This window comes from Elgaria multicarinata, chromosome 9 (genome assembly GCF_023053635.1).
Source record: "Elgaria multicarinata webbii isolate HBS135686 ecotype San Diego chromosome 9, rElgMul1.1.pri, whole genome shotgun sequence".
NCBI lineage: Eukaryota > Metazoa > Chordata > Lepidosauria > Squamata > Anguidae > Elgaria > Elgaria multicarinata.
The window spans coordinates 3,462,511-3,513,106 of NC_086179.1; the positions used below are offsets into that span (position 1 = coordinate 3,462,511).

Consider the following 50,596-nt stretch of genomic DNA (forward strand, 5'->3'; position numbering starts at 1 on the left):
ACTTATTCACACGTGGCTTCTCCACAGGGATCTGTATTAGGACCAATGCTTTTCAACTTGTTTATAAATGATCTGGAATTAGGAGTGAGCAGTGAAGTGACCAAGTTTGCCAATCACAGAATCATAGAATAGCAGAGTTGGAAGGTGCCTCTAAGGCCATCCAGTCCAACCCCCTGCTCAATGCAGGAGTCCACCCTAAAGCATCCCTGACAGATGGTTGTCCAGCTGCCTCTTGAAGGCCTCTAGTGTGGGAGAGCCCACCACCTCCCTAGGTAACTGATTCCATTGTCGTACTGCTCTAAAAGTGAGGAAGTTTTTCCTGATGTCCAGCTGGAATCTGGCTTCCTGAAACTTGAGCCCATTATAACACCAAATGATTTAGGGTGGTTAAAACAAAAAGGGATTGTGAGGAGTTCCAAAGCGATCTCTCCAAGCTGGGAGAGTGGGCATAGAAATGGCAGATGTGCTTCAATGTAAGCAAGTGTAAAGTGATGCACGTTGGGGCAAAAAACAAAACCAAGTATAACCTGATGGGTCCTGAGCTGGCAGTTACTGACCAGGAAAGGGATCTTAAAAATGTTTCTGGCTGCTGTAAAAAAGGCAAATTCCATGTTAGGCATAATTAGGAAAATAATTATTTCACTTAGAAAAGAGACAAGTAAGGGGAGACATTATAGAGTAGTACAAAATTATGCCTGCTGTGAAGAAAGTGAACAGAGACATTTTTCTCCCTCTCTCATAATACTAGAACCCAGTGGGGACATCCCATGAAGCTGATTGGTGGGAGATTCAGGAAAGATCAAAGGAAGGACTTCTTCACACAGCACACAGTTAAACTATGGAACTCACTACCACAAGATGTGGCGATGGCCACCAATTTGGATGACTTTAAAAGGGGGTTGGATAAATTCCTGGAGGCGAAGGCTATCAAGGGCTACTAGTCCAGATGGCTATGGGCTACCTCAAGTATCAGAGGCTTAAGTAAGCCTGTGTGCACCAGTTGCTGGGGAACATGGGTGGGAGGGTGCTGTTTGCATTCATGTCCTGTGGGAAGGTGGTTGGACACTTGTGTGAATAGAATGCTAGACTAGATGGACCCTTGGTCTAATCCATACAGTAACCAGGGTTAGGGCTGGTGCAGGGCCCTTTAAAATAAACTGTGTATTTTGTTTTCAGTAGGGCATGTTAATTTTTACTTGTTGGGATCCACCTTGATATGTTGATAAAGGATGAGCTAAATATTTATTATTTATTTATTTCATTTCTATACCGCCCAATAGCCGAAGCCCTCTGGGCGGTTCACAAAAATTTAAACCGTGAAGAGCATAATAAAACAACCAACAATTTAAAAACACAAATACAAAATGCAATATAAAAAGCACGACCAGGATAAAACCACACAGCAAAAACTGATATAGGTTAAAATATGAGATTAAAACAGCAGAGTTTAAATTTAAGTTAAATTAGGTGTTAAACTATTGAGAAAATAAAAAGGTCTTCAGCTGGCGATGAAAAGAATACAGTGTGGGCGCCAGGCGGACCTCTCTGGGGAGCTCGTTCCACAGCCGGGGTGCCACAGCGGAGAAGGCCCTCCTCCTAGTAGCCACCTGCCTCACTTCCTTCGGCAGGGGCTCACGGAGAAGGACCCCTGTGGATGATCTTAAGGTCCGGGCAGGCACATATGGGAGGAGGCGTTCCTTCAAATAACCTGGCCCCAAGCCGTTTAGGGCTTTGAATGTTAATGCCAGCACTTTGAATAAACAGCAGGAGACCTCCAGTAATGACAGACACAGGAATGAGATGGTTCTGGAGCAAAACCCCTAACTGGGCATGACTTCTACCCCGTTACCTTGTCTTTATTTCAGGAATGGAAACAGTAAACTGAGTTACAGACATATCTTTCTCAGTTGATGACAACTTCCATGTATGTCTGAGTGAGCAATCAGGAATCATGCACCCCAGACAGATCCCTGGCCTACTCAGTCATATGCTATGATATTTTCCTTGAAGGTCAATTCGCATAGTTAGCTTCTGATGCACAGAAGCGTGTTCATCATCAGATATCTGCCCTCCCCCACCAAACTGTGGAAAGGGCCCTGCAATGATGAGATTCAAATCACATAAAAGGAAGTAATCACGTGAGGTCCTGGTTCCTCTCTATTTGGCCCTGGTTAGGCCTCATCTAGAGTATTGCGTCCAGTTCCGGGCTCCACAATTCAAGAAGGACGCAGACAAGCTGGAGGGTGTTCAGAGGAGGGCAACCAGGATGATCAGGGGTCTGGAAACAAAGCCCTATGAAGAGAGACTGAAAGAACTGGGCCTGTTTAGCCTGGAGAAGAGAAGATGGAGGGGAGACATGAGAGCACTCTTCAAATACTGAAAAGGTTGTCACACAGAGGAGGACCAGGATCTCTTCTCGATCCTCCCAGAGTGCAGGACACGGAATAACGGGCTCAAGTTAAAGGAAGCCAGGTTCCAGCTGGACATCAGGAAAAACTTCCTGACTGTTAGAGCAGTACGACAATGGAACCAGTTACCTAGGGAGGTTGTGGGCAGCTGGACACCATCTGTCAGGGATGCTTTAGGGTGGATTCCTGCATGGAGCAGGGGGTTGGACTCGATGGCCTTGTAGGCCCCTTCCAACTCTGCTATTCTATGATTCTATTATCTTTATTCCAGGAAGCCTTTCCTTAATATGCAGCCTTGAATCTCTGTTTTTGCTCCTTTTAAATTTTGTTTTAACTGTTTTATTCTGTTTTTATTTTCATTTCATCTTGTACAGCGCTCCAAAAAATTTTCAATGGGAAGCGGTATATAAATATTCTAAATAAATAAATAAAATAAATGTTTAGCTGGGGGAAGTCGAAGTCCTACAACTCCCAGCATGCCACAGCTGGCTAGGGCATGCTGGGAGTCGTAGGACTCCCCCCGGGTCTAAACATACACTGGATGGCACCCTTACTGAATGATCTAGGGACGCGCACACGGGTCGCGGCTCCTTTAAGAAGCTTTGCTTCCTCCTCGCTGGCTTAACAGGTGGTGCTTCGAAAATGATACACAACGTTCTAATGTGCGGAGGAGGAGTGAGGGGGAGCGCGGCCAATGGGAAGGAAGGTGGCGGCGAGCTCGGCCAATGAGCGAGCAGCGAGGCGAGAAAGGGGCGGGGCAGGTCCTGCTGGGCTTGGATACCCTGGAGCTGGTGCAGTTTTAAGGTTACTCATCGGCAGCCTCGTCGGCTCTGCCGGTCGATGGCTCTGCTGCACTCGTAGGCTGGCGGCCATGGCGAAGCGGCCAGTGGGGGGCTCGTGCGCCCCCCACCACGGCGAGGACTTCTCATTCGTCAGCCCGTTGGTCAAATACCTGCTTTTCTTCTTCAACATGGTTTTCTGGGTGAGCCCAAATACGCGGTCTGCGGGCCGAGGGGAGGATGCGTGCACACACGCGTGTCAGGGCGGTGCCGTGTGCATCGCGCGACCCGTGGAGAAGGCAGCGGGCGCCACGCGTTTGCCCTTGAGCGTGCGCGCGCGTGTGTGTGTGCGCTCGTGTGAGTGGGGCCGTCGGGTCACGTGCTGCAAATGGCTCTTTTGCCCGCGGCTCTCCTCGGTTTGGAGGTTAAAGGACGCCCGGGCAGGCGGTGAGGACTAGCAACCCGCTTAGCCCCACGTCGGTCTTCCTGTTGCGGCGTTTCCAGGTCTGGGGAGACACCCCGCCGCACCCATACACGCACCCTGTAACGATGGATTTATTAGAGGTCTTCGATTTCAATTGACAAGCTTCCAATAACCAAGTGGCTGTTAACCTGTGGAACTCAGTGCTGCGGGATGTTGTGAAAGGTGGAGCGGGGCGTGTTTTCTGGACTGGGAGGGATAGTGGTGGGAAATGAGCACTGGAGCGTTTCGGTTGAAAGTCTGGCGATCGGAGCTTCATGGAGACTGTGTGTGTGGATGCTTTCTCTCCCGCACCTGAGACGCTGGGAGTTGAACGTGGGAACTGTCGGAGCGTAGCGCATGCACTCCACAGCGGAGTTATGATCCCTGCTCAGAGAGAATGTGGGAGTTGTGTTTGGGCTACAATTCCCATCATCATCCCTGGCCAGTATGCTGACTGGGGATGATAGGATTTGTAGTCCAAACACACCTCTGGAGGGTGCTGGTTTAGGAAGGGTGGGCTTAGGGCCAGCCCTTTGCAGGGGTAACGTGGGCTTCAGTTTGACGTGGAGGGGAAGGGGCTGTGACCGTGGTTCATCAAGATGCCACCTCACTCCCTGACCGGGTGCCCTGTCTGACGGTCCCCTAGAAACGCAGAGTGTTGGGTCCAGCGCATCTTCAAACTATAGAACTCACTACCACAAGATGTAGTGATGTCCACCAGTTTGGATGGCTTTAAAAGGGGGTTGGATAAATTCCTGGAGAAGGAATCATAGAATCATAGAATAGCAGAGTTGGAAGGGGCCTCCAAGGCCATCGAGTCCAACCCCCTGCTCAATGCAGGAATCCACCCTAAAGCATCCCTGACAGAGGGTTGTCCAGCTGCCTCTTGAAGGCCTCTAGGGTGGGAGAGCCCACAACCTCCCTAGGGAACTGATTCCATTGTCGTACTGCTCTAACAGTCAGGAAATTTTTCCTGATGTCCAGGAGACGAAGGCTATCCATGGCTACTAACCCTGATGGTTGTGTGCTGCCTCCAGTATTTGAGGCAGTACGCTTGTGTGCACCAGTTGCTGGGGAACATGGGTGGGAGGGTGCTGTGTGAACAGATTGTTGGACTAGCTGGACCCTTGATCTGATCCAGCCTGGCACTTCTTATGCGATAGGACAGGAGTGGAGATCTGTGTCGGAGGCTTTGCCCATCTCAGGAGTTACAGGGAAGAAATGCGAGAGGCTGAGCCTTCTCTCTGACCAACACTGGACTGCACCCCTTCATCGAAATTCCCCTTTCTGCATCTTTTGCCAGATGCTGAAGACATGTTTATTTCTGCAGGTTTTTAATGTGCGACACCTTGTTTCGCTGTGGGTAGTTTTCACGTAGAAGAGCCTCCTCAAATCTGGTGACCTCCAGATGTGTCGGATTGGATCTCCCGTCATCCCCCAGCCGGCATGGCGAGAGTCATAGCCCAGCACATCTGGAGGGTACCGGGTTGGGGGAGGCTGCTGTAGAACGTTTCCCTTGTATTGTTTTGAAAGGTTGGCTGTGTTTTGCTACTGGCTTTTAGAAATCCTTTGTTGTATTCGCATCGATTATAGTCTATGGTTTTACAATTATGCTTTGTGCCACTCGCGGTACTTTCAGTAGAAGGGACGAGTTCTAAATATGCAGCGATGTCAAGTTGTGTTCATGGAAACGAAGCGCGTAACACTGTTTTGCTTGTTTGGGGGGGGGTAACGAAACATTAAAACCCACTGGAGCAGTTTGACCTGCACAGTGATAGAAATCTGCTCTGTAATGGAACTAGAAACGTTGGTGCATCTGCCTTTTACCTGTTTGTCTAAGGTGCAACTCTTTCTGGTCACATGGAGGCTGTTTTCTACTTGCTGCAAATCCCTTTTGAAACCACTGCAGCTTTAGCTAGTGCCTCTCTTTTATATCATCTTTGTTTTTCCAGCGTGTGATGCTAGTTCTCCTTTTCTTCCAATTTTACGATGTCTTGTGATTTTTAGGGCCGTTCTCAGCCTTCCATCCTCCTGAGGTCGGTAAAATGAGTACCCAGTTAGCTGGGGGAAAGGTAATCATGGCCGGGGAAGGCAACGGCAAACCACCCCGCTATGAGGCCTGCCAAGAAAACGTCAGCGAAAGCTGGCGTCTCTCCAAGAGTCAGTAATGACTCCGTGCTTGCACGAGAGGTTCCTTTCCTTTCCTTCTTTAAAGCAGGGATGGAGACCGTGTGGCCCTCCGAATGTGAGGAACGCAGGAAGCTGCATTGTCAGACCACTGGCCCATCTGGCCCAGTATTGTCAACACTGACTGGTAGCAGCGGCTCTCCAGGGTTTCAGGTGGGATTCCTTTCCTCGCCCTACCTTCTGCATGCAAAGCATGTGCTCTGTCACACTGAGCTATGGCTCCTCCTCCTTGCTGGACTACAACTCCCATCACCTGTCACATTTGGCTGTGCTGGCTGGGGCTGATGGGAATTGTGGCCCTTCCAATGTTGTTGGACTGTAAGTTGTCTCCTTTTCCCCTCCTTTAAAAGCATTGCCGGCCCTTCCAAGGAATCTGTCTTCGACAATGTGAGTAAGTGGCGTGTCCATCCCTTTATCCAAGGCACTGCAGAAGAGCCGTGGCGCTGTCCGCCTAAGGGCCGCTCCAGAACCTTGGTGGCCCAGATTTCCAAACCACATGTCAGCAGCACAAAAGCATTCTGTAAGCAGGGCTGAAGTTGAATCATAGATCATAGAATCATAGAATAGTAGAGTTGGAAGGGGCCTACAAGGCCATCAAGTCCAACCCCCTGCTCAATGCAGGAATCCACCCTAAAGCATCCCCGACAGATGCTTGTCCAGCTGCCTCTTAAATGCCTCTAGTGTGGGAGAGCCCACAACCTCCCTAGGTAACTGATTCCATTGTCGTACTGCTCTAACAGTCAGGAAGTTTTTCCTGATGTCCAGCCGGAATCTGGCTTCCTTTAACTTGATCCCGTTATTCCGTGTCCTGCACTCTGGGAGGATCGAGAAGAGATCTTGGCCCTCCTCTGTGTGACAACCTTTTAAGTCTTTGAAGAGTGCTTTCATGTCTCCCCTCCATCTTCTCTTCTCCAGGCTCAACATGCCCAGTTCTTTCAGTCTCTCTTCATAGGCCTTTGTTTCCAGACCCCTGATCATCCTGGTTGCCCTCCTCTGAACACATTCAGCAGGCACCCTCGTTAGTATATCTCTTTAGGCACCTGGCGAAATTTGTCTTGTCTCTGTGAGCTTTTAATGGCCTTTAATTTTATGCTTCCGGCTTTTCCCCCTGGGTTAGAATTGAGTTTTCATGGCTGTTTTTAATTCTTGTTCTTATCTGGCAGTTTTAGGGGTTTTCCCCACGTTGTACAAAAAAGAATAGCTGTATTGGCTGTAGGGAAAATTCCAAAATCGCTTTATTAGGTTAACTCGATGATCACCAAAAATGTGCAAGCTTTCGAGATCTCTGTCAGGCAAGACGATGTTACAAAACATTCTTTTGCAACATCTTGCCTAATGGAGATCTTGAAAGCTTGCTCATTTTGGGGGGATTTTTCTGCCTAAGAGTGGGTGGAAATATTACGTTGTTCTTTTAATATTTACTCTTATTAGCTGGTTTGAGATTTTGGCAATAACACGGGGTATACATCTAGAAAACTAAGTAATGAATGTTGCCTCATTGTTCTAAACCAGCCTTCCTCAACCTGGGGCACTCCAGATGTGTTGGACTACAACTCCCAGAATGCCCCAGCTGCTGGCTGGGGCATTCTGGGAGATGCAGTCCAACACATCTGGAGCGCCCCAGGTTGAGGAAGGCTGTAATAATTATATACCTTTTTGAGTGCAAGACTGAAGTGTGTCTCTGCCTTTAACTAAGGTAGGAAGCACAATTCCCCAGCTATCCAAAATTAGGAGATGCTTTTTGCAATCCGATACTTACCCATTCATTTGCTCTTCCTCACCTGTTGCATGATCCACCTCATAGTAAGAACTTAAGGAGCGCACTGCTGGATCAGACCAAGGGTCCTTCCAGTCTAGCATTCTGTTCATACCAGAACAAAATGGCCCACCAGCTGTTGACCAGGAACCCACGAGCAGGACACGAATGCAAGAGCCCCCTCCTTCTAGCCTACATTGGTCCCTGAATTGTTTCCGATAGATAGGTTTGATACAGTTCACCGTCTGGCTGCTTTTGCAGGGGACATACAGGTGGCCTGAACGGCTTCCAGGTACTGCATTCTTTGGGTATAATTACTCCTGGGCCATAGTAATCGGCTTTTAGGTGAGCACGTTAATTTCATCTAGGTTGCCTCAAGGCTCCCTGCCTCTGCCAATTTCCCTTTCGCTGCTTCCGTTCTTATTTATTTATTTATTATTTATTAATTAAATTTCTATACAGCCCAATAGCCGGAGCTCTCTGGGCGGTTCTTCGCTTTAGAGCTTGCATTTGCCTGAAGAAATGGTCCATACAAGCCAAACCTCAGTGGTAAAACACTTGCTTTGCATGCAAATTCCCCAGTTCCTGGCATCTCCAGCTAAATGGATCCCAAGCTGTGGAGCTGAGAACTATTTCCCTCCGCTCCAGACCCTGGAGACGCAGAGTAGACCACAGTCAGACAAGGTGGCCCATTATAAGAACATCAGAAGGGCCCTGCTGGATCAGACCGAGGGTCCATGTAGTCCAGCACTCTGTTCACAAAGCGGCCAACCAGCTGCCCACGGGAAACCCACAAGCAGGACGTGGTGCAACAGCACCCTCCCACCCATGGTCCCCAGCAACTGGTGCACACAGACTTACTACGTTGGATACAGGAGGTAGCACACACCCATCACGGCCAGTAGCCATTGATGGCCTCCTCCTCCTGGAATTTACCCAACCCCCTTTTAAGCCATCCAAATTGGTGGCCATCACTACATCACATGGTAGTGAATTTCATAATTTAACTATGCGCTGTGTGAAGAAGTACTTAGAATCATAGAATAGCAGAGTTGGAAGGGACCTACAAGGCCATCGAGTCCAACCCCCTGCTCAATGCAGGAATCCACCCTAAAGCATCCCTGACAGATGGTTGTCCAGCTGCCTCTTGAAGGCTTCTAGTGTGGGAGAGCCCACAACCTCCCTAGGTAACTGATTCCATTGTCATACTGTTCTAACAGTAAAGAAGTTTTTCCTGATGTCCAGCCGGAATCTGGCTTCCTGTAACTTGAGCCCGTTATTCTGTGTCCTGCTCTGTGGGAGCATCGAGAAGAGATCCTGGCCTTCCTCTGTGTGACAACCTTTTAAGTATTTGAAGAGTGCTCTCATGTTCCCCCTCAATCTTCTTTCTCCAGGCTAAACCTGCCCAGTTCTTTCAGTCTCTCTTCATAGGGCTTTGTTTCCAGACCCCTGATCATCCTGGTTGCCCTCCTCTGAACACGCTCCAGCTTGTCTGCGTCCTTCTTGAATTGTGGAGCCCAGAACTGGACGCAATACTCTAGATGAGGCCTAACCAGGGCTGAATAGAGAGGAACCAGTACCTCACATGATTACTTCCTTTTATGTGATTTGAATCTCCCACCCATCACCTTCATGGGATGACCCCGTTGAGTTCTAGTATTTCAAGAGAGGGAGAAAAATGTCTCCCTGTCCACATTCTCCACACCACGCATGATTTTGTCCACCTCTATCCTGTTTCCCCTCAGCCTCCTTTTTTTCCAAACTAAACAATTCCGGCTGTTGTAACTTTCCTTCATAGGGGAGGTGTCTTGTTGTAAGACCACTTCCTTCCTATGATTCTACGTTGCTTAGCTGGACTGGGGCTACAAATTGGAAGCAAGCTTTGCTGTGGAAAATACGTTAACCTGAGATGGCCTTCCCCAACCTGGACTACAACTCTCATCATCCCCTGCCAGCATGTCCAATATATCTGGAAGGCACCGGCTTGCAGAACACTGTCTTCAGTAGCCATCTGCCCTCTGCAAGAGAAAACCCGGGGAGCGTCTCAGTTGTTAAAAGCGATTTCCTGGCAGAATATAGAGGAAGGGCAGAGCGTCTTGCCAGCCTTTGCTGTCGGCTTCAGAGAGGAGGGACCACAGTGATGAAGGTGTGACGCTATCTTACCTTGCGTCAGACCATTCGTTCATCTAGCCCAGGTCATGTCTCCTCCGATGGGTAGAGGTGCTCAAACATTTGGGCCTCAAATTGTCATCCCCTAGGTACATGCCTGCCGGGGTGTGTTCTGCTTTGGCTGCATGTAATGCAGGGATGGGGAATTTGTAGCTCTCCAAAGAATTTCAGTTCCCATCCAACACCATCTGGGGGGCACATGTTCTCCAGCTCTGATGTAAGAGGATGTTGATTTCACGCCCACCCCCTTCAAGTAAGTGCTGGTGTTTGTGGTAGCCTGGAAGCTTGATGGTGAATCATAGAAGAGTAGAGTTGGAAGGGGCCTATAAGGCCATCAAGTCCAAGGCCATCAAGTCCAACCCCATCAAGTCCTGCTCAGTGCAGGAATCCACCTTAAAGCATACCTGACAGATGGCTGTCCAGCTGCCTCTTGAAGGCCTCTATGGTAGGAGAGCCCACAACCTCCCTAGGTCATTGGTTCCGTTGTCGTACTGCTCTAACAGTCAAAGTTTTTCCTGATGTCCAGCTGGAATCTGGCTTCCTGTAACTTGAGCCCATTATTCCGTGTCCTGCACTCTGGGAGCATCAAGAAGAGATCCTGGCCCTCCTCTGTGGGACAACCTTTCAAGGATATGAAGAGTGCTATCATGTCTCCCCTCAGTCTTCTCTTCTCCAGGCTAAACATGCCCAGTTCTTTCAGTCTCTCTTCATAGGGCTTTGTTTCCAGACCCTGATCATCCTGGTTGCCCTCCTCGGAACACGCTCCAGCTTGTCTGCGTCCTTCTTGAATTGTGGAGCCCAGAACTGGATGCAGTACTCAAGATGAGGCCTAACCAGAGCCGAATAGATGGGAACCAGTACCTCATGCGATTTGAAAGCTATACATGTGTTAATGCAGCCCAAAATAGCATTTGCTTTTTTTGCAGTCACATCAAATTGGCTCCTATTCAGCTTGTGATCTACAACAATTCCAAGATCCTTCTTGTTTGTAGTATTGCTGAGCCAAGTATCCCCCATCTTGTAACTATGCATTTGGTTTCTATTTCCTAGATGTAGAACTTGGTATTTATCCCTATTAAATTTCATTCTGTTGTTTTCAGCCCAGCACTCCAGCCTATCAAGGTCACTTTGAAGTTTGTTTCTGTCTTCCAGGGTATTAGCTGTCCCACGCAATTTTGTGTCATCTGCAAATTTGATCAGCGTTCCCTGCACCTCCTCGTCCAAATCATTAATAAAAACGTTGAAGAGCACTGGGCCCAGGACTGAGCCCTGCGGTACCCCACTCGTTACCTCCCCCCAGTTTGAGAAGGTACCGTTGATAAGCACTCTTTGTCCGATTCTGTAGCCAACTGTGGATCCACCTAATAGCTGTTCCATCTAGCCCACTTTTAACCAGTTTTTTGATCAGAATGTCATGGGGCACTTTGTCAAAAGCTTTGCTGAAGTCAAGATATATTATGTCCGCAGAATACCCACAGTCTACAAGGGAGGTTACGTCATCAAAAAGTGAGATCAAATTTGTCTGGCAGGATTTGTTCTTGATAAATCCATGTTGGCTTCTGGTAATCACTGCATTGTTTTCAAGGTGTTTACAGATTGACTTCTTTATAATCTGCGCCAGAATTTTCCCAGGGATGGATGTCAGACTGACTGGTCTGTAGTTCCCAGGTTCCTCCTTTTTGCCCTTTTTGAAGATAGGGACGTTAGCCCTCCTCCAGTCGTCCGGCACCTCACCAGTCTTCCATGATTTAGCAAAGATAATAGACAGTGGTTCTGAGAGTTCTTCTGCCAGCTCCTTTATTACTCTAGGATGTAGTTCATCGGGCCCTGGAGATTTGAACTCATTCAAAGAAATTAGGAGTATCTGTTTATCAATCTCAAGCTTCAATCCCTCCCCTTCAGCTTTTACTTCATTTTTTGCCAGCGGAGTCATAGACCTGCTTTTGGGAGAAGACTGAGCCAAAGTAGGAATCCAGTGAATCAAAACCACGTGATTATGAGATCAGTGTTAAAAGTTACATTTGTAGGTGAACTACTTAGAGGTTTTAAGCTGCATATAAGTATTGCTAATAACTCAAATGAGGGGTGGAAAATGTACCCTGGATTTGCAATGGACTCACCATAGGTTGGGAGCAGGTGACATGGTATGTGTTCCTCAGAGTTTGTCTTTTCCAATGTGGTGCCCTCCAGTTGTTTTGGACTACAGCTGCCATAAGTTTCAGCCAGAATGGCGAAAGATTGGTGCTTATGGGGGAGCGCTGTCCTAAAATAGTGCCCCTAAGTTGGATAAATTCTTGGAGGCGAAGGCTGTCAAGGGCTACTAGCCCTGATGGTTGTGGGCTATCTCCAGTATTCAAGGCAGAAAGCCTGTGTGCCCCAGTTGCTGGGGAACATGGGTGGGAGGGTGCTGTTGCACCATGTCCTGCTTTCTTGGTCCTTGGCCGATGGCTGGTTGGCCACTGTGTGAACAGAATGCTGGACTAGATGGACCCTTGGTCTGATCCAGCATGGCACTTCTGGTGCCCACCAGATGTGTTGGGTTATAACTCACATAATTTGCAATTTATTAGATTGTAAGCCTATGCGGCAGGGTCTTGCTATTTACTGTTTTACTCTGTACAGCACCATGTACATTGATGGTGCTATATAAATAAATAAATAAATAAATAAATAAATAAATAATAATGTCTATGCTGTCTAGCAATGATGGGAGTTGTGATCCAATACATTTAGAAGACATCAGGTTGGGGGAAGGTTGCCATAAAGTGTACAACAGCACCTATTTGCCAGGGGCAACCTTGCAACGGGACACCCTGTCCCTGCTGCTCTTCTTTTTATGGATCTAGACCCCTCTAGCAGCGTTCCTCAACCTGGTCATGCTGGTTGGGAATCATTGTAGTTAAGTTGGAGAAGGCTGCAGGGTCCCTGGCCCAACCCACCTTGGCTCGAAACGTGCGATGACGGGGGTGCGCAGAAGGTAGAACTGGACTTACTTCTGGATCTCTGGGTGATTTGCAGGATATCTCAGAGTTCTCAGTCCCAGTACTTGCACTTAGAGCAGCCTTCCTCAACCTGGGGCGCTCCAGATGTGTTGGACTGCAACTCCCAGAATGCCCCAGCCAGCTGGGGCATTCTGGGAGTTGCAGTCCAACACATCTGGAGCGCCCCAGGTTGAGGAAGGCTGCTCTAAGAGAAAGAAGAACGTAAAAAGATCAGACCCAAGGATCAGGTGGAGGAAGGCTGACTTAGAACAAGGGAATGGCAAGGAAAATAAAATCTCGGCCCTGGCTCATCTCTCAGTCTCAGTGTTCCTGGTTTGTAAAATGGGGAGGGCGGGTGGCAGTTCTGCTCTGTTGGCTAGTCTCCGAGAGATGTGTTCAAATCCCTCGTTTCTGGTAACTCCCCATATAAATTGATGCGTATCCCTGTGGATGGTTCATAGGGTGCAGGTAGATAAGAGTCAAACACAACAGGAAGACTTGTTGAGCCTATAGATCCCGAAGCACACTTCGAAACTTGAAAGGTTGTCACGCAGAGGAGGGCCAGGATCTCTTCTCGATCCTCCCAGAGTGCAGGACACGGAATAACGGGCTCAAGTTAAAGGAAGCCAGATTCCAGCTGGACATCAGGAAAAACTTCCTGACTGTTAGAGCAGTATGACAATGGAACCAGTTACCTAGGGAGGTGGTGGGCTCTCCCACACTAGAGGCCTTCAAGAGGCAGCTGGACAGCCCTCTGTCAGGGATGCTTTAGGGTGGATTCCTGCATTGAGCAGGGGGTTGGACTCAATGGCCTTGTGGGCCCCTTCCAACTCTGCTATTCTATGATTCTATGATTCTATTCGACAATGGAATCAGTTACCTAGGGAGGTGGTGGGCTCTCCCACACTAGAGGCCTTCAAGAGGCAGCTGGACAGCCCTCTGTCAGGGATGCTTTAGGGTGGATTCCTGCATTGAGCAGGGGGTTGGACTCAATGGCCTTGTGGGCCCCTTCCAACTCTGCTATTCTATGATTCTATGATTCTATTCGACAATGGAATCAGTTACCTAGGGAGGTGGTGGGCTCTCCCACACTAGAGGCCTTCAAGAGGCAGCTGGACAGCCCTCTGTCAGGGATGCTTTAGGGTGGATTCCTGCATTGAGCAGGGGGGTGGACTCAATGGCCTTGTGGGCCCCTTCCAACTCTGCTATTCTATGATTCTATGATTCTATTCGACAATGGAATCAGCTACCTAGGGAGGTGGTGGGCTCCTGCACACTAGAGGCCTTCAAGAGGCAGCTGGACAGCCCTCTGTCAGGGATGCTTTAGGGTGGATTCCTGCATTGAGCAGGGGGTTGGACTCAATGGCCTTGTGGGCCCCTTCCAACTCTGCTATTCTATGATTCTATGATTCTATTCGACAATGGAATCAGCTACCTAGGGAGGTGGTGGGCTCCTGCACACTAGAGGCCTTCAAGAGGCAGCTGGACAGCCATCTGTCAGGGATGCTTTAGGGTGGATTCCTGCATTGAGCAGGGGGTTGGACTGGATGGCCTTGTAGGCCCTTTCCAACTCTGCTATTCTATGAGGATTCCCTCTTCTTTCAAATATTCCTGGATTTCATTGCTGCTCTACAGTAGGGGGTGCCCCTCTTCACCTTCGGGTCCAGTGGGTCCAGTGTTGTGCACCTTTGGATCTGGACGGCGCTATGCCCTCCTCAGCCCTGACTCCCCGTGTAGCAATCAGGCATAGCAAGATGGATCCCGTTTGTGCAAGTGGCACTGCTTTTCTGGAGCTGCGAGGAGGTGATGTTTCGGGATTGGGGGCGCATTTCAGCCATGGGGTATGTGGAAGGCTGTCTCTATGGGCCAATCCTCTGACATGGCAAGTAGGCGTTAAAATGTTTTTCTAAGCTTAATTGCGACATTGAAGGGGGAGGCAGGTAGAGAGAGAAAACAGGAGGTGGGATGGATGGATAGATGGATGTAAACGGCGTGTGTGTTTGCACGTGCACACGCAAGAGAAGTCTTCTCTCTCTCTCTCTTGCTCATCCACACGCACTCACTCACAGGGATTGTAGCCCACAGCAGCTCATGCACCGATAAGGCTGCAACCCTGGGCTTACTTTCTTCAGAGTAAGTGGGGCTTCTTTCACGCCACCCGGGCCCCTCCAGATGTTTTGGGCCACAACCTGGGGGCCTTCTGGGACTTGTTGTCCCACATGTCTTGGGGTGGGGGGAGGGATCCAGAGGGCAGGGTGCTTTAAGGTGCCGCAAACCCTGTTTTCGTCAGGTGCGGGTAAAAGAAGCATTGAAGCTAAAGAAAGGAGAAGTAGCTGCTGCCATTAAGGCAGCATTGTGCAGGGAGGCAGACCCTTCTCCATCCCCCGCCGGTCTCTTGCACGGCACCTGCGGCGTCCAAGGGGCTCCTGTGCCAGGGACAAAAGGTTGCAGCCCGGCGGCTAATTGCCCACTTAGCACCGAATGTCCCCATCAACTCCCACGCTTTGCCAAGCGCCAATCAGTGTCACCCTGTTGGCAGCAGGGAACGTGGGGGGGGGGCATTTCTGGGGGGGGGCCGGCCTCATTCTTTTCGGCTGCGGCTTTCTCTGTGCAGATCCCTTCTGCTCACATCAAGCCTTTGCCAAGGACTGGCCGGCGGCCCTGCCAGTCATCCCGTACCTGATGATTTGGGGTGGGAAGTGGAGTTAGACTCTTCTGCCAAAGGTTGTGCCGTCCCCAGCAGTACGGATCAGGGCCGCTTCTGGCGCCGTGTTGAGCCTGCTCGTAAGTGGCACAGAGTGCTCTGGCTAGTACCTGCAAACCTGGTGGCTGGGGGTGATGGGACTTGTAGTCCAGCCAACCCAGAGGGGGTGCCAGGTTGGGGGGAAGCCGCCCTAGAGCACCGCAAAGCTCTCGGTCCTGTCGCGCATGCTCAGCCTAACCTGCCTACCTCGCAGGGTTGTTCCAAGGATTATCAGTCCTTTGAGACACAGTGGCTTTATCAGTATGAAGGACGGGCTGGATCCTGCCTTGGTTTGCTTGCTGGAGCCACCTGGACGCAAGCGTCTCTTGCGTGGGACTCATGGCCTCCTGCTTCTGGTGCGTTCACCCTTGTGTCCAGATGCTAACCTGTAGGGCTTTTTTCTCAAACATCTGGAGATCTGCCTTCCACCCACCCCTGGCCTAGGGAGGTTCCGGGGGTCTGGATTGAGAGGAGTGGTGGTGAGCATTCGCCCCACAGGTTAGAGGTGCCACAGCAGGGGTTAATGAATGGCAGCCTTCCTCAACCCAACGCCTCTCTGCTGAGTTGGACTACAGGTCCCATCTTCCCCAGACAGCATGGCCAACTTGGCGACTGGACGACCGTCTGGCTGTGCGAATGCTCTGACCTTCTTGCCTTCTTGGTCTTCAGATGATCTCCATGGCCATGGTGGCGGTGGGCGTCTACGCCCGGTTGATGAAGCATGCAGGTAAGGAATGGAGAGGAGATGATTGATTGATTGATTGATTGATTGATTGATTGGTACCCTGCCTTTCTACCAAAAAAGTCACTCAAGGTGGCTTACAGAAAACAATTTAAAATCGATTAAAACAATGTCGCACATTGAAAATATCACAAAAACACAACAATGAGATCTCTTAATGCATGGGCCCAGGTTGGGCTGTTCTGTTTGGTAAACACAGGCACCTTTTTATGCCGCAATTTCCCTGCTCTGCCCAGAGTGAAAGGTTTCCTGGATCCTTCTGTGCAGCGAGTCATGTGTGCTGTGCAGTTTGTCCTTGAAGCAGTCCAGCGGGGGGAAGTCTGTTTTCAGTTTAAGTCTGTGGAGAATAATTTCAGGCCTGCTTTGACTATCTCAGTGGCCTTGTTCATAAGGCACCTTAAACCCACGGTACTTAAAGGCAAAAAGCCTTAACCACCGTGGTTAAAGGCGTGGTTTGAGGTGTCTTCTGAACAGGGCCAATGAATTCATGGGTGTCAGCTGTAGAAGCAACAGCTGTAGCGCATAACAGTCCATGCTCAGCTGTGCTCCTATTGCTTAGGGTTCCCCCGTAGCCTCTAGGACAGCCTTCCTCAACCTGGAGCGCTCCAGATGTGTTGGACTACAACTCCCAGAATGCCCCAGCCAGCTGGCTGGGGCATTCTGGGAGATGCAGTCCAACACATCTGGAGCGCCCCAGGTTGAGGAAGGCTGCTCTAGGATGAATGCTCCCAAGGGTAACCAATGCAAAGAAGTAGGCCAAAGCGCCACAGAGATTTTTGTGTGTGTTGTGCGTCTTGATTGTGTGCTCCCGGAAAAAATTACAACATTAGTGCTTGTTCCACAAACAGTACACATGTGGGTGACTGCAATCGGATCCGTGCCTGCAGATTGATCTGCTTCTGTTGCGGGGATTCATTCCGCAGGCAAATCTTGCATCAGACTTGTTGAAGGGTTTGCAGCTGCCGTATGTGTTCAGGTATTCCAAATTTCAAGAAATGGAAGGGGTGCAACGGGCATTCCTTCATTTGAGGTGCTGTTTGGTGTCCGGCCCAGGGCCGGTGCCAGGTTTTTTTGTGCCCTAGACGAGCTGCTTTCACCCCACCCCACCGTACCCCCCCCCACCCCAGGAAGGCGGGGATGAGGCCGTGTTACCTATCCCTTGCCCGAAGTCCTCCCAGCTTGGCTTCGGCTGGGCAGGACGCTGCAGTGCGGCGGGCGGCTCCACATTCTGATGTCTGGCATGCCCGGACACCAGAACGTGGAGCCGTCCGTTCGACCCCACCCCACCCCCCAGCGTCCCACCTTGGCTTTGGCTGGGCGAGTCCAGCCAAAGCCAAGCCAGGGATCATAGAATCATAGAATAGCAGAGTTGGAAGGGACGTACAAGGCCATCAAGTCCAACCCCCTGCTCCATGCAGGAATCCACCCTAAAGCATCCCTGACAGATGGTTGTCCAGCTGCCTCTTGAAGGCCTCTAGTGTGGGAGAGCCCACAACCTCCCTAGGGAACTGGTTCCATTGGCGTACTGCTCTAACAGTCAGGAAATTATTCCTGATGTCCAGCTGGAATCCAGCTTCCTGAAACTTGAGCTCATCATTCCGTGTCCTGCACTCTGGGAGGATCGAGAAGAGATCGTGGCCCTCCTCTGTGTGACAACCTTTTCAGTATTTGAAGAGTGCTCTCATGTCTCCCCTCCATCTTCTCTTCTCCAGGCTAAACCTGCCCAGTTCTTTCAGTCTCTCTTCATAAGGCTTTGTTTCCAGACCCCTGATCATCCTGGTTGCCCTCCTCCGAACACGCTGGGGGAGGGCGTTCTGATGTCCAGTGGCGCTGGAAGTCAGAACGTGGAGCTGTTTGCTCTCCCCCCACCCCAGTGCCCCGGGTTGGCTTCGGCTGCTGGGTGGGTACCCAGCTGAAGCCAAACCAGGGAAGCTGGGGTGGGGTGGGGGTGGAAGGGCGGCTTTGGAACGGTGCACCCGGAAGCTGCCCTCACTCGGCCAGAGCGGCTCTGGGAGTGGGAGGGTGACTTCCGGGCGCGCCATTTGCGCCCCCTTACCTTGGCGCTCTAGGCAGCTGCCTGACTGGCCTCTATGGCAGCGCCAGCCCTGGTCGGGTCGGCTTCGCTCTGATCTGAAACCCGAACTCTCGCAGAGCAGGCGCTGTGCTCGCAGACTGTGATGCCCAGCTGACATCCTTTGCATAAGTGAGGTGAAATAAATTCAACAGGATGATGATGTTCAAGCTTCCTGTGTTTAATATTGCTGAGCTTTCATGCAGTAGGAACGTAGGTGATTTGAACCATAGGTGAAGTTAATGAGGGATGGGTTTTATATAGATCTATTAAAGTATCTGGAATAGGAGTCATATCCGTAAGTAGGCAGATGAAACTAATTCCTGTAAACTAGGGTTCAACCTCAGGCCTGTTGGCCGAATTTGGCCCTCCAGCGTTCCACAAAATGGCCCCGCCTCCTCCTGGCCCCGCCTCCTTCCCCCTAGCCACCCATTGGTGGTTTCCTGACATTTGTGGAGCTTTCTAAAAGATTGAAATGTCCCACCAAGGGCTTTGTTACTGGCAGGAAGGGCTTCAAGCTGCTGTATGCTGCATTTCAGCTCCGCCCCTTTTTGTCTTTGGCTCCGCCCACCATTGAAATGTGACACCCCCTCCCACCCAGAGCTTCTCCAAAACTGGCACAGTTACAAGATGGGGGATATTTGGCTCAGCAATACTACAAACGAGAAGGATCTTGGAATTGTTGTAGATCACAAGCTGAATAGGAGCCAACAGTGCGATGTGGCTGCAAGAAAGGCAAATGCTATTTTGGGCTGCATTAATAGAAGCTTCCAAATCACGTGAGGTACTGGTTCCTCTCTATTCAGCCCTGGTTAGGCCTCATCTAGAGTATTGCGTCCAGTTCTGGGCTCCACAATTCAAGAAGGACGCAGACAAGCTGGAGCGCGTTCAGAGGAGGGCAACCAGGATGATCAGGGGTCTGGAAACAAAGCCCTATGAGGAGAGACTGAAAGAACTGGGCATGTTTAGCCTGGAGAAGGGAAGATTGAGGGGAGACATGAGAGCACTCTTCAAAGAATTGAAAGGTTGTCACACAGAGGAGGGCCAGGATCTCTTCTCGATCCTCCCAGAGTGCAGGACACGGAATAACGGGCTCAAGTTAAAGGAAGCCAGATTCCAGCTGGACATCAGGAAAAACTTCCTGACTGTTAGAGCAGTGCGACAGTGGAATTAGTTACCTAGGGAAGTTGTGGGCTCTCCCACACTAGAGGCCTTCAAGAGGCAGCTGGACAACCATCTGTCAGGGATGCTTTAGGGTGGATTCCGGTATTGAGCAGGGGGTTGGACTCGATGGCCTTGTACGCCCCTTCCAACTCTGCTATTCTATGATTCTATGAATCCGGCCCTAAGGTCGAAACTAACCCGTGACCAAATCTAAGACTGGAAAGCACGTGCAAAGAAAGTTGGGAAGCGGCTGGTTTGCTGGGGTTACGGCGCTACCCCTGCCGTGTCCCAGAAACACGCGTGGAAATACATGTTATTCCAGAGGTGTCCTCCGCCTCCAGGGCTCTGGGTTCGAGAGGCACCTTAGGCAGGCAAACGCTGCTCTGCATCCATCCCAGTCTGCTTCCGTGAAGGGGGGCGCGGCAGCAACGGGACTGACGTGGGCGGGCGGGTGTCTGCGGGCTTCCTCTCCTGCTCCAGAGGCGGCGATGGCGTGCCTTGCTGTGGACCCGGCCATCCTGCTGATCGTGGTTGGAATCCTGATGTTTTTCATCACTTTCTGCGGCTGCATCGGCTCCCTGCGTGAGAACATCTGTTTGCTGCAGACGGTGAGGGCACCCCGGGGTCCGCCCCACTCCCAGGAGGAAATCGGGGAGGGCGGCAGGCGGGAGAGGAGAAGGGCAGGGGAGCCCCGACGCCTCGATACTCATCACAGCACGGTGGTCCTTGGGAGCGAACGACCTTCTAGCCTTGGGAGCGTGTGCTTCTCTCCCCTTGGGTACCGTGAGTGGGGTCCCCCACAATGTTGCTTTTCCTAAAGGGTCTCCTGCTGAGGATCAGGGCCTTAACCGAAGACGTTCCTTGGGAGCTGAGAGTCTCTCCCCAGCCTTGGGATGCAAAACCCATCGGAGTTGGGAAGGCGACAGCCTCCGCCTAACGCAGCCTTTCTCAACCTGGGGCGCTCCAGATGTGTTGGACTGCATCTCCCAGAATGCCCCAGCCAGCTGGCTGGGGCATTCTGGGAGTTGTAGTCCAACACATCTGGAGTGCCCCAGGTTGAGGAAGGCTGGCCTAACGGGAAAGGACAGAGACACAGCTTTGGAAGAGTTTACAGTTTGGAATGGATTAAGAGAGGATACGGAGTCGCGTTTGGAACCAGGCTGGTGTCCAGGTTGGGCACGGTTGGGCACCTGCCAAGGGCCCAGATCCCAGCAGGGGCCCACTGGCAAAAGCCCTGAAGTGCTGCTCTTCCTCCTCCCTGCTTGATGACCTGCCTTTTCTGTGGCCCAAAGAACAGTTAGGGATGGGTGAACTCCCCCGAGTCGTGTTCATACTGCTCTCGCTGGACCTCCACCGGTTGCCCGGGGCCGGTGTACTTGCGGGACGAGCTGCCACTTGGTCCAGGGGCACCCAGTGAGAACTCGGGTCTTTATTCTTTTCTTTTTTGTCCACAAGCTGTAATATGTGCAAATTCATGGCTGGGAGTATTTACAGAAATCACTATTGGCACAAGAACGCAGCCATAAATAGCACAATTTGCATAAAAAGGCAGGCATAAAGTAGAGGGACCTGGGTTCAAATTCCCTTTCAGCCATGAAGTGCACTTGCTTTATTTATGCCATGAAAGTGGCACACGTGGTTCTCCATCCCCATTTTATATTTTCAGGTTAGGGCCTTTTTGGGTCAGTGGGCGCATTCGGAATTTTGAGAGTGTCGTAGGCGCTCTCACAAAATGCCTGCCATAGATGGCTAGTCCATTCATAAAATGGCTGCCATGAGGGAGCATGGCTGGTCAAAAAGCACTCATTTCCCAGAAGCCTCCTCTCCCGAAGTTAGGCTGAGAGAAAATAAGAGAGTGAATGAGTGACCATCCCAAGGTCACCCACTGAGCTTCCTGGCTGAGTGAGGATTTGAACTCGGGTCTCGCAAATCCTTGTCTGAAACTGTAACCACGATGCCAGCATTCCTTTGAACATGCCAAGAGACGCTTCCAAAAAAGCCTGCACAGGACCACTGGTAGGCAAGCTTTAGGTTGAGGATGGTTATATATGTGATAAATCGCGAGAAAGGTGGGCAGTTTCGGGGAGGTGTCTCTGCTTTTCCTAGCATGCATTTGGACTTTTTGCCAGCTTTGCTTTTTTGAAAAAACAAAATACCTTTGACTTCCTGTCCCATGGGTGAGACACGGGTGAAACGAGCCAAGCGTGGGGGAAGAGACACATTGGCTTCAGTGCAGGGAGTCGCATCCTCCCCCACTGGCCACCTCCACGGCCTCCCACTTTACGGGATTCTCTTCTCTCGCAGTTCTCGGTCTGCCTGACGGTCATCTTCCTGCTGCAGCTGGCGGCTGGCGTTCTGGGCTTCGTCTTCTCCGACAAGGTGGGTGCGCAGTGGCTGCGTTGCGATGAGCGTTCCAGGTGGGTGGCTGGGAGCAGAGCGGTGGCGTGAACGGCCGGGCCGAATTCCGTTTGGGCGAAGCTCTCAAGGGCCGCCTTCCACCGGTGGGCGGGACCGGTGGGGAAAGGGGCGGGGCCTAAAATGCCAGCATATTTTAGCTTAACGCCGTTAAGCTAACGTTCTTCCTGCCAGTAACGAAGCCTGTGGAGAGGCAACACAACTTTTTAGAATAGGAGGGAAATGAGGTGGGGGCAAGGAAAGTGATGGGGAGCCGGATTCCGGCTGGGCATCAGGAAAAACTTCCTGACTGTTAGAGCAGTATGACAATGGAACAGTTACCTAGGGAGGTCGTGGGCTCTCCCACCCTAGAGGCCTTCAAAAAGCAGCTGGACAGGGATGCTTGAAGGTGGGTTCCTGCATTGAGCAGGGGGTTGGACTTGATGGCCTTAGAGGCCCCTTCCAACTCTACTATTCTGAGATTCTAAGACCATAAGAAGAGCCCTGATGCTGGATCAGACCAAGGGTCTATTTCGTCCAGCATTCTGTTCACACAGTGGCCAGCCACCTGCCCAAAGGAAAACCTGTCTTTTTACATGTTAGAGCAGTACGACAATAGAACCAGTGACCTAGGGAGGTTGTGGGCTCTCCCACACTAGAGGCCTTTAAGAGGCAGCTGGACAGCCATCTGTCAGGGATGCTTTAGGGTGGATTCCTGCATTGAGCAGGGGGTTGGACTCGATGGCCTTGTAGGCCCCTTCCAACTCTGCTATTCTATGATTCTATGAAAGGGGCTGTGGCCATTTGAGGAACCCCCGAGTACCGCATTAGGCTCTAGGGCCCAAGTTCTGCAGCCCTGCTCTAGAACGGTGGTGTGGAACGCCAATGCAGGCCAAGGAGATAAATGCATCATTCTGAGAGTCACAAAGGTTGAAAATGCATCTCCTAAGTCTTGGTTATTGGGAGTAAGAGATTTAAAGTAAAATATGCTGGTATTTCTGGTAAGTTTGGCCCCACCCATTTCCCCTTTGGCTCCGCCCATAAATGGAATGTGGCCCCTGAGAGCTTCCCTGAAATGGGTGCGGCCCTCGGCCTGAAAGAGGCCCTGCAGGGCTGCTTTAAAAGAAGCAGGCACCAGGGTCAGTGTCCTGGATGCAGGGAAGAAAGGCTAGGACCACCCCCTTAGGCCTCGTTTTCTTTGCATTAAATCTGTTTATGGACTGTACCCCCACTACAGTATACAAAAAAAACACTCCTCCTGGCACATACAAAAATAAAAATCCCCGCACATAGAAAGCTACCATGTCAAGGTGGAGACTGGGCTAGAACTCTGTGATATGCTAGTTCTACATGCGGAAATATTTTAATGGAAAACACTTGTACAGAGAAGCATTTAGCCATAAAGACAGAGCATCTGAAGCCCTGATCTGGTCCAGATAAAGTTTTGCTGCCTCGTTAGATATTTTTGAAAACTGGGCCGAAGGAGGAACCTGGTGAAGCCTGATCTGTCTGTCCCACCCACTCATTTTAGATGAGTCTAAAATCTCCCTGGATGAGTAGAAACGCTATATTTGTCAACCGACTCATTTTTCCCATTTGAAAGATTAAACATTTTCTGCATTCAACTAAATATGTGACTGCGATGCTTGGAACTGATCTATACTGGAGGTCGAAGACTGGTTCATAGACTTCTCCTCTCTGGAAGTGGAAAGATTTGTATGTGTTTTGGTAAATGTGTGCTCATTTTTCTTTTCGATGAACACCACCTTCACGATCTTGATTATTCTTCTGACTAGTGTGAGACCTTAAAAATAGTGTGTGGGGGGGGGGCAGGGGACGCAGGAAGAATGAATCCCTGCAATCTCTGTCCTATTGTTTATTGCTTGGAGACAGAGTCTCAGGTATTTGGGGCCGTAAGAAAAATACACTGGGCCTGTTCAGAAGACAACTTAAACCAGGGCTGTGGAGACGGCACATAAAACTTCCGACTCCTTTATTCATGGCGACTCCGACTCCTTTAATTATATATCGATATAGGAAATAAATTTCCTATAAATTTCCCACATCGACTGCAAGCACACAACTTTTTAGAACCCTAACCTGTTAAAGTTAGGGGATACTTGGCTCAGCAATACTACAAACGAGAAGGAACTTGGAATTGTTGTAGATCGCAAGCTGAATAGGAGGCAACAGTGTGATGTGGCTGCAAGAAAGGCCAATGCTATTTTGGGCTGCATTAATAGAAGTATAACTTCCAAATCACGTGAGGCCCTGGTTCCTCTCTATTCGGCCCTGGTTAGGCCTCATCTAGAGTATTGCGTCCAGTTCTGGGCTCCACAATTCAAGAAGGACGCAGACAAGCTGGAGCGTGTTCAGAGGAGGGCAACCAGGATGATCAGGGGTCTGGAAACAAAGCCCTATGAGGAGAGACTGAAAGAACTGGGCATGTTGAGCCTGGAGAAGAGAAGATGGAGGGGAGACATGATAGCACTCTTCAAATACTTAAAAGGTTGTCACACAGAGGAGGGCCAGGATCTCTTCTCGATCCTCCCAGAGTGCAGGACACGGAATAACGGGCTCAAGTTAAAGGAAGCCAGATTCCAGCTGGACATCAGGAAAAACTTCCTGACTGTTAGAGCAGTACGACAATGGAACCAGTTACTTAGGGAGGTTGTGGGCTCTCCCACACTAGAGGCCTTCAAGAGGCAGCTGGACAACCATCTGTCAGGGATGCTTTAGGGTGGATTCCTGCATTGAGCAGGGAGTTGGACTCGATGGCCTTGTAGGCCCCTTCCAACTCTGCTATTCTATGATTCTCTTGATTCTATAAAAGCCCGAGTCTAAAGGCTATAGCTAAGACATTCTGGGGTTTTTTAAATTTTATTTATTAAAGAAGCCCAAAAATGAAAACAATGAGGTTATATTTTTATTTATTTATTTAATTGCATTTATATAGCCCCGTAGCTGAAGTTCTCTGGGCGGTTTATCAAAAGACTCTAGAGTATAAAGTAATAGGATATAAAAGAAAGAAACTATAAAAGAAAAATCAGGAACAACTTTCTCTACTAGCTCAAAAATCTAAAGCATATACATTGATATCAAAGTCAAAACTACAAAAAAAGTTTTTAAAAACAACAATTGAACACCTAAAACAACTTAACAAATGACCATTTTAAAAGAAATGAACTCAGTTAGGTACATAAGTAACATAAACCTTTTTCGAGATTAAAGGATCGTTTGAATATAAAATTCACGTGAATATACATTTAATGAAATAAACACTGTATTGTAGAAGATTGAAGACTAACATATTGCTCTTAGAAACAGAATTGCTTCTGCCAAATCCTCCCCATAGGAGCCCTTAAATCTGATTTGACTATTTTCAGTGCCAAAAACAGTCTTTCAACACCGACTTGGGTGGGTGACATTGCTGTTACAGTTCTAGCTGCATCACTAATAACCGCTGGATAAACTATAGTCAGGTTTTCAGGGAAGTGTCAAAACTTTATATACAATTTAAATTTATTAGGAGTCGGAGTCGGTACATTTTTACCAACTCCGACTCCAACTCTGCCTTAAACCATGGTTTTAACCACTGTGGTTAAGCCAGAAAGCCAGGCTGTGTTCAGAAGACACTTTAAACCACAGCTTTAACAAAGGTGAATAAGGCTTTTTGCTTTATTCACCATGGTTAAAGCCGTGGTTTAAGGTGTCTTCGGAACACAGCCTGGCTTTCTGGCTTAACCACCTTGATCAAAGCCGTGGTTTAAGGTGTCTTCTGAACTGGGCCAATGTCTGGGTTTTCTTTTTTAAATAAACAGAAGGTGAGCTTTTACCATGTGTGTGGGGGAATTCACTCTGCATGTCCTCAGAGGCTTTAATGTATGCCATATCTTCTGGAGTGGCGCATTCGTCCTGGAGACCATCTTCTTAGGCAAAGTCCTTGCTGGAATGTGGAACCACAGGCATGGACCGCACATTTCATTAGGCTGTGCGCCCAGGGATTTATTTATTTTTTAAAGGTGAACATTTGTTGAATACTCCGTCATAAAGGGTATTATTTTTATTTATTTATTAAACACTGTAGACACTGATGCCTTCCTACATGTTCAGCTTGCCTGACTGTGTGTGTGGGGGGGGGGGGGCTGTTGCAGGTAGGGGGGGGCATGAGGAGACGCTCCTCAAGCCCCAGCAGTGGTGGGGCTTTCTGGTGACACTGGACTTTTCATTCCTGCCGCCAGGAGCAATGATGCTGTCTCGAAGGCAGCGGCAGAGCATAGAATCATAGACTAGCAGAGTTGGAAGGGGCCTACAAGGCCATCGAGTCCAACCCCCTGCTCAATGCAGGAATCCACCCTAAAGCATCCCTGACAGATGGTTGTCCAGCTGCCTCTTGAAGGCCTCTAGTGTGGGAGAGCCCACAACCTCCCTAGGTCACTGGTTCCATTGTCGTACTGCTCTTAACAGGAAGTTTTTCCTGATGTCCAGCTGGAATCTGACTTCCTGTAACTTGAGCCTGTTATTCTGTGTCCTGCACTCTGGGAGGATCGAGAAGAGATCCTGGCCCTCCTCTGGGTGACAACCTTTTAAGTATTTGAAGAGTGCAATCATGTCTCCCCTCCATCTTCTCTTCTCCAGGCTAAACATGCCCAGTTCTTTCAGTCTCTCTTCATAGGGCTTTGTTTCCAGACCCCTGATCATCCTGGTTGCCCTCCTCTGAACACGCTCCTGCTTGTCTGCGTCCCTCTTGAATTGTGGAGCTCAGAACTGGACGCAATACTCTAGATGAGGCCTAACCAGGGCCGAATAGAGAGGAACCAGTACCTCACGTGACTTGGAAGCTATACTTCTATTAATGCAGCCCAAAATAGCATTTGCCTTTCTTGCAGCCATATTGCGCTGTTAGCTCCTATTCAACTTGTGATCTACAACAATTCCAAGATCCTTCTCGTTTGTAGTATTGCAGACGGAGGGCCATTCCGGCTGTGTCTGGATCCCTACTCAATGGACCCTCAATTGGAACTTATTACTTGAGACATTAGGGTGTGCCTGGACACCCCGGCACTCCCCTTGCACCTGCCTATGTGTGGAACTGAGGCCCCTTTCGCATAGTGGGTGAGGCTGGGGGTGGGGGAGTGTGGAGAGCCGTTGGTTAATGGCTTCCTGACTTCACTGCATCCTTTTTTTCCTGTCTCGCCATGCGCGCCCCTCAGAACAATCTGTATAATGAACCCTTTGGGCCCAAACTCCCCTGCTTCTTCTTCCTCCAGGCACGTGGGAAGGTGAGTGAGATAGTCAACAACGCCATTGTGCATTATCGCGATGATTTGGATCTCCAGAACCTCATCGACTTTGGCCAGAAGGAGGTAGGCTTGGTGAGCTTAAACTAAGTGCCGTCCCCTGATTCCAGACATCTGGGGGCAGGTTTGTAGTTGTCCCGTGGGCATGCATTCTGCATGGGCCCAGATGCTGGGCCATGGGTCGACACTCCTCCTGTTCCAGGGTCCTGGCCCAAAGAGCTGGACTTCAGGGACAGAGCTGTCTCAAAGAATTAAGCGGTAGGTGAGTCCCAGATGCAAATGATCTCACCCCCCCCCAATAGTTACGATTGCTAGACAGGCTGCCATCTAAGCTCTGTTTCCCTTGCAGGAGGGTGGGGACGCCCAGAATTTATGGGGAGGCAGGGTGGCCCCACGTGGCAGATCCCACAGCAAGGGAACTTGGGTAGCGGGACTGAGGACAGACCTTGGAGAGCCACTGCCAGTTGGAACAGACAACAGTGGGGAAGATAGACCCATGGTTTGGCCCTATGAAGCAACCTAAAATGTCTGTCCATACTTTTCTTAATTGACTACCAGGGTTTCCTTTTGGCCTACAGCACTTTTCCCCAGCCTGCTGTCCTCCAGGTGTGTTGGACTGCAACTCCCATAATCCCTCGCCAGCAGCTAGGAATGATGGGAGTTGCAGTCCAACACACCTGGAGGACAGCAGGCTGGAGAAGTCTGGCCCACAGCAACCTATAGTCCGCACCCTTGAGTTGAGGAAACCGTACTTTCCCAGTTGATTGGCCCTCGGGTCCCAAGGCCTTCGCGGAGCAAAGTCGCCCTTCAGGTAGGCCGTGGGGCCATCGCGCGCACCGACAACCATGTATTTTAGAGAGGGAGAGGGGGCCCAGGATGCGTCCCCAGCACCATCGGCCTCCTTCCTCGGCTCGAATGCTTGTTGGGAGCGTCCCCAAGGTGATCACCTGTGGGGGAGCTGAATGCAGGTGAGCGTACAGGTGTGGGCCTTTGGGATGTTGGATGGACAACCGTAAGAGTGGTTGTGCAAGCCCAAAGTGCTCCAACTCGGGGACAGGAAGAGGAACCTGGTTCCTACATCTAGCCATGTAGATTTGAGGTGTTGAATTTTTAGCTTCGAGGCCCAATCCGACTCGCCTGAAGTCCCCAGATAGCCCCGCCCCTTTCATCTGGCCCCGCCCCTTTCTCCTGACCTCGTCGTTGGATGGTTTCCTGGCTTTTGTGCAGTTTTTCCCCACATTATAAAAGTTTGAAATGCCTTTGCTCAGACTTAGCGACCAGCTGAAAGAGCTTTTAGCCACAATTGGCTGGTATTTTTGGCTCCTCCTCTTTTGCCTCCAGCCACACCCACCACTGGAACGCTGGCCCCCGAAGAGCGTCTACAAAATGGAATTGGGCCCTCCGGCTAAAAGGGGTTCCACACCCTTGCTCTGTGGCAGGGGTACAGGGCCCAGGGGACAAATTCAGCCTTGGGGGGTTCCAAGATGGCCCTGCCCCCTTTTGGCCTGGCCCCGCCCCCTTCTCCCTCTCCCCGACTGCCAATACCATGGCGATTTCCTGGCTTTTGCACAGTCCCCCCCCCCCATTCTGAAATGCTTTTCCTAAGGTTTAGTGATTAGTCGTAAGAACTTTAAGGAAGAGGATGGACAAGAAGGTGGATCTCCAGGTGGGCTTTTCAGACTCCAACTCCCAGAAGCCCTTGCTGTCACAGTCAGGAATGCTGGGAGCTGAAGTCCACACCCTCTTGAGATCCACTTCCTTGCTTTAAGCTTCAGGATGCTGGTATTCCGGCCCACCCTTTTGCCTTCAGCCTTCCTGGCCTCTGGAATGTGGCCCCAAGACCTTCTCCAGAATCGAATGTGGGGCCCTGAGCTGCAAGAGATGCCGCAGCCCTGCCTTGACGCACCCTCTCTCCCGCTCTCTCCTATTTATTTATTACACTTATATACCGCCCCCATAGCCAGGGCTCTCTGGGCGGTTTACAGAAATTCTAAAATTGAGATAAAAACAAGTATACAAAATTTAAAACTCTAAAACACAGAACATACACACATAAAGCATTAAAAACCGATTAAAAACTAAACATGTGGGTGGTTAAGATGTGCCGCCATATGCCTGGGCAAAGAGGAAAGTCTTCACCTGGCGCTGGAAAGAGAGCAGCGTTGGCGCCAGGCGAGCCTCGTCAGGGAGATCGTTCCACAGTCTGGGGGCCACCACTGAAAAGGCCCTGTCCCTCGTTGCCACACTCCGAGCCTCTCTCGGAGTAGGCACCCGGAGGAGGACCTTAGATGTTGAACGTAGCGACCGGGTATATTCACATCTTCCCTTCCTTGCAGTTCAGCTGCTGCGGGGGCATCTCCTACAAGGACTGGTCCCAAAACATGTACTTCAACTGTACGGCCCACAACCCCAGCCGGGAACGCTGCTCTGTGCCTTATTCCTGTTGCCTGCAAACTGACGACCAGGTAGGGCCGAGGGGAAAGTGCTCCAACCGTTGAGGGAGGGCCGTAGCGGAGTGGCAGAGGGCCTGCTTTGCATACAGAGGGTCCCAGATTCGAATCCCGGCCTCTCCAAGGAGGGCCAGGAACAGTGGAGGCTGGTGGCTCCGATGTCAGTGGGGCAGTGGAGTTCTGAAGTGCCCTGAGGCTGCATCAGACCAAGGGTCCATCTAGTCCAGCACTCGGTTCACACAGTGGCCAACCAGCCGTCAACCAAGGACCCATAAGCAAGACACAGGTGCAACAGCACCCTCCCACCCATGTTCCCCAGCAAGTGGTGCATGTAGGCTTAATGCCTCGAATACTGGAGGCAGCACATAGCCGTCCGGACTAGTAGCCTTTGATAGATTTCTCCTCCCTGAATTTATCCAACTCCCTTTTGAAGCCACCCAAATTGGTGGCCATCACCACCACTTGTGGAAGTGAATGACTTAAAACCCAATGGGCAGAAACGTCAGGGAGGCAGATTTTGGCTGTCCGGCTCTGGGGCCGTCTGCCTGGGAGGTGATGAAGCTCTTCACCCAGAGGCTGGGAGGCCATTTGCCAGGGACGCTGTTGTCGTTGCAAGATTCCGGCAATGAGCTGGGGGTTGACTGCATGACCTCAAAGGTCCCTTTCAACTCTAAAACTCCATGATGGGAAAAGCGTCCCTTGTTTAATTTCTGTGTATTGGGCAGTTGACCTTGGGGGAGCTAGGGGTGGCAACGGCCGACAGAAAGCTCTGGCGTGGGCTGGTCCATGGAGTCACGAAGAGCCGGAAGAGACTGAACGAATAAACAACAATTGGGCAGTTCTGTTTTGAAGATGACAACCTTCAAATCTAAGAATTCTGCACTTTCTTGGGGTATCTTCCTTGCTGGGTTTGGAAACCTCTCATTTGGTGTAGTTTAGGCCACCCTTACCCCATCTGGCGCCCTCCAGAGGTGTGGGACTACAACTCCCAGCAATGCTGGCTGGGGGTGCTGGGAGTTGTAGTCCCACACATCTGGAGGGTGCCAGGTTAGGAAAGTTTGCCATAGAATCATAGAATAGCAGAGCTGGAAGGGGCCTACAAGGCCATCCAGTCCAACCCCCTGCTCAATGCAGGAATCCACCCTAAAGCATCCCTGACAGAGGGTTGTCCAGCTGCCTCTTGAAGGCCTCTAGGGTGGGAGAGCCCACAATCTCCCTACGTAACTGGTTCCATTGTCGTACTGCTCTAACAGTCAGTTAAATGGCGCTCTTCTGTTAACTCATTTGGAGGAAGGGGGAATTCACTTTCCTGCCAGTTTGAGGAGTGGAGGGCTGGGGGAGGAGCAGGATGAGGCCAGGGTGTGCTGTCTTTCCAGGGCACCTGTCAGCTGGCACCGAGAGTCCTTTCTGACAAGTACTAAATAGATGAACATAATAGAAGGCAGTCCTGGATTCAAGGTGTACCGGGAGGGAGGGAGGGAAGGAGGCCAGGCTGCATCGAAGTGCAAAGGGGGTGTCCCCCTAAATCTGGGGTGCAGTGATTGTGGGCTGCCAGGGTGTCCTCGCCCATGTGACGGCCGTTCTGCTTTCTCCCGCCCAGTCGGTCATCAACACCATGTGTGGCCAAGGGATGCAGGCCCTCAACTACCTGGAGGCCAGCGAGTTCATCTACACCAACGGCTGCATTGACAAGCTGGTGAACTGGATCCACAGCAACCTGTTCCTGCTGGGCGGAGTGGCGCTGGGTCTGGCCATCCCCCAGGTAACCTTCTCCCCCCCACACACGCACACACTCACACACGCGCCCTTGCCCCCCCCCCCCCGTCCCTTTGCCTTCAGGAAGACCAGGACGGTGGCCTTGTACGACCCACAGCAGAGGTTCTGACGAAGGGTGTTTGTGGCTCATTTGCCGTAGGTTATTTTAGACTGGGGTTATCTAAAAGTTTCTAAAAGATCTGGATGTTGCTGGGCTGGTGCTGGAGAGTTCCTGACTGTTTTTTAAAACTAGGAAGGTTTAGAGCAGTGGTTCCCAAACTTTTTCAGGTCACCGCCCCCTTGGTTCCACAAACTCATGCCCAGTGCCCCCTACCCTACACCGTAAAAATAATTATTCAGAATAGCGGTTTTCAACGACCCACTAAGGAAGATAATAACAATAAAATTCAAAACAATAACAATTAATTGAATATTTATTCAAAATTCAAAGCACCTGCCGCAGGCTTGCCGAAGGAGGGAGGGAAAAGATAGCGAACGCCTCTGTTTTGCAGCCAGCGTGGCAGGGCACACCAGGCAGGGTATGTCTCTTCATTCACGTTTTGGTGCTTTTGAAACATTTCAATTCACCGTTAAAAGGACTAATACATGTATTAATACATATGTGGATTCTTCTCCTATATGGCTTGGAACCAAACTACCTTCTCCCATAAAAATGTCCCTGGTTTTAAGACCTTCTGGAGAGGCGCTTCTTGGAAAAGGCCACCTCGAGCGCCCCCCTGCCGCCCTTTTGCTTCTTAGTGCCCCCCTGCCTCTTAACGCCCCCCTATCCAATCCCAATGCCCCCACGGGGGCAATACCGCCCACTTTGGGAAACACTGGTTTAGAGGGAAGAAACTGCACTGCCCCACAGTGACTGCACGCAAAGGAATACTTCGGGTGAGAGAGAGAAAGAGGTGGGGAGGGAACGGTGGGCCCAGAGAGGAGAGAGAGGGCAGGCAGGCAGGACAGAGCAAGCTGGAGAGAGGGGGACAGGCAGAGTGAGAGAGGGTTGGGGCAGCATGAGGGAGACGCGGGCAGAGAGGTGGGCAGAGAGGGAGAGAAAGAAGCAGACACACACACACACACACACACACACACACACACAGCGAGCAGACAAAATTGCACCCATAGTGCCCAGCAAACACGAGCCACCCAGCGCTACCATCACCCCAATCCCAGGCCTGGCAAACAAAATCACTCAGAGCTCTCCACCCACCCACCCACCCCCAAACATGCAGGCAAAGGGCATGCCGACTCAGCCATTCCGGGCCCCCTGGAATGGTGAACTCCCTGCTTGCCAGCAAAAGGGGCGAGCGCGGAGGCCTGGCTTCAGGACAGTGGCATCCCAAGATGGTGAGGGTGTTCCTTTGCAGCAGACCTCCCACGCCGCCACGTGGAGGGAGCGGGGGAGCTCAGGGAGCGTGGCCAGTGAGATGTCCCCCTGCGTGCCTCTGCCGCCATCTTCCACCCCAGCGCTTCCCTAGGGAGCCCTGTGTACATTTACTTGGGAGTAAGGTCCAGAGCGGTAAAGCAGCAGTTTCTGCAGCCGAAACTCTCCCCACGGCCTGAGTTCGATCCCAGCGGAAGGTGGTTTCAGGCAGCCGGCTCGGGTCGACTCAGCCTTCCATCCTCCCGAGGTCGGTAAAATGAGTACCCAGTTAGCTGGGGGAAAGGGAATCACGGCCGGGGAAGGCAACGGCAAACCACCCCGCTATAAGGCCTGCCAAGAAAACGTCAGCGGAAGCTGGCGTCCCTCCAAGAGTCAGTAATGACTCAGTGCTTGCACGAGAGGTTCCTTTCCTTTCCCAAGGTCCGTTGAGGTCTTAGGGTGGCCTCTCAAGGACGCTGAGTCTCCTTTGAGCTTCCTGTCTGTCCAGCCAGCTGGGGGGGGGGGAAGATGGCCGGCCGTCCCTCCTGCCTCACAGCTGAGCCAGGCTTGCTCTGTGCCTGGCAAGCCCGCCCCGCCCCCAGAAAACAAGCCCCCCTTCTGTGCAGCCCACGGCAGGATGTGCTCCTGGTTGGTTCACGGCTCTGCTTTGTGTCTCCGCTTCCTTCCCGCTCTCTCTCGCCCTGGGCAGCTGGTGGGCATCCTTCTCTCGCAAGTTCTCGTCAACCAGATCAGAGACCAGATTAAGCTCCAGCACTACAACCAACAGCATCGAGCCGACCCCTGGTACTGAGAGGACTTGCACCCAGCGGAGGAGCGGGCTCCCCCTGCCGCCAGGAACCTACGGGGTGGGGTGGGGGTCCTCGCTGGTCTTTGCAGGAGCCGAAGGGACCTTCTCCAAGCTGAGCCTGCAAGAAGCTTGGAAGTGGACTCTCTTCCTCCTCCCCCCACCCCAAATTTAAGTTCCCCCCCCCTTTTCAAAAGATCGTATGAGAGGATGGAACTGTAAAGCAATGGAGTTGTCGGAAGCCCACCTGTCGCTTCCATTTGCCGTCTGTGGGTGGATGGGACAGCTGGAGAGGACAGGGGCTGCCCGTGGTGGCCCCGGCCTTGTTTCTTGGCTCCTTCGTTGGGGTGCAAAATGGGGCTGGAAGGGGCAGGCGGCAGGGTGTTACATCCGCCAAGGACGCCCGGGCCTCCCGGTCCATGCTCCTGGCGAAGGGGGCCTTCCGAAGCCCGGGTCTGTCCTGACCAGCAACGCTCTGAATGTGTAATATAGCAGGAAGGTCTCTTTAAAAAGAAAAGGAGGAGGAACTTTGTGATGAGGAAGGAGGGCTGCTGGACAGGGGATGTGGAGAAAGGTGGGAGCAGAGAGGCCCGTTGGCCGCTGCGGATGTCTCCCTTGCTGTGACGGAGACCTCTCCCTCCCCCTCGGCCTCATCTGGGCCGGGCCGTAGAGTTTCCCTGGCACCACCATGCTCAGTGGCGGGATGGCCGGAGAACCTAAACCCAGGCGCCGTCCCCAAATTCCTGCTGGAGTTCTGTGCTGCAGGCGGAGTGAAGCGACATCTTTGAGGGGAGTGGAAAACGCCAGGGTGCCCCATTTGGGGGTCAGGGAAGGACCTCCTCCCCTTAGGCCAAGGCCTCTACTGGCAGAGTTCAAGGGCAGCCTGTTGTTCGTTGTCTAGTTAATGGTTATATTTTCACTGTGTGTGTGTGTGTCCGCCATTTTGATTTTTCTGCTTCGGACCCCCCAAATGGCCTGGGTGGCTCCTTCAACAGCAGTGCGCGTGGCTCCCTGGTGGGGAAAGCTCGCAGGCATTGGGTAGCCCCAGTTTTGGTGTAACGGCGACGTAATCCAGCAAAATATGTCGTGAAATTAGGACTTCCGTTCTGGGCTGGGCGACGAGGCTGACTTGCAGGTGGATCCTTGAACTGTCCTCTGTGCTCCTCACACCTGCTCAACCCCCGGTCGTTCTCTGTGTCCCACGGTGCTCATAAATGACGTAGTCCAGCACTTGGTTGATCCAAAGGCAGGGAAGGAGTACAGAATGGGGGGTGGGGGTGGGCGACTTGGGTCCTTCGTTGAGTGAGCAACTGCTTTCTTTTCCTGAGCATGAAAACATGGGATCCAACGCTACAGGAACTCTTCTGTGCGCGCATTTCATGAGAGCCGAGGTTTTGAAAACGGCGCCACGCAATCCCCCAGCTGCTCCGATGCCTTGGGGCAATTTCTGGGAAGCCTACTCAATGAGGACAAGCTACCTGCTAAGGATGAATGGGAATGGGAATTCTCACCCAAGACCACTGAGTTGGGCGGTGAACTGGCAAACATGAAGGATTATATTCGCTGCTTCTTTGCTACGCCACCATGACAAGTCCTCTCTTCAAAACAGCCTACCATTCCTGGAGCCCTCCAGATGTATCGGACTTCAACTCCCATGAGCCCCAGTGCCATTGCCTGGCACTGTTAGGAGTTGCAGGCCCAACATATGTGGAAGGCACCCCGATTGGGTAAGGTCGCTCTAAACCTGTCCCAGGCAACCAGGGCCTTCTAAACTCCAACGCGCCCTTTTCCTTCACTGTGATCGGTTTGTTGTTCAAAAATGGGGGGGGGGGGGAGGGTTGAGTCATATATCAATTATTATTATTTTTTTAAAAAAAATGTGCGCTGCAATGTTTTGTTCAATATGGCCTTAAATTTATGTAAGAACACACATGAACTCTGGGTGACTCTTTTTGCTGTATCAAAAAAAATGTATTGATCCTAATTCAAGAGTAAAATTGTCTTCGACCTATTCAGAGAACTGCATTCTGCCTGGAATATTTCTGTGCTTGTCGTGGGGTGGCTGGGAAAAGAGACTGTGTTTTACTCATCGCTCTCTGTCTGACGCGGCCGTCTTGCACTGAGCTGACACAAAACAACTTCCTACAGGACTGGTTCAACAGCAGGTCACTGTACGAAGGCAGAGTTCAGGACCAGGCAGTCATTCTTAAACCCTGGAACTCATTTTAAATGCCTAATGAAATCTAACGCAGGGGCAAACTCAGCCGGCCGATGCAATGCATCTAAGTTTGGTGAAAGGTCAACCTGTGTGTGGAGGTGTGTAGAGAATCATAGAATCATAGAATAGCAGAGTTGGAAGGGGCCTACAAGGCCATCAAGTCCAACCCCCTGCTCAATGCAGGAACCCACCCTAAAGCATCCCTGACAGATGGTTGTCCAGCTGCCTCTTGAAGGCCTCTAGGGTGGGAGAGCCCACAACCTCCCTAGGTCACTGGTTCCATTTTCATACTGCTCTAACAGTCAGGAAGTTTTTCCCGATGTCCAGCCGGAATCTGGCTTCCTTTAACTTGAGCCCGTTATTCCGTGTCCTGCACTCTGGGAGGATCGATAAGAGATCCTGGCCCTCCTCTGTGTGACAATCTTTGAAGTAGTTGAAGAGTGCTCTCATGTCTCCCCTCCATCTTCTCTTCTCCAGGCTAAACAGACCCAGTTCTTTCAGTCTCTCTTCATAGGGCTTTGTTTCCAGACCCCTGATCATCCTGGTTGTCCTCCTCTGAACACGCTCCAGTATAGGTGCGCTGTAGATTTTTGCTCATTCTGTTTCCCTTGTAGGAGACCGGCTTTTCACTGAGCCAGGCAGGAACCACCTTCCTCTTCATCTAGTGGCGTTCTGAAGATCCCATTTTCCTATTTTTTCGAGCCCTGCTTAGTTCTCTGCCCTCCCCCATGAGGGCCCTCTACTGCCAGCCCTAGAGGTGTAAACAGGAAGAAGACAGACCACCGCCCCCTCTCAGCACATCCAATGGGACCTTACCTTTCCCAGATGCCGAACGGCAACGCGTAGTTGCCATAAGACAGCCTCTTCAGCCTGGTGCCCTCCAGATGTTTTGGACTTCAACTCCCATCAGCCCCAGCTAGCGTGACCAGTCATAGGGAAGTTGTAGTCTCCAACTTCTGCAGGGTACCAGATTGAGGAACGCTGCTGGAGCGGACCTGGACTTATGGGGATGCAACACCAGCACACTTTTACTAGCAAGAATGTTGCCTTCACCTGCCACTCGCTGCGGACTTCTGACTGTTAGAGCAGTACAACAATGGAGTCAGTTACCTAGGGAGGTTGTGGGCTCTCCCACACTAGAGGCCTTCAAGAGGCAGCTGGACAGCCGTCTGTCAGGGATGTTTTAGGGTGGATTCCTGCATTGAGCAGGGGGTTGGACTGGATGGCCTTGTAGGCCCCTTCCAACTCTACTATTCTATACGACAATGGAACACATGGCCTAGGGAGGTTGTGGGCTCTCCCACACTAGAGGCCTTCAAGAGTCAGCTGGACAGCTGTCTGTCAGGGATGCTTTAGGGTGGATTTCTGCATTGAGCAGGGGGTTGGACTGGATGGCCTTGTAGGCCCCTTCCAACTCTGCTATTCTATGATTCCTCTGAGCTTAGCTGCAATCCTCCCAGTGGCTGGGGAATGAATTTCCCCACTAACAATATATTTTTCTCTGTTGTAATGCAAAGTGTTTTGGGGTGGCGTGGCCTTGATTGGGCAATTCAAACCTGCTAGCTTTGCACAAGACCCTCCTGATGGACCAATGTTGCAGCCAGCATCTTTGGACTCGCTATGGGGACGGACTGTGACAATGAGCACCTGTGCTACCACATTTAACGTTACCCCACTGGCCAGAGACAAGGGAGCAGGTAGCTGACCCCATAGGCGTGCACAAGGGATGTGCCGGGTGTGCCCAGGCACACCCTAAGGTCTCGAGCAATAAGCCCAGAATTGAGGAGGGGCATTGAGTAGGGAACCGGGAACAGTCCTCCAGCTGCCCTCTCGTTACTTTGCTGCCCCCCCCCCCATGGCACCCCATTGCTTCCAGCAGCAAGAGTGAAAAGAAATTGTCTGCCGGGAGCCACACTTCAAAGAGGCCGGGGGGAAGGGTTCCGGAGGCTAATATCGCCTGGTAAGACCCTTCTCCGACCGGGTCACCAGAAAACCTCACCAATGTCCCACCTGCCATGGCCCTCCTTGGTCAGGCAAGCTTATGGCTGACCCATTCTGAAACACTGGCAAATGGCTTGAAAACAAAGGACCCTTTGGATTGTGTGTTGTAAACCTTCTCTCTCCGCCGGTTGTCTTTGTAGAGCATCCTTCTTGGGCAGTATAGAAAGGCAGTTGCCTACGGCTGGTCTTCTGGGGCCCACCAATGCCAGAGACTGAATTTAAGAGAAACATTTAAAAAGCAATCCAAATGGTGCTCCGTAGCAGATACTGAATGCTAAAAGGGTCAGATTTTGCTTGCAAATGAGTGAAATTTAACCCTTTTACCACTATGGTGTGGTTTGCCACTGAATTTCGGCAGGAAACAGGCAATTTTTTTTAGTATTTATTCATTATTACTGTATTTTCTGGCGTATTAAGACTACTTTTTAACCCAGGAAAATCTTCTCAAAAGTTGGGGGTCGTCTTATATGCCCAGTCGTCTTATACGCCGGAAAATACGGTATTTTTCTTCCCGGTGCATCCCGTGGGAGGGAGGTGGATTGGGGGGCAAAAATGGCCCCTGGACCTCCTGCAGTTGCTCACAAGTTACCGAAAGCCAGATTCCAGCTGGACATCAGGAAAAACTTCCTGACTGTTAGAGCAGTACGACAATGGAACCAGTTACCTAGGGAGGTGGTGGGCTCTCCCACACTAGAGGCCTTCAAGAGGCAGCTGGACAACCATCTGTCAGGGATGCTTTAGGGTGGATTCCTGCATTGAGCAGGGGGTTGGACTCGATGGCCTTATAGGCCCCTTCCAACTCTGCTATTCTATGATCTGGCCTAATGACGCTTGTCTTTTCCTGCATTTTTCTAAATTTCAGAACATGCTCATCCTTTCCGATTGAATGATAGGTGGTCTCTGAATTCCTTTAAAATAAATTCAGTTTTACTTTGCAATGTCATGCCTGGGCTTAGGGTCTGTGGGAGCAGGCCAATGGAGGCTGGTGGCTCTGATGTCAGTGGGGCAGTGAATCCGCTCCAGATATCACTCAGAACTCTAAAGGCGTTTTTTCAGAGGTGGGGTGTGTGTGTCTTAGCCCCAACGTACAACCCAACTCCTTTGAACCTGAAGTCTTCCACACCAACGGAAATCTATTTTATGGAAGGTAAACTTTTTCTCTCTCCTCCTCCCGCAAGCATGCCTCTAGCCACCTCCTGACCAAGAAAGGTCAGGAGGTGCACTGATGCCCTCTGGTACCATGCAATTGTCCCCTGGGGGAGAGGTGCAGCCAGTCCTGTTTCTCTGCATGATAGATGCAGAGAATCTATCTCTGCATCTATATCTCTGCATCTAGCATAGATATCTCTAGCACAGATATCTCTGCACCTGTGCAGAGTGTTAACACTCTTCCGTGTGTTAACAGTTTTAGGTGGCAGGCGAAGGACAAAATGAAAAAGCAATCTGTGCATAAAGGAACCGTCATGCATCAAACGCTGTAGACCACTTTCCCCCAACCTGGTGCCCTACAGATGTTTTGGACTACAATTCTCAACATCCACGCTTAGTTGGGAGGATGCCGGGAGTTGGGAAAAGCTGCCGTAGACAGAATTCGGATGTGGACTCAAACACAAGCGGTCCTTTTTTAAAAAAATTGCAAACCTGGAAATGTTTCCAAAACCAGAATTCGCACTGTGTGCGGGTGACCCATACCCCCCCCCCCCAAAGGGCAATCCAACTCCATCTCCCAAGCAAAGGGAGGGGTGGGGATGACACTGTTGCTTCTGAGCTCCAGTGTTCCTCCTTGTTTCTGCCGCTGGAGAGAGTGGGCTGATGACAGTGCCAGAGAGCCGAAGGCGTCCGGCCGCTCCTTGCTGACGTAGGTGGAAAAATGGCTGCGGAGCTGCACTGTGGGGGGGGGGGGAGTGGGGGACCACACACACACGCACAGTCCCTGCCCTGGCAACTGCAGAGCGTTCCCTGTTTCTCCCAGAGAACCCACCCACGTTCAGCTTCCAGGCCAAGAGCAATGATGACATCACGGCTTTGGAGAGGCACAGAAGGCGCCTGTTTGCGGGGAACGGAGGCTGGGCCTAGCCGAGCGCACTCCAGCCCCTTGGTGAGGCCCGCTTGTGAAGCCGGGACCGAGGTTTCCGTGACTTCTGGAGTTTTCCTGGGATGCTGAGCTCACACGGACGGCAAGGGGCAAACGGCCGTGTTCTCTCGGCCCTGCCTTTTGCCCTGATCAGTTGTACTGCAGCGTACAGCTGGGCATGCAGAAGTTTGCAGGATTTCAATCCCCCTTCTGCCGCCCAAATCCTCCCTCGTTGGAGGAAGAGTAAGCCAGTGAACCCAGGTTTTGCGCAATTGGGCGCATAGGTGTGCACGCTGACATTTACCCACTCTTATTTCTAGACTGCTGTGATTATTCAAAGGAAAGATGCTTTTCACGTACAAACTAGGCATGAACCCACACTCAAAATAAGGCTGCAATCTCTTAAGCCTGCTTGGTATTGACCTCTTACCGAAATCAATAGGATGCATTTCAGAGCAAATATTGAAATCTGCATTATGCTATTTTCCCCAGAAATCTAATGTGATGTAAATGTGATGTGGCTTGGAAAAAAGGAGGCTGAGGGGAGGCATGATAGAGGTGTACAAAATTATGCATGTGGACCGGGAGACGTTTTCCTCCCTCTCTCAAAATACTTGAACCCAGTGAGGTCATCCCATTTTCACAGAGTGGCCAACCAGCTGTTGACCAGGGACCAACAAAGCAGGACATGGTGCAACAGCACCCTCCCACCCATGTTCCCCAGCAACTGGTACACACAGGCTTACTGCCTCGAATACCAGAGATCGCACACAACCATCAGGGCTAGTAGCCATCAATAGCCTTCTCCAGGAATTGATCCATCCCCCTTTTAAAGCCATCCAAATTCATGGCCATCATGACATCTTGTGGTAGTGAGTTCCATAATTTAACTATGCACTGTTTGAAGAAGTCATTCCTTTTCTTTGTCCTGAATCTCCCACCCATCAGCTTCATAGGATGACCCCAGGTTCTAGTATTTTGAGAGAGGGAGAAAAATGTCTCCCTGTCCACATTTATAGAATCATAGAATAGCAGAGTTGGAAGGGGCCTACAAGGCCATCGAGTCCAACCCCCTGCTCAATGCAGGAATCCACTCTAAAGCATCCCTGACAGATGGTTGTCCAGCTGCCTCTTGAATGCCTCTAGTGTGGGAGAGCCCACCACCTCCCTAGGTAACTGGTATTCTCCATACCATGCATAATTTTGTCCACCTCTATCATGTCTCTCCTCAGCCTCTTATTTCCCAAGCTAAACAATCTCAGCTGCTGTAACCTTCCCTCGAAGGGGAGATGCTCCAGCCCCTTAATCATTTCAGTTGCCCTTTTCTACCCTTTTCCCAGCTCTATAATATCTTTTTTTAGGGGTGGTGACCAGAACTGTACACAGTATTCGAAGTGTGGTTGCATCATACATTTGTATAAGGGCAGTATGATACTGGCCGTTTCATTCTCAATTCCTCCTCTTATAATGCCTAACATGGCGTTTTCCTTCTTTTCAGTGGCAGCACACTGGGTTGATTTCAGGGATCATTTTTTTCCCTTCCAATGGTTCAAATAAAAGTTGCCTTCAAAACAGAGAACAATCCTTGGACAGCACCTGAAATAGAGGACTGCCCTCTGTAAAAGAGGACACCTGGCCACCCTAAGTCCAGTGAGCATAGCCAATGGTGGGGGATCATGGGAGTTGTAGGCCAAAACATCTGGAGGGCCACAAGTTGCCCACCCCTATGTTATGGAGTACTGCAGGCCTCCCGTGCTGTTTAACATCTGCCTGAAACCTGCATGCGAGGTCATTTGGGGATCTGGGATGTGAGGGCTTTCTCCGCTGTGGCACCCCGGCTGTGGAACGAGCTCCCCAGAGAGGTCCGCTTGGCGCCTACACTGTACTGCTTTCATCGCCAGCTGAAGACCTTTTTATTCACTCAGTATTTTAACACTTAATTTTAACTTAAATTTAAATTTTACTGTTTTAACTCTGTATTTTAATCCTATATCAACTTTGCTGTGTGGTTTTATCCTGGTTGCGCTTTTTATACTGTATTTCGTAATTGTGTTTTTAACTTGTTGGTTGTTTTATGATGGTTTTAATTTTTGTGAACCGCCCAGAGAGCTTCGGCTATTGGGCGGTATAAAAATGTAATAAATAAAATAAATAAAAAATAAATAAATGTCATCGGTAGACCACTGCCCCCCAAAACAGCTTTTCAAATGCTGGAGATAAAGCCGTCCAAGGTACTTGGAGGGCTGGATGGGGACCTTATGCTGGCCGGATCTGACCCGTAGACATGAGGTTCCACACTTCAGCTTAACAGGTTGGGTGGCCGTGCTCTTAGGCCCGACTTTGCCTCTGGGGACCCGAGTGGCATTTATCGTTCGAAGCGCCTTGCACCGGCTGCAGCTCCTTCTTGAGAGACAGCCCTGCTGCAGCTGTCTATGCTCCTGTTGAGATGGCTGCAATTTGTTGTATGTGGGGCTGCCCTTGAAGACTGCTTGGAGGTGTCAAAAAGGTAACACTGGGATTCCTGACTGGGACTGGTTGCCAGGGTTAAAACAACTTCTCCCACATAAATCTGACTTTGTATTAAGCTCTTCTTTGGATGTCCTCTCTGGAACCCCCCGCTCTTCGGAGGCAACAGAGGTTGTGAGCAGGGATGAGGCCTTTGTGGTTCCTCTGCTTTGGAGCTTTCTCCCTAGAAGGCCTCACCTGGCACCATTTCATGTCTCCTCAAAGACTTTATTTGCCCAGGTGTTGAAGATTTGCTGACTTTTTCTTCTCCATCTTAATTATGCTTCCGCTTTCTTTTGACACATTGTTTGATGGTGTGGTTCGAAAAACACTCCATCAACTGCATTGGGAGCCCTTTGGGAGAGGGCCTTTTCGGTGGTGCCCCCCCGACTGTGGAACGATCTCCCTGATGAGGCTCGCCTGGCGCCGACATTGTTATCTTTTCGGCGCCAGGTCAAGACTTTTTCTCTTCTCCCGGGCATTTTAACAGCATTTTAACAGCATTTAAGTTTGTTTTTAATGGATCCCAGAATTGTTGTTTTTAAATGGATACTGATGTTTTTATACTGTTGTTTTTATGTTTCTGATGGTTTTTTAAATTTTTGTATACTTTTTAATGTTTACCATTTTTAACTATTGTAAACCGCCCAGAGAGCTTCAGCTATGGCGGTGGTATATGAATATAATAAATAAATAAATAAAAAGTAGGAAACTATTAACATCCTAAAGGATTCAACAAACAAGTCAGCCAACGGGTCTGGGTGCATTTTAGAGCTCAAAATAGCCCAGGACAGGTTCTCTTGGGATCTGGAGAATTCTACCCTGCAGTGTTAGTACCTTGGCTTGAATTTCCCTGACCTGGTGTCCTCCAGATATGTAGGACTACAACTCCCTTCGCCATGCTGGGGGGAGACAGTGGGGGGAGTGCTATGGCTTTCCTGTCTAGCTTGTGAGCTTCTTGGAGCCAACAGTTCTGGTCACCACACCTAAAAAAGAATATTATAGAGCTGGAAGAAGTGCAGAAAAGGGCAACTAAAATGATGAAGGGGCTGGAGCATCTCCCCTACGAGGGAAGGTTGCATAAGCTGGGGTTGTTTAGCTTGGAAAAAAGGAGGCTGAGGGGAGACATGACAGAGGTGTACGAAGTTATGCATGGTGTGGAAAGGGAGAGATTTTGCTCCCTCTCTCAAAATACTAGAACCCAGTGGGGTCATCCCATGAAGCTGACTGGTGGGAGATCCAGGACATATAAAAGGAAGGCCTTCTTCACACAGCACATACTTAAATTATAGAACTTACTACCCCAAGATGTCGTGATGGCCACCAAATTGGATGGCTTTAAAAGGGGGTTGGATAAATTCCTGGAGGCGAAGGCTATCAGTGGCTACTAGCCCTGATGGTTGTAGGCTATCTTCAGTACTCGAGGCAGTAAGCCTGTGTGCAGCAGTTGCTGGGGAACATGGGGGGGAGGGTGCTGTTGCACCATGTCCTGCCTTGTTGGTCCCTGGTCGATGGCTGGTTGGCCGCTGTGTGAACAGAGTGCTGGACTAGATGGACCCTTGGTCTGATCCAGCATCAGGGCTCTTCTGATGTTCTTATAGATGAAGTGATCCAGCAGGAGATGTGCATCTAAATCATCACCTGTAAGAACATTTCAGAAGCTTTTGTTTCCTTGCCCAGATGCTGAGGATCAGCAGTCACATTGACAAGAACAGAAGTTCAGAAGAAGAGCCCTGATGGATCAGATCAAGGGTCCATCTAGTCCAGCGTTCTGTTTGCACAATGGCTGACTAGTTGCCCCAACGAGAAGCCCACAAGCAGGCCATGAGGGCAACAGCGCCCTTCCCAGAAGCAAGCGGCTGTTCACTGCTGGAAATACTGTATTAGATCCAAAGGTCCCTGTCCTCTGGTGAAAGAGGTCTGCCTCCCAACAGAAGAGACGTTTTCCTCTGACCCAGAATGTTGGATCCAGGTGGACTTTGATCTGACCCCGCAAGGAAAGCAGCACCACTGTTTATTCCGTTCATATTAATTAATGAGCAATAAAAGCAAGGAACATTTCAGAGGCTCCATATTGCTGCACCGTTAAAGCTGAAGTGCGGATTTAAATATCTTTCGGTTCTGTCTGTGAATTATAGCCTACGTATCTCCTCTTTAGCTTCCTGGTAGACGAGCTAATTAAGGAGTTATTAAAATAACTTCACTAGTGCATTCCTTTTTAAGGAGAGCTTTTAGGGAGTTTTTAATGAATTGGTGATGTATTTCATCATGGCCCCGGCTTTTGTAAATTGGTTGGTATTTTTATAATTATGTAATGGAATCATGTTTTCTTCTTAATTTGGATTGTATTTTTTTATAAGTAGTTTCACAACCGTCTAGAATGCTATTGACTTACTTTTAGTTTTTGGCGTGGTGAACTATAAATCACTTAAATTAAGCCAGTGCTGGGAAAACTACGGCCCTCCAGATATAGATGGATTCCGAATCCCATGAGCTCTAGCCAGCTTGGACAATTGTGAGGTATGATGGGAGTAGTAGTCCATCAACATCTGGAGGGCCCATTGAACCAGTGATGCTGCACTGCTAGTCAACTCAAATCTAAAAATAGAGTAAGCCATGTTAGCAAATGCAAGAGCGTTTTGTGGCATCAAGACTAGAAACTTGAGACTCAGGTGACCTCGGTGGCATGGAGTGCCTTTTACAAACTCCGGTTGGTGGTCCAGCTACGCCCCTATCTAGACAGGGATAACCTGGCTTCAGTTGTCCATGCTCTGGTAACCTCCAAGTTAGATTACTGCAACGCCCTCTACGTAGGGCTGCCTTTGAAGACGGTTCGGAAGCTGCAGCTCATGCAAAATGCAGCGGCCAGATTGATTTCGGGAACCAGAAGGTTCGACCATAAAACACCTGCTCTGGTCCGCTTGCACTGGCTGCCTGTATGTTTCCGAGCCCAATTCAAGGTGCTGGTTTTGACGTATAAAGCCTTACACGGCTTGGGACCACAATACCTGACGGAACGCCTCTCCCGACGTGAATCTACCGGTCACTACGTTCAACATCTAAGGTCCTCCTCTGGGTGCCTACTCCGAGAGAGGCTTGGAGTGTGGTAACGAGGGACAGGGCCTTTTCGGTGGTGGCCCCCAGACTGTGGAACGATCTCCCTGACGAGGCTCGCCTGGCACCAACGCCCCTATCTTTCCGGCGCCGGGTTACGACTTTCCTCTTTGCCCAGGCATATGGCGGCACATCTTAATCACCCACGTTTAGTTTTTTAACGGTTTTTAATGCTTTATGTGTGTATGTTCTGTGTTTTAGAATTTTAAATTTTGTATACTCGTTTTTATCTTAATTTTAGAATTTCTGTAAACCGCCCAGAGAGCCCTGGCTATGGGGGCGGCATATAAGTGTAATAAATAAATAAATAAAATTCTAACACTGGACGAACTTGCACACGATCATGCCAGATGTTGGAATCTTGCGGCTCAGGTTTACCAGACTTATCTTGAACTTGCAAACAAGCTGCAGTCTTGCAAAGACTGCACAGGAACGCAGCTGTTTTGCAAAGTGCTTGGCTGTGAGCTAGCCAGCTCAGCTCTTGGCAAGCTTCCCTGAATTGCCAACAACACTATTGAGGACCCCTCCCCACAACAGGAAGGAACCTCTTGTGCAAGCACTGAGTCATTACTGACTCTTGGAGGGACGCCAGCTTTCGCTGACGTTTTCTTGGCAGGCCTTATAGCAGGGTGGTTTGCCGTTGCCTTCCCCGGCCGTTATTACCTTCCCCCCCAGCTAGCTGGGTACTCATTTTACCGACCTCGGGAGGATGGAAGGCTGAGTCGACCCGAGCCGGCTGCCTGAAACCAGCTTCCGCTGGGATCGAACTCAGGCCGTGGGGAGAGTTTCAGCTGCAGAAACTGCTGCTTTACCGCTCTGCGCCACACGAGGCTCTACAACAGGAAAGGGGACCATTAATGGAGCATAATGAGTGGTGTGAGAAAGGGCAGCAAAATCTCAAGAAAGGCAGAGGCTTTGGCTTGAAGGATGATGTCACTGCTAGTGTGGTGTAGTGGCTAGAGTGTCGGACTGGGAGTCAGGAGATCCGGGTTCTAGTCCCCACTCGGCCATGGAAACCCACGGAGTGACTCTGGGCCAGTCACAGACTCTCAGCCCAACCCACCTCACAGGGTTGTTGTTGTGAGGATAAAAGGGAGACGAGGAGGATTATGTATGCTGCCTTGGGTTCCTTGGAAGAAAAAAGGTGGGATATAAATGCAATAATAAATAAATAAAATACTAATTTGCTTCCCCAGCAGAGGCTGGTGACTCTGGTGTCAGTGGGGCAGGGAATCTGGACGGGGTTGCACTCCCCCTAAAGGATCGGGTCTGTAGTTTGGGGGTGCTCTTGGATCCAGAACTATCACTTGAAGCACAGGTGAACTCAGTGGCAAAGAGCACCTTTTATCAGCTGAGGCTGATATACCAACTACGCCCTTATCTGGACAGAGATAGCCTAGCTAGTTATCCATGCTCTGATAACCTCTCATTTGGATTACTGCAATGCGTTATACGTGAGGCTGCCTTTGAAAACGGTCTGGAAGCTTCAGCTGGTACAAAATAGGGCTTCAGCAAGGTTACTAACAGGGACTGGCCAGTGAGACCACATCACGCCAGTCCTTTTACAACTTCATTGGCTGCCAGTCCAGGTCCAGGCCCGATTCAAAGTGCTGGTATTGACATTTAAAGCCCTAAACGTTTTTGGGCCAGGTTATTTGAAGGAACGTCTCCTCCCATATGTACCTGCCCGGACCTTAAGATCATCTACAGGGGCCCTACAGGGGCCCTTCTCCTTGAGCCCCTGCCAAAGGAAGTGAGGCAGGTGGCTACTAGGAGGGTTTTCTCCGCTGTGGCACTGCGGCTGTGGAATGAGCTCCCCAGAGAGGTCCGCCTGGTGCCTACACTGTACTCCTTTCGTTGCCAGTTGAAGACCTTTTTATTCTCTCAGTATTTTAACACTTAATTTTAACTTAAATTTAAATTTTACTGTTCTAACTCTGTATTTTAATCTTATATCAATTTTGCTGCGTGGTTTTATCCTGGTTGTGCTTTTTATACTGTATTTTGTAATTGTGCTTTTAACCTGTTGGTTGTTTTATTATGGTTTTAATTTTTGTGAACCACCCAGAGAGCCTCGGCTATTGGGCGGTATAAAAATTGTAATAAAAAATAGTAATAAAAATAAAAAAGAGCTACCCAAGGTGCAAATAGCTTCTTTAGAGTTCTGACTGAAACCCAGAGCAGATTCACCTCCCCACTGACATTGGTGCCACCAGCCTCCACTGCTTCAGCACAATCGTTTGTTTCAGCCTTCCCCAACTGGGTGCCCTCCAGGTGTTTTGGGCTACAAGCCTCAGGATTCCTGCCCATTGGCCATGCTGGATGGGGATGATGGCAACTGAAGTTCAAAACATCTGGAGGGCACCAGGTTGGGGAAGGGTGATTTAATAAGTCCTTATTCAGCGCTAGTCATTTTAGGGCTAGCAGTTGCCTGCCTCTTTTTGCATTAACACTTTCACACGTACACACACTTGACATAAATCTGGGTTGGCCTAATCTCTTTCCCTCTTCTCCTCTTTCCTCTGCACTCTTTCCTGGATTCAACCTGGCACACTACCTGTGTCCACATGAGTCCGTTAGAACCCCTATTCCTTCATGGGCATTTTGAGGATCATTCTGATGAAGCACAATGCATTTAAATTTATTTATATTTTTATACCGCCCAATAGCTGAAGCTCTCAGCAACTGTGCTGGTCGATGGACTGTCTCGGGCTTATGCCCCTGTGGAAATTTATTTATTTATTACATTACATTTTTATACCTTTTATAACTGAAGGGGCTGGGAGGAGGCTGGCGGGGCCTTGTTCGAGGAGGCTAGGCCTCTGAGTCAAACTGGGTGATATTCTGTGTGATTTTGTAGGGTTTTGTTTCTTTCTGATGCACTGCTATGTTTCCTTTTGATGTGCTGGGTAATGAGAAGATGAAGGACTTGGGCCGAAACTCCAAGTCTCATCTCTTCAACAGGGGAGGTGTGAAGACAAACCTTCGCGAGGTAGTTTGGGAAGTCTAAAAAGGGGAGAAAAAGCACTTTCCATTTACTTTTCAAATTTGCCAAACAGAAAGACATTCCTGACACATCATAAACAGAGAGACGTGGGAACCAGGGAAGTTGGTGCATGCCATGGTTGTGACGACGCTCTTCTCCAACCGCTTTCATCGTGGGAATTCTTGCTGGCCACGGCACCGCTATCTCTCCTTTTAATAGCAAGCGCAAGTGGTGCGTGCCAGCAGGATTATAGTCGAAACCAGGCTACTGAAATACAAGAGCAAGGTACCAGCCTGCTGAGGCTTGCAAAAACACCACCACCCCCCCGCCGCCCCAAGAAACACTTCAGGTGGGGAAAACATCTCAACTCATGGCTGATCTAAACATGAAAACTACAAGACGACAATGTTGGAGAGCTCCACCCCAAACATACAGCCACAGCTCCTTCCATGAACAAGCATCCAACTGATGAAGACTCCTTGAAACAGGAATTGTACCGGACACCTGTTTTATTTAGATGCCTAGAATTATTTAGACACTTATTTAGACGCCTAGAATTGTGACTTTAGACGTCCTGATTAGTGAATGCGTGGGGGGATACAATTCTGTACTTTTACTACAAAAATATTTTCCCCATATGCTGTTTGGTTACATGGTATTGAGACTTTAGCGCTGACACATTGGACACGATTATTGTTATAGTGGAGGCTTCTGCACCGTTGGACTTTTTTGGAGGGGTCCTTCTCCGTGAGCCCCTGCCGAAAGAGGTGAGGCAGGTGGCTACCAGGAGCAGGGCCTTCTCTGCTGTGGCACCCCGGCTGTGGAGGTTCGCTTGGCACCTACATTATATGCTTTTAGACGCCAGGTGAAGACCTTTTTATTCTCCCAGCATTTTAACAGTCTATAAATAAATTTTAACGCGGTGTTTTAAATTTGTAATTTTGCATTGCTGCTGTTTTTATCTGGTTGAGCTCTGCTGCCCCTTACGCCTGGAACGCTCTTCCAGAACATTTGAGAACTACAAGTTCAATCACAGCTTTTAAAGCTCAACTAAAAACTTTTCTTTTTCCTAAAGCTTTTAAAACTTGATGTTGTGCGGACTTTATACTGTTAGTTTTACCCTACCCTGTGCCTGTTTGCCTTCTCTTCCCCTCCTTATTGTTTTACTATGATTTTATTAGATTGTAAGCCTATGCGGCAGAGTCTTGCTATTTACTGTTTTACTCTGTACAGCACCATGTACAGTGATGGTGCTATATAAATAAATAAATAAATAAATAATAATAATAATAATAATAATAATAATAATAATAATAATAATAATATGGTTTTATACTGTTGTTATATACTTTGAATGTTTTTAATTTTTGTGAACTGCCCAGAGAGCTCCGGCTATTGGGCGGTATAGAAATGTAATAAATAAATAAATAAATAAATAGGCTGGCAGCCACCAAAGCCAGTTTGAACAACAGACCACAGATCCTACCTAGGGGCAGAGCTTACAACCCCATAGCAACAGCAGAGTTAAAGGTACAGATTTGCACCCCTGTCCTTCACACTATTTAGTGTTAAATAAATATAATTTTAAAAGCTTATATTTAATATAGTTGTGTATTCCGGTGTGGGGGATGGCCTTGAAGAAAACTGAGTTTTTAACGTCTCAGCACATATTGTTGTTTTATTGTGGTTTTAATTTTTGTGAACCGCCCAGAGAGCTTCAGCTATTGGGCGGTATAAAAATGTAATAAATAAATAAATAAATAAATATTGAAACTTAATGTCTTGCCGGCTGAGCAATGGAAGGGCCAAGGGGGAACCATTGTTGGGTTGCGCTTAGGGCATCATAGAATCATAGAATAGCAGAGTTGGAAGGGGCCCACAAGGCCATCAAGTCCAACCCCTTGCTCAATGCAGGAATCCACCCTAAAGCATCCCTGACAGAGGGTTGTCCAGCTGCCTCTTGAAGGCGTCTAGGGTGGGAGAGCCCACAACCTCCCTAGCGAACTGGTTCCATTGTCATACTGCAATAAAAGTCAGGAAGTTTTTCCTGATGTCCAGTTGGAATCTGGCTTCCTTTAACCTGAGCCCGTTATTCCGTGTCCAGCTGGCCTTAATCCGCCCCTGCTGAAACCCAGAGCAGATTTACTGCCCCACTGACATTG

At 50.0% G+C, this 50,596-nt stretch overlaps 1 protein-coding gene across 1 annotated transcript; it reads left to right on the forward strand.

Annotated features, from left to right (window-relative positions):
- The first annotated feature begins 3,278 nt into the window (after positions 1-3,278).
- Positions 3,279-33,602, forward strand: TSPAN33 (tetraspanin 33). Its single transcript, XM_063133834.1, has 8 exons — positions 3,279-3,390; positions 16,156-16,213; positions 19,944-20,071; positions 21,768-21,842; positions 27,128-27,223; positions 29,494-29,622; positions 31,208-31,369; positions 33,441-33,602. Exons 1-8 carry the CDS (start codon positions 3,280-3,282, stop codon positions 33,540-33,542), a joined length of 861 nt encoding a protein of 286 aa, XP_062989904.1. The 5' UTR covers position 3,279; the 3' UTR covers positions 33,543-33,602.
- The last annotated feature ends 16,994 nt before the right edge of the window (positions 33,603-50,596 follow it).

Coding starts and splice junctions, on each gene's coding strand:
- TSPAN33 (XM_063133834.1), top strand. CDS start 3,280: ATGGCGAAGCGGCCAGTGGGGGGCTCGTGCGCCCCCCACCACGGCGAG. Junction 21,843..27,127: donor GCTTCGTCTTCTCCGACAAG/GTGGGTGCGCAG, acceptor TTCTTCCTCCAG/GCACGTGGGAAGGTGAGTGA. Junction 29,623..31,207: donor GCCTGCAAACTGACGACCAG/GTAGGGCCGAGG, acceptor TCTCCCGCCCAG/TCGGTCATCAACACCATGTG.